This window comes from Anas acuta, chromosome 12, assembly GCF_963932015.1.
Source record: "Anas acuta chromosome 12, bAnaAcu1.1, whole genome shotgun sequence".
Lineage (NCBI taxonomy): Eukaryota > Metazoa > Chordata > Aves > Anseriformes > Anatidae > Anas > Anas acuta.
In genome coordinates, this window is record NC_088990.1 from 8,522,798 (window position 1) to 8,594,886 (window position 72,089).

A 72,089-nucleotide genomic window follows, 5' to 3' on the forward strand; every position below is an offset into this window, starting at 1 on the left:
GCCCATTTGAACAAAGAAGCAGGATTAGCTGGCATGCAAATAGGGAGCAAAGCCAGAGGGTTCCAGCAGTGTCGAACACAACTTTGTTACTCTGACAGAATGTATAAAAGTGAATGAAAAGGCTGTATGATTGCTGTTGCCGTCCTGTTAATTAGGCTGAACTCATGGTTCATTAGTGCTATAATATGCTTCCATCTTAACAAAGCCCTGTTGGGTGTATGAAGCCACTTTACTATTAGTAAAGTGAACCCTTATCAGAAAGCCCCGTAATTCACTTCAGAAGACGTCATGACATACATTGTACTGAAATTGCACTGGAGAGACAGATTACTTGCTTAACACTTGCTTTGCCTAATGAACATCCTAAGATGTTTTCAAAACCAAGTTTTTTATTGTATTGGGAGCTCCTCTGACCTCATGCCTAATTATATCGTATATAATATACGATAAACCCTATAGCAGGGTTTCAAGTACTTAATAAATAACCCAAATTGAGCTGAGCTGCTTTTCCTCTTGCACATTCTCTCAGTGGCATTGTGAAAATACAGCCAAGCAATAAAATCCTTGTTTCTTGCTGTCATTGTGGGGAAGGGAGTTTTGCGTATAACCAGTGCGATATCCCTGCAGCAGGAATGCAGCAGAAGCACTGGCACAACCCACATTGCCACGTTACCTTCTTGCAGTGATCAGAAAGCAATACTGATTAAGCAGCATAGCAAAAACTTGGCATAGAAATAAGAAATAAGATATTCTGGCTCATTCACTGCCCCCAGGGAAACACTATACTCCCCTGACACTACCTTATCATAGGTAGAAGGTGCAGTAGTGGTGGTGTTAGGATAGATGCTGAACTCACAGTGGTTTTCCTGTGGACTCCCTGTGCAGGGAATACAGTTTGGATTAAATCAGAGCATGGGTCCACACTGACTTCAACTGGGGAGCTGACTTTAGCCAGCCCTGCCCTACCTGGTATCACCCCTTCCTCAGCAATGCTGCTGGGTTTCTCTGGCTGCCTTTGAAACTAAATTTGTGCAGACTAGAGTAAGTGAGAACTAAGGTTCCTCCCAAATCCCAATGAGCTTTTACTGACCTTAATTATTTGACCCATCCATCTAGTGTAGCATATGGTAGCACTTAACAGTGTGGTCAGCACCATGGGAGTGACTGGTTGTGGGTGGAGAGAGAAAGAGCAAATGGGAGAGTGCGTAGGGAGGAGGGACTGTAACATCTACCACCAAGCACAAAAGAAGGGAAGAAATTAGTGTCCTGCTCAAAAAGGTATGAACTTGAGGTAGAAAAATCTTTCTGAGCTGTGTAACTGATTGCTAGGGGCTGGTAGGGATATGAGGCTGCTTGCGGTTTGTGCCCCAGTGACTGCCAGAACTACAGCCAAGCTCAGCAATTCTCTCTGCTACAGGCTGAAGTTGAATGTCGGATTTTGGCTTTATTTCACTTCAACAGGAGGAGTTTTATGGTGCTCCACCATCTCTCCAGAAGATCCTCATTTGATGGCTCCCTCCCAAGAGCCCCAGTGGCAGCACTGCTGCCTGCTGCTGCCGAAAGCAGCCGTGTCTGGCAGAGTGGGTCCTGCATGGTGGAAAAAGCATCTCTGAGCTGCCCATCACCATAACCATAAGCCATCACCATAAGCCATGGCTGTTGTGTGTGGCCAGGTCAGTTTAACTCCAGAGCAGATCCCGTGCTGTGTTTTGCCATGGAGCTGTAGAGGTGGTTGAGCTGAAATAAAGTGAAGGGACTGGTGGCAGGACAGGACACGAATGGCTCTTTTGGTGGCAGAGCCAGCTTAATTCAGTTTAAAGCAACCACAGAAATGTGGTACAAAATAGGAAACTGCTGATGTTCTCTGCTGCTTATGCTGAAGGACACACCTACAACTGCTTGGTAATTTACCCATCTGATTTCCTAGGTTCATTTTCATACAGGTTACATATCTAAGTGAAAGGGAATAAAGAAAACTGGTGTGTCAAATAGCAAGAACTTGTAACTGCCAATTTATGCTTGTGGTTTTTAGTATATATGAGCTGTAAGAGCACGTAATTCTCCATTCTCTTGTCCAGGCTTGTCAATGTGAATACAAAATAAACGGTCCATTATCAATGCATTCCCACAGAAGTGACTACAAGAGCAGTACAAGATGCAATCTACTTGCAAATGTCTAATCCATTCATACTGGGTTTCTTTGTTGTTGTTTTGTTTTGTTTTGTTTTTAAGATACCAGTCCTTGTGTGAAATAAACATTTTTTTTGAAGGAGGTGGTCAAAATGTAACATGTTGAGGAGCACAGGGCCCCTTTCCCCCTTCCCTGTATTTGTGAACCATCTACAAGGATGGTGGTTGTCATGCATATATATTTTGCTTCACCTGTCACATGCCTTAATTTACTACAGTGTTTTGCATCTGGGTCAGCTGTATTTTTATCAAGCATTAGCATGCATGAGGGTTTGCCAGTACTTCATAAAAATGCTCCTGAAAACTGCATTCTTCCACCTCTTTATTGAAGCGGATTATATTGTGTTTGAACTGTGTTTGAACTGAAGGTACACTCATGTGAAAACTGTTATATTCATAACCCACACCTAAGCAATAACAAAGAGCTCAGTTAATGAAAATCAGTCAAAGGAAATCACTGCCCACCCCTTCCAAGATCAATTAGAGAGATTATTCCAGCATCCCTAATGCTGCCACACCACTGTTGTACTGTACAACTCCTCTTCCCTTCTGAAGGCTGAGCCAGGGAGTCTGACAATAATGTGTGATAAACAGTGCTGGGAAAAAAAATAAATAAAAAAAATAAAAGCATTTATGGTGCTATTACCACCATAAATCCCCACAGCAACGATGACACTTGGGCAGTATAAATAGATAAGGTCTCCCTGGGAGTCACACATTCAAATGAGCACAAGACTGGAAGGTCTGGGGCCAAAAGCTGCTGCCCCAAAATGGTTAGGAGCGTTTAAATGACATATTTAGGCAAAGGCTGGCAGACTCTTTCTCGGGGGTTGTACTGTCTTTGGAGGACAACTTGGTGTGGCAAGTTGTAATACTCAATAGGTCAAGGATAAGCTGGAAGATCACTGTTCCTCCAAACAGAGAAGAAAACACCCTTTCTGGCAGCACATCAGTAAAACTGGATGCTCTATGACCACAAGAGGTGGAGTAGCCACTGGAGAAGAAATATAATGTATAGAGAGGGGAATCAAACATTTTGTTCTGTGGCTATAAGCACAGCAGTGCAAGTGAACCCACAGCTGCTGGGAAATGATGATGCTCCACTGGCTTCCCAAGACATACAGCAACTTATGCCAGCCGAGAATCTGGCTTTGCTGTGGACATCCCAGTTTCCAAATGGGTCATCCTCTTCCCTTTTCCTCTCTTCTTACATCTCAACAGCAAGGAGTTTCTACCAGGGATTTATTTTTCCCACTGCATCAGAAGGTGTGCTTGAGCTTTGATGAAGCAGAGCTGAACACTGGAGTTTCTTAATAATTGGCAGAGGTCTTCAAATCTGAGACTCTAGTATTTATCGATAATGAGAAACTGTCAGAAACACTTTGAATATTTGTCTACTACTAATTGGCCTGCCAATTTTTTAACAATGTGAAAAATTAGCATTGCCAAAACATTATTTTTTGTTGCAAAAATGCACCAATCCTTGAACCAGCGTTAAAGACTATAATTCATTGACTTGCACAAATGAAAAATGTTCATAATCATTTTGGTAAATATTTCATTTAGTGTAAATACAGATCCATTTTATACTGCAAACATATGCTAAGGCATGTAAGATTTATTTCAAACAGTTCACAGCACAAAGAGCTTCTGCATTTTTCAAGTGAGTCTTCCTTCTGCCAACATCTGGAAGCTAAAGGGGAGGAGGGAGAAGAGGGCTGACCTTTTCCTCCAATGGTCATGACTAATTCACTGAATAACTACTTTTTGCTCATTACAGCCTTGTTTTAATATGCAATGTGATTCACATACAATGCTGCTAAGGGAAAAATGCCCCAACAGAAATAGCTAGGGACAGAGAATGGAAATGCTAATCTAAGTACCCCTGTGTTTAAATAAGAGGATTTGTGGAGCACAGCAGGAAGAAGCGAGGCATCAGTTCCCTTTGAGCTAAAACCTCCCTCCTTGCTCTCTCGAAGTACAATTCATCAGCATAACACATTAAGATGCATTAGTTTGGCCATGTTAATTCCTCCAAAATATGTTTCAACCCATTGTGTTTCCAAAATCACAGAACGGTTGATTTAGCTTTACGTGCTTATGCGTTGTTGGCAAGATATGACATTTCGCATTTGCCTTTGTAACATTCGCTAATCACATACTTCAATTTTCTTGTCTGAGCTGTTAATAAAAGCTTATGAACTTCTGACTTCTGATTACAATCATGAAATGTCTTTTTTCATACGCAGAAGGTGCTTGCTTTTGTCACGCCAGAAGACGGGGAAACTTCCACTAATTCCCTCCATTGATAATTTTTATCTGGGCTTTGCTTGCTGCTTACGGTTGCCTTCATCAAAGGGTGCTTGCAGAACATTAACGAGTGCTCCATGCTTTGCAGGAGTACCTACTGGAAATGGCATTTAACATCTTCATCGCTGTCCACAGCAATGGGGATCATAACTGAGCAGGATGCAGTAGTTATGGGCAGTGGGACTGCCCTGTGCCAGCAGCGTGTGGCCCTCTTAACATGTTGTGCTGTCTGCACACACTTTCTTCTCCTTCCCTAAGAGTGTGAATCTTTCTGTTCTTCTTCACAGTTACAAGGAGAGGTGGCTTGTGCTCTAAGTCATCCCTCTGATTGTACCAAGTCAGCCAACTACAGAAATAACCAAAAAAGTGTCATTTCTCATATGATAAATAGTGCATCCTGGAAAGGGGCTGGATGTGAAGACTTGCAGGTAAGGTGACCCAGGCTCACTGCCTATCAAAGTCACACTCCTTGGTAGGCTGCCCACAGTTTTCAGAAATAATCTAAAAGAAGAGTGAAAGCTCAGCCTGCACCTGAGATTGTCAGAAGCACTGTTAACAGCAAAGCTGACAACTCACTTTGTCTTGGAAATTCACTGGTGATGGTTTCACATCCTGTTGGAGTCCTTCGGTCTCTCAGAGAAATAAATACAGATGTGCAGAAGAGAGCAGAATTGCTTCAGCAGAGTCTGAAACCACATGGAGCCCTCAGCGTGAGATGGTCATCTCTGAGGTTTGTGGACTTCTGTGCATGTGCTGATGGCTGCAGTGAAAGGAGAGTGCCTGGAAAGCAAGCAGCAGATGCGGAGGGGTGGGTAGGGGAACCACCATTCAGTGGGAAAATAATGAGCATGTGCAGCAGGAATGTTTCATTCACGGAGGGTGTTGCAGGGTTTGCTAGCCTGTGAATGGATAACTTGCTGCACTTTTATTAATCCTGGGTGTGGAAATGGCAAGGTAAATACATGGTTAATTCTCAGTAACCACTCACAGTGAAAATCTGATATTCCAGCTGGGTCAGAAGCAGCCAAAACCAGTAAGAGAGCCACTGTGCTGGCAGGCTTCACCCTGTGCCAGGCCAGTTTCTGATGAGCCCAGCTGGACACAGCCTCCTGAAGGACCCAACATCTCCTGCAAAACTAGATGGGTAATAGGAACTGCCCAAGAGATGCCAAAACACTCAGAGATGTTAAAGACTTTAAGTTGGGGAGTCACAACAATAGATCAAACCTTATCTCTGCAGTGCCAGAAATATTGGGAAACCTGAAACTGCAGGCAACTCCCTTGGGTTTGCTCTCTCTCTTATAAATTCTGACCTTTGACTCAGCTGCCCAGACACTGTTTGGATTTTACATTGGTTTACCTCGTAATTGGATGAAGCTCAGCAGTTTTGGCTGAGTCTCTGGGTTCAATCAAATCTTCATAGATATATGAACTCAGAAACTTAGCATGAAGCACCTACTGGGAATTCACATCACAGCCCCAAACACAATAAAGCATCTCGGGAGCGGTGTTGAACTGGCACCTTGTACAGCTGCCCAGAGGGAACTTAAACATCATCTGGCACTTTGGATGTGATGCAGCTCCTGCATCCCTGTTCCTCTGTGTAGCATTTTGGCAGCCTACATCTCTGCAGCATTTGCTTCCTGTTCTGGCTGCTCTGCAAAGTTTCTTAGATGTGCTGGTGTGCTGATGGGTTATAGAGGCATTCTGCTGTCTCTTGCATCAGAACTTGCTCTCTTCAGAAGAGGCTACATGAGTAGCCTTATATTCGTGTATATAACTTATCTGTTCTCACACACTTATTTTTCTGCTGTGATATGTGCAAGAAACACAGCAGGATGTGTGACCCTTGAAAAGACTCCTGCCTCCAATTTTCTATAGCATGCTTTCTGTGTCTCAGGCAAATCTGCCCTAGTTCTGCCCTGTCTTTGATTTCTGTATGGCTTACTTATGGGTGTGGGCCATCTGAAGGCTCATGGTAAAGGAAAAATATGAAAATATCATAAATTGACCAGGTCTGTAATTGAGTTTTTGAGAACCACGCCACATTTGCTGTAGTGTGTCAGTAAGCAATTGCTATAGAAGCTGCACTGTTTGTTATTTGGATGTTCCGATAGAAGCCTTTAGTCATCGCTTTTTTTTTTTTTTTTTTTTTTTAAACAGAAATTGAAAAATATCTCTGGGTCAAATATTGCTTTCACACTTGGACTCTGTTATGGTGATAAAGCGTTTCAATATTTGCATTACTTGCTTGCAGCTAATGCTACGCCCCTGGAGGTTCTCTTGGTAGGAAGAACGCTTTCTGTACAGGAGCCATATGTGTGGAAAAGATAAGATTTGCAATTGCATATTAAAAAATAAAAAAAGGGTGGGAAAAAAAAACATCACATAGGTCAACTGAGCATATGGTCTCAGTCCTGTTTCCAGTGAGCTTCCTTGTATCCAGGCTCAGCTCAGAGAGTTTATGGAAGCATGGCACTACTTATGGCACTGGTGACTGAACTGTTATTGAACAACTGTTAGGAAATAGCCTAGGTGAGAGACAGGAGGCACAGGAAAAGCATTGGAAGGTTATTTAGTACAGTGAGATTTTTTTCTGAGTTAACCTTTTCACTTGGTTTCTGTGACCAAAATAAATGATTTTGCAGCTAGTGTTTTTTTTTTTTTTTTTTTTTTGGTTTTCCCTGAAGTTTTAGATGAGTCACTGGATTTTATTTTGGCAAAGTACATTAGAAAGTTGCTATGGCTCTGTTCTCATCCTTATTTTTCACGCCTGGAGCCATACAGTTTAGGAGACAAGCAATGGGCAGTGACCCAGGGAGTGCAGCTTCTCCCACGTGAGCACGGGAGGTGTTGCAGGGCTGCGACCTTGGGAAGGTGGAGGTGAGATCTCCTTGTTCTCTGGGTTTGGGATAGCTGTGCCTGCTATCTGGATGACTCCGTCCTGAAATTGCTATTTCACGTGTCATTGGTCAGGCTGCAAAGGCAATAGGGTTAATAGACTTAGTGGGGTTTTCTGTGTAGTAACTTCTGGACTTCTGAGTCACCAGAGCATCCCCACGAGCTGAGCTGCAGAGCCGCAGAGGACAGAGGTGGCTGAGCTGCCCGTGGATGCTCTGTTTAGCACTGCAATTTGTGATGCAAAAGCCCAATAAATACTTGAGACTGTGCGTGGTGATACGAGTTTGGCTGAAGTTTCCGATTCACCTTGCGAATTGTAATTTTCCAATTACTCATGAAAAAGGAGTGGAAAGCAGAGGTCCAGCTCTCTTAAAGGGTGTCTGAAAATTGTGACATCCAAGGTTGCTGGGGGACAGATTTATGTGTTTTCATCGTATGCCCCATTTCTCTTGTGCTGTTCCTTGGCCAGCTCATTTTCCGAGATCATTCTGATTTAGGATATGGATTGTGCCTTCCCCTCCCAGTCACTCCCCTGCTGACAGTGACATGCTTTTTGAGAGAATACCTGGGAATACAAATCCATCAGGAATTTCAATGAGAGTGGCTTGTTTGAAAACAGCAGCTCTGAGTTTTGTACATCTGCCTCCCTACAGATGCACGTTTCCCTATGGCAAAACTTCTCTGGAAGGATGGTCCTGAGCTGCCCTGCCAGGATGCTGGCAGCCTTCAGCTTATGCAGGAGCAAAATATGGGGTATGTAAGAAATTTTCTAGCAAAAGAGTGTTTATTGAAGGTAGTTTTGAGGACAGTCGCTCTGAATTCAAGCACCTAAACTCTTCTCCACTTGAACTCTCAAGCCCTTTAGTTGGTCTGACCTTCAGAATAAGAAGGGAAGAGGTGTGTGTTGAGACCCCTGCCAGACACCGTGCTCATCCTCCACGCTGACCTGAGAAACCAAGTATCTTATGGAGAACTTCTGCCCTAATTCATTTTTTGGTTAATGGGTAAAAAGAGCTGGCACAGCTTGAAAAGTGCAGTGCGTGTGGTTTAGGAAAGTCTCAAATCGCAGTGGGAAGAGTTAAACTGCGCTTAGTTAGTCTTGTTAATCTGATTTATTATAAGCAAAGACACTCCCTGCAAAACAGCAATCCCTTAGATTTTTGTAAGAGATCTGACAACTGTTTTGCAGAAGCATCTGATAACGTTTAAGAATATTAAAAAGGCATATATAATTACCTCCTAAGAGAGGCATTTGTGCAAGAGAGTAGAAAGTGGCAGATTTGATGAATAACAGTAGAGAAAAGCTGAACTCTCAGAAATGATATTATGAAAGTGATGTCTAAAGAATATTTTCACAGTGGCAAAACTTTACATAAATATTTAGGGAGTACATAACTTGTTTTCCAACTCAAAGACGGCATTTCTGCAGCAATAGATGTACAGATCTCTCCCTTGAGTAGCAAGTATTGGACCCTGACCACAAATTTCTGTGCCTTAGAATTGAATGGGCAGGTAAATAGATCAGATCTTAATATTAAAGATAAGGGAAATAGTTGGACATTGGATTTTTTTTTAAGTCTACTTTCCTGAGATTTGGCAGAAACTTAATTTGACATTAAATAATGTTCTGCTCAGGGTACCAAAAAATGTAAGTTCTGTGTCCTTGAGGTTTAATACCTAGGAAATTTGTATGGGATGGAAGAAACAAAGCCTTATTGAGTATTTCCCTTGGATCCAGCTGCTGTACTCTGGCTTGCTGCAGTCTCATCCTGGGGCACTGAGCAGTGCCAGGCAGGGAGGATTTAGAAATGTTGTTGCAGAGCACTGGAGGATGTACAGCCTGCCCCAGCACAACCAAACCCAGCAAGTCATTGCCAAGTACTTTCATCCCCAAGTGTCAAATTCTATTTTGACTCTTTTTTTTTTTTTTTTTTTTTCATAGTTTTTTCTTTTTAAATCATGGCATGGGAGCTCTCACGCTGAGTCGGGGCAGCTGAGCAGGCTGGGGGATTGGGGTAGCTGCCTGCACGTCAGCACACCAGCTTGTTTGTGGTGTCTTGGCCCTCCTCTCACTTAGCTTTGGCAACAGCATCAGGAAAAAGGAGAAGGAAGACAAGGGAAGCATGATTGAGTGCCTGCCAGAAAGATACCAAGTAAGAAAGGGCAATTTTTTAATGTCACCGCTTTGCAGAGGAAAGTCACCTTTCCCAGCAGCTTTTGAGGCAGGGAGGAGAATTCATGAATGAGCTTTGGGATACAGTTTCTGACCTTGCACCTGCTAAGGGCAACCATGGATAAGAACAAACCTTCCTTCCCCATCTCTTTATTTTTGGAGGCATGCATAGGGTTCACCTGTGAGGTGAAGGCCAGCAGGAGGAGGCAAGGAAGTCACAGGTGGCTCATGCAAAACATCTGCTGCCTCAGCCCATGGGGAATTTTTGCAAAAAGCCAGCATTGCACCTGTAAGGCAGCCCTGGCCTCAGGAATGCATGTGGAGAATCACAGCCATGCACATTTCATCTAGTTAATTGTTTTAACTGGCCAGAGAAAAGCACTTTTAGAATGTAAGACATCTGGAGGGAAGCAGATGTGGAGGTCTTCTGCATTGGGTCCTGTCCCGGGACGAAGCAGTGTGAGCAGCATCCGTGGTGCTGTCTAGGTCTGCAGTCAAAGTCCCCTTTTAGCTCTGGATACCAAGGCTGCTGTTCTGGAATAACTGAATTTATAGTCTTTCCTATCATGGGACAGAAATAAATGGATGCTGGAAGGTGTCACTGTGGGCTCGCTTTATCGCTCCTGATGGCAGCAGGAGTCCTTGAGGCACTACTGTGGGGTGAACTTAGCTATCGAGGGGATCAAGCATCACCTGAAATGGGAGATGCCTGAAGCCCTTCCTCCTGTCTGTCTGTCCAAAATGAGGTTTGTGCAATATCTTCCTATACCTGACATCAGATCCTTTATTCTCCCCGACACTTAATATATGCACTTTCTCACCCATTAACTTTCAGAACCTGCTTAATGCTGTGGGTCTGGTGCACGCTAATTCTTCACAGGCCTTGAAGCTAAATAGACTACTCCGTCAGTGCCATGTGAGGCTGTTAGAAAGATGGATGCAGTAAAGCCCCATAGTACCTATACACTGTGGCTGTCGAGTCACTTTTTCAGGAGGCAGCAGGACCACATAGGTGGAAACCCATGCACATGGAAGCCAAGAGCCCTGTGGGGCCCCTGGGGGACATGATAATTTCCAACCTGCTCTGAGCCTGAACGACCTGGAGCTGGCTGAGATGAGGCCAGTTGCTCTTGAATGTCCTAAGTTTAAGAAATGAATGAAAATAAGATTTAGTTATTGCTTTGAAGACCTATGAGGAGGGGGAAAAAAAAAAAGATGGTAAAGATAAGTTATCAAATCTTATCTTCAGAATCCATTCTAATAACACTAACTTCTTCTGCAGCTTCCCTGATGGGTTAATATTTTTATACCAAGTTAAAACTGTGGAGTTCAGACAGTATAATCCAAAAGTCATTACAGAGGAGGATAATTTCAACTTCCAACCTTTTATTATATATTAAAAAAAAAAAGTCCTGCAGGGAGTTAATCATACTGAGCTAATAGTTTTCATTATCACTGATACAAGCATAAGACTTTGCAAAGTTCTCTGAAGAGCAACTCAGTGGTACGGTGCCATCAGCTTTTACAGTTCCAGTTTGCTTGTTGTAGCCCGTGTGAATACGCTCTGTGTATATCTTGGCTCCTTGGGGATGCAATAGTTGCTTTATCTCTTCCTTCCTCCCGTAGCAGAGCACTCTTCCAGGAATTGCCATAATAAGGAAACCTCAGAAGATCACCCAGAGAGGGAATTTCCAGGATTCTATAAAAATTTAGCGGGGTTCCGCAGAAACGGTTTGAAAAAAACCTAGAGAATTGGGCTCTTTCCGTGGGGAGCTTTAAGCATCCAAAATATTTCTCCTGTGGCAATGTACATCTGTTGAACTCTTCTGAATGATTTCCAGAAAAGCATATCTTTTCCTGTTGAGATCCTGAAATTCTGCACTTTTCCACATAAAAGGAAACAGGAATATTTGTTTCATAATTACCTTGGCCCTTTCCGATTCAAGTTTCTCAGGGTGCTGGACTTGGTTCAGTTGGTGTGTTTTATTTCTGTAAATAGAACAGCTCCAAGAGCCACTGTACCAGAATCACTGCAGAGCACCAGTGACACACAGCACTGCTGCCTCCCAGCACTCACTACCCCAAAATGTGCTCGGAGTACTACTTGAATTATCTTTCCCGCTAAAGCCTGGAGAATTCAGACTTTGGGAAGTGGTTAATGTCATGCCACCGGGGCTGCAAATCCCATAGGGGTGAGACTTGTGCAAGGAAACGTGGATGCCCAGCAGCAGGAGCTCTTGGGGCTGCAGAACGCAGGTGGTCCAACTGCGTCCTCACCAAGACCATCCCTGCCAGATCAGGGTTGATAGCTAAATCAGATTTTGTTTCATAAATTTGTTATAACACATTATTCGGAACAGCAGCACTAGAAATATTTAAAGGTTCTACAAAACCTGAATTTCCATACCGTGCTATTGTTCTCTTTTCTTTTTTAAACCCCATTTGGGGCCAAACTCCTCACTGGTGTGCACTGCTCTGACTTTGTGAAGCTGTGCTAATTGAGAGGAGCAGAGGATCCATCTCTTGTGTTATGTTTAAAATATTCATACAATTAAAAAGTGCTTTGAAGTGCTCTGGAGCTAGATGCACTCTGTTTTACTTTGGGTGGCCAGGAGATGAAAATGGAAATGTTTTAATTGGATTTGGTCCTAAGAAAGTGTGCCATGTCCTTGTTGGGATTTCCTTGTTAAGCAATACTACATCCTCTCCTTGTAGCTCAGTGCAGCTGGCCCTGTGCAGAGGGGACCGTGATAAATGGTTGATTTTAATCATCTCCACTTTGGAGTGAATTAGGAAGGAGGAGCGTGTTTTTATTCACTGAGCTGTTTTACTCCACGGAGAAGGATTTGAACCAAGGAGAAAACTCAAATGCATGTTAGCTGTAGGACAGCTTTGGACTTGTCTATTTGTTTTGCTTTTTACAGTGAAAACCATTTACTCCAGCTTCTTACAGCTGCATAACAAGGTGCCATTTTCTAATAGGCAATATTTAAAGGTCACAAAGAGCCTTGCTGCTATAAATTAATGGCTCACGCTCTTGCCGTGTGCACAAGAATTTCCTCTCCCTCTCCTGCACCAAAGCATCCCAGCTCTAGGTAGGAGCTGCACGCAGAGAACAGGGCCTATGGCATACCCACTTTGTGGAAACACCTTCCAAGAAGCTGCCATCACTTGTGACATAGCGTTGAATTTTCAGATTTGTTGTACTGTTGCTGGATGGTTTTTTGACATGCTTGTCTCATTTCGGATTCATTTACAAATCTTTCAGTCTCTGTTTTTGCGAAGCTTTCACTCAGTCGTCTCATCCTCGAGCTTTGTTGGGTAACATCTTTTTGGTGATATCGCTCTGGCACAGCTAGGAAGTAACAGCAGATGAAATGAATGTTAGTTTTCTCTCTTTGACAACAGCAAACATTGGTACCTTCACAAAAGCTTTTTTTCCCTCCTGGAGTTGTGGAAAAAAACACGTGTGTATATTTAAGTAAATATATTTACATATATTTATATTTGTGTATGCACATATATAGCATATGTGTGCATATATAAGTAAAATTACATATATACACAGAAATAAATGTGTGTGTATACACACACACACAGAGTCGACGTATTTCTGGAAGGTTAGATGACATTGTAATCATTCAGAAGTTTATTTCCTTGCAAGTTTAAGTTGAAAAAACTGCAGGCAACACTAAATCCACTGATTTTAGTCATCAATTGATTTTGCCCCTCAAATGTGTATTTTTGTGACACTGTCCTTCCAATGCAGATCAGTTTTCTAATTTTATTTTCCTCTTTCATCTTCCAGCTGCTTATCTGTCCTTCCAGATTCATTACCTCTCCACTCCTTTCCCCTTACTTTCTTTCTTCTCCTGCTGTGTTCCCATTTTTAATGATTTATCTTACACTTTATTTTGTAATGTTTATATCTGCAGAATGAACTGGTTTTATAACCCCCCCAAATGAGCCCTATAATTAATTTTCCTCACAAAATTAATGCTCACTGCTGCTGAACAACTTCTCGCTGATAGTGATGCATGCCCTGATATTGATGTTGAGTGATTTCACTGCAGCTCAAGCCACAAATTCTGGCTGAGTCAGGGTTGTATCATGATGGGGAGGAGTTGACCAGGCTGGGGTAGGATTTTAAATGCTGCTCTTCTGAGTCAGATCAGTTGACCCACTGTCCCCAGCCCCTGCTTTAGACAGTAACATGTAACAGATGCTCAAGCTAGAATACAAACAGGAGGAAAATACAGAGAGCTCCTTCCTTAAGCAGCCAGTTTCTTTTCCCTTTCTTGCCCTGATTTACAGCAATCAGAACTGGGTGACTTGCTAAGCAGTGGTTGCATCTCAGTCATCCCATTTAACAGCCACTGCTTTGTCCTGTCTTGCATAAGTTTGCCTAATCCACCTGTTAACTTATTTATCCTTTCAGTCTCCATAACCCTGTGGCAGAAAGTTGCTCAACTTTATTATGCACAGAGGAAAAAATATTTTCCCCTCCTTATGGGTGTGCATATTTGCTTTTCTTTTAAACCCATGCCCTGATCATTTCACTGGGTATCTCACAGCTCTTGAAGTGGGCAAAAGGGCCAGGAATATGCAGTACTGATGGGTTATGAACCTCTGTTCAGAGCTGGGACTCTGCAAAGCAAAACCAGCTTGCTGTCAGCTGAAAACTGAAGTCCATAAAGGTGTGAGCATCAGTGACGGGTTGCATAAATGCTATCGAAGGTGCATAAATCAAGAAGGAAATTTTTAATTAATAGCATAACACCGCATTCATTTCCCCTGGGCGTCCTTCCGCCAGTCACCAAGCAGAGGGCCAGGACCACTGGGTGTGTGCATGGTGCAGTGGGTCAGAGTCACCACCCAGAGGGGCCTGGAAGGGCTCCTGGGGTCATGAAATCCTTCATTTTGTTGGGATCACATTGGTGGAATGAGGGGGGGGTGTCACAGGCTGAAGGTGCAATTCAGGTATTGGGAAAGCCCCACAGGAGGTTGTACGTGTGGGAAGTCTGAGGGGCGCTGAAGTAGGCCCCATGCTGACTGCCCCTCATCTACCTGCTCCTGGGGGTGAGCGGAGCTGTCAGGAGGGGTTTTGTCCTTCAGTCCTTTTATATATTCAATATAAAATGTAAGGTGAGCATGTTAGGTGCTTTAGCAGCTCCTTTCAGGTGTCGATACCTGGCCAGTGTGCTGCAACTCCTGTCCCAGACTGAGAGGAGGAATGGACCAGAAAATGCTGGATGGGGGCGCCTGCCAAGGTCAGGAGGGGAACCCCAACTTCTCCTCCTGCATCCCTGGCTGCTGGCCTGGGATTTCTGGGATTTTGTTCCCAAGTGACTGAGAATGATTTGATCCTGAAGCTGGATCTAACTACTGCCTTCAGGAACAAGATGTGATTCAGAGTGGTCTTTGTCTGGGTTTTGTCTGAAGTTAGGTGTGCCTGCCTGCCTCCCAGCCACCGTGACATTACCCGACAGCGGGGGCACAACGTGCATCTCCCATTTGATTATCCATCAACATGCAGCTCTGCTGCCAGTCGCATGAAAGAGAGACGGTGGGAAGAGCAGCGGGAGGCAAGCAGTGCACTCGCTTTCAATTTGCCCATAAAGGAGGAACAGAAAGAGAAGGATGATGAGGTGGCCTGCAGTGCTCTGTGGAAGGGAACATCTTTTTCAATTATCTTCGTCTGCATTGTGTAAAATATCAGAAGTCCTAGTACGTTCTCCCCAATATCCCTCTTCTGTCAACACAGATCAGCTTAATGCACAGAAATGATACGTGATATGAACAGCTTATTCAACGCTGTAGGTAATTGCTGGGCACTTCATCCAACCATATGCTGGGAAGCCTTAATACTTTGGCTGTGACCCTTGGGAGTGATTTTTTAAGCTTGCAACCTCTGTTATCTGCTTCTGCAGTTCAGGAATAAGAATTATTTTCAGGAGTCGTTCAGGATAAAGATCCGGCCTCTGCATCTGTGAAGAGAGTTCCAAGGAAAACACCTTGGAAAGCTGGGACGATGCGGAGAAATGCTGTGTGTGACACCACGTAAAAACATTTCCATCAGAATTGCTCACCACCCGCTGCAGTCCTGGTCTGACACAAACCTACAGCTCTGTGTAAGAGAGTTTATCATTTTCCTTCTCACAAACTCCTGTGGAAATAAGAATCCTCAAACCTTTTAATACAGTGATCTTTGGCAAAGGCAAACTACATGGGGCTCTTTTTCATCCCCTCCCTCCCCCCCCATGCTGCCTCTTGATTATGCTGGTAAACACTGCAAAATAAGATAGAAAGTCCTTTTAGCATCAAGGACACTATCTCCCTAGCAATCCAGTACTTGCCAGGCTGAGAAGTGAGACCAGATGTGCTTTGTTGCTCTTGAAGCACCAAAAAAAGCACTGACTAAAGGGTTATTAACTTAGGAAAGTTGTCCATCCACTAAGAACCATAAATAATCCACATCAGCCTCTCTGCCTGACTCCGCGTCCAATCCCCCCTGCTTACGCTGATTCACGGCCAGATGAGATTCTCCCCCTCGCAGCTGGCCAGCAGATTATTTTGGGCAAAGATGTGATGAACCGAGCTGGAACCACCTGCTGCCCCTTTGGTTCTCGTTAGCTCTGCGCAGCTCTCGGCGTCGGACTTGATGATCCTTTCTGGGAGCAAGGAAGGACAGAGGGTCCTGATTATAGCTGGAGAGCATTGCCATCTTCCTGGGGACAGCAGCCAGAGACATGCTAGCAACAATATTTGTCTGTAGAAGAGCTCAGCACTGCAGCAGTGTGGCTTACAGGCTGGCTGTGGTTTGGGAGCTTACAGCAGAGTAAATAGCTTTAGGCACATGTGCTTTGGTGCTCTGGGAGAATTCCTGTGCCCTGGCGATTCAGATTTTGGGGATTTTGCTGCTGTGAGGTGTGATCAGTCCCTCTGGTGGGCCTGGTGGTGGGCATTGCCCTCCTGGAGCGGGAGTGCTGGTGCCATCACTGTGTCACAGCTCCGGCTCTGGTTTCTGTGTGCTGGTAACAGCTTAGAATCACAGAATCACTTAGGTTGAGATGGATGAATAATCCATACAGGAGGAAAAAAAAAAGAAATGAGCTATCATGGCTTGGTAAGATGACCCACACTTAATTTCTGCTTGTCTCTGGTAAAACTGTTATGTTAGAAATAGCCTGACTCCTTCTGACTAAATTTCAGCTCAGTTTTCACGCCTGATGCTCAAATATGGCTTTGCTTGCTTACATGCTATGCATCTGTTCAGATGGCACAAAGCCTACTTACATGTCAGCAACATGCCTGTTGCACTGGGGGAAGTGTCTCTCTCCACTTAATTAACCTCTTGGAGGAAAAAATGACAAAATGCACAGAAAGAGCTTCAGGTCCTCAGCCTTTTCTGTGTCTCCCTGATCTCCCACTTAGCATGAACGACTTGTAAGGTTGCTGCGAAGAAGAAGAAAATAATTCATTCTTTGCAGTATAAAACAATGACTTAAACTTCAGCAAGGATGATTCAGACTAAAAGGCAGGAAAAACCTTCTAATTGTAAGGATGAGGGATTCCTGGGGAGGCCATAGAGATCCCACAGCTGGGGATCTTCAAGAAGAGGTTGGATAAATATTTATCAGGAGTGCTATCTAGGCTGAGCTATCACAAAAGCTCAGCCACAGTTGAGCTTTTGTGAGGGAAGGGAGTATAGAAAATAAACTGCATTTCCAGCCCCTCAGTTCCATAGGTATGAAAATGTTCATTTTAAAAAAGAAAAAGACATCTTCCACTCCTGCTGCTCCTCTAGGGCACAGCGTTAGGATATGAATTAGCCATGCCAGGAAAATGAAGCTGAAGAGCACTAGGCAGTGTGCTTCCCAGCCTGTACCAGCCAGCAGCTGTGGCATTGCAAGCTGGATCAGCCACAGCTTCTGAGTTTCTTCACCAAACTCAGCAATAGGGCACTCAATAGAAATTCAGATCTCTGTGCCCATGCATATCTTTGTCTGTTGTTGCTTTAGCTTTCTGGGATGGTTAAAGCATTCTTTAGGAAATACTGTTAATGGTTACCTTCTGAATTTGCCTTTTTTGCTTCTTTTTACTTCTGCAAACTCTTTGGTTGTTACAAGCCCTATCCACATTCCCTTGGTCTGCTTGCATCTTGCTTGATGCTGCATTTTGTGTCCTGCATGCTGCTGTAGTTGCTGTGTTTGGCTAAGCTGAAATACAGACTTTCACACCATTATTTCTGTGCTTTGCCTGGCCAAAAAGCCTGAGACTTACGATGGCACTGATGCTGTAATACAACTTTGTCATTACCATGCAGAATTGACTGCTGGCTGGATAACAGGAGAGGGCAGCCTTTTGGGTTGCCTTAGAAGCAACCAGAGATGTGCTCTGTGGTGCATCTCAGACATCTCAGTCTGCCTCCCTGTTCCGGGGGAGCAGCTCCTGCACCAGGCTGCAGCTGGCCCCAGCACACGTCCCCCAGCTCTCTGGGGCAGCCAGACTGTCTGCTGCACGTGGGGAAAGGAGCTGAACCTCGCCTTCGTGCAGGGCAATTACCAGAGCAGGGGGAAGGTGGTTATTTCCCTCCTGAACCTGGTAGCTTATGTGTGGGTAGCAAGATAACAACGCACCCCACAGCACAGGCAGCCCAAAGTCACAGAGCACTCTTACCTATAAACACATTAGGTGGTTTATTTGCAGAAAACCAGCACGAAAGGAGCCTGTGGAAATTCACTTAGCAATCAGCGCTTGTTTTTGGCCATGGCTGTTACCGTAGCAGATGAGGTTTATATGACCCCAAGACCATCCATCTTCTTGAACAGAGGAGATGCTGTGAGCACAGGGTGAGGTAGCAGTTTTTTTCCATTACTTTGCCATGGTCCCAGCTGCTTGCCAATGGCTGTCTCTTCTGTCTCAGTTGATTTGGAGCCAACTGCTTTGCATCCAGATCTTCTATTCCCCCCCAGAGTATGGCACTTTCTAGGTAAATCTGTGTTACTGAGGCAAAGAGAGTTGCACCCTGAGGTCAGCAGGGCGCTGGCAACCTGTAGTGTTTTGCAGATTTTCCTTTAAACTGACAAACCACTCATGCAGGCCTTGTCATTGCTGTAGGTCATGAATATACCGTGTGTCTGGGTAGGTAATAGCCTGCCAGTGATACTGATTGGGGACTGAAATAACTGTAGGTTTCTGGCCATTGAGCTTGATTTTTACCTGTGTCTGAAGAGCCCCTGAGCAGGGAAAAATATATAGCCTAAAATGGCTGGGGGGAATGAAACTGCAGCCTAAAGAGGAGAGACTGGGGCTCCCTATTTAGAGACAAGAAGGCATGGGTGGGGGGAACACAACAGAGTCTTATAAAATCACAGATCCAGTGGCTGAAGTGCACTCAGAACTGTTTTTTTTTTTTAACCAAATCCCACCGTATGGGATCTGGTCAGCAGCTGACAAAAGCATCACGGTTTGTTCTGTGTAGACATGGAAGAAATCCAGAACCCAAACCTCAAGGAGGGGAGCTTCTGAACTGTGCTCTGCTTGTGTGAAAGGTGGTCCTGGGGGCCAAATGTTTATAAACAAAACTACTTCACTAGGTCTGTGCCAACATATTCATAAAGCCAGTCTCAAGTCTGCTCTTAATTCTGTGGCGGGGAGACCACTGGTATTGCTTGAGCATTTGTCAGATTAATGTGCCACCAGCATCATGGCATGGCCAGTGGATGAATTCCAAGCAGGCAACAGCACAGCTACTTCAATGGGAAAAAAAATACAGTTTTAGGGTTATGATGTGTCGTATAGCGCTCCTGCTTTAATATTCACTCCCTGAACTGCTCTCTTGGATGTGTTAATTCCACGAGCCTTTGTCTGCTGCTCTGCTTTCCTCTCACAAAGCCAGGAAAGAACAAATAGCAGTGTAATGCAACGTGCCACAGTATAAATGCCCTCCAAAGAACAACTGCTGAGAATGTTGACATGAGAGTTTGTAAGAGAAACAAAAGAAAATATGCTGATTCTGCCGGTTTGCAACCAAACCCGTGCTGTGCCTGACTAAATGTTATGTCAGAGCTCTGTAGCTCATGGTTTTTCTGATGGTTTGCTGAGGAATAAATGTCATTATTTAAGTTATGCTGCTAAATTTCGAGTTGCAGAGTAGGAGGACTCACCTCTCTTCTATCAGCTGCCTGTCTAAACACTTTTATGAAATACAGACATTAGGTGAGAAATCTGACTCTGTTGCACAATATTCCCTAATTATTAAGAGGAAGAGAGCGATACACAGACCACCCCTGACTGCAGCATAAGGGTAACACCTCCCACCTGCCTGTCGGTTCGGCTCAGCATCACCCCGTGGGTGTGAGCAGGGAAACTAAACTGCCTGCTGGAGGCTGCTGGTGAGCACGTCCTCACCTGGAGGGAGCTGGCCTGGGACTGCTGCAGCCTGGTTCACAGCTGGGGAAAATCTGAGGGGAGATTGGTTTCAGAAAGTAATATAAAAGCGCTTGGCATTTCAGTGGGACTGGGCAAGGGAGATCTGTGTCATCCCTGACACAAGCAGCAAATGTGGAAGAAGTGGAGGTGTGGGAAAGGGTCATGAAGAGGGCTGGTAATGAGGTCAAATGTGGAGCCCAGGCTTGCCAAGACAAAGCAAGGATGCTCCTTAGTTCCCAAAGTACCAAGGAGCCCACGGTCTTACAGTTGCCTCTTCTTGCCTGACCCTGTCCAGGAGTCTCCCTGGAGCCTTGTGTTACTTCATGTGGTGTTGCAGAGGAAAAGCATCAATGCCCTGAGAGGTAAGCCCTAAGGGACCTTTGTTTAAAAGATGAAGCAGTATAAGAACACGGTATAAGAAAGCAGAAGAAATTCCCTTGCAGTTAATAACAAAGGATTAATAAAGTTGGCTGAGGCAAGGAGCTCAAGGTATTTAAAAGGGAGGAGGAGAAGGTATTTCATGAGTCCTTGCACCCCGCTCCTTTCCCCAAGCATTCTCTGCTGATCCACAGGCATTTGAAAATATATCTCTCGTGGGTATTTACAGCCCCAGATGGGGATTTTTTACTCCTTGCCCAGAGGGGTGTGGACCGTATTTTCAGCTCTGGTGAGCACTGCTTCTATCTCAGCCATCACACATGGGGGGCTCGGTGGAGACCTGACCCTCGAAAGACTGCAGGGAGCTGCAATGAGCAGGAGAGGTTTTTAAGGCACTGTGCCCATGGGGAAAATGAATCAAGGCCACTCCCAACAACAAAGCTTCATCCCAGGCTGACATGTGGATCTCTGGAGCCACCTTGCCTTTTTCACCTAAGTGTTTGCTTAGGGCCCTTGGTCATTCATTACATATTTTTTGTCTTTCCAGCTAATTATCTAAGGCTCTAAAATCTGAAGCAAGGCTTAACTCGAGAGATAGTGATAATAATAACTTAGCATTTATCCAGTAGTGTCCCACGGTGGGAAGCGCTGAGCTGATCTTCAGTGCTTATTGATATTGGTTTCCCTCATGTATCAATCTGGGAACTTATCAGGGCGAAAAAGCATTCAGTCAATAATCTCCACTGAAACCGTGGGGTAGCACATTAATTGGATGCAGGCAGTCCAACTGGGAGGGCTTGGCAGAGCTAAACAGAGGGCTTGGGCTCACAACCTGTTTCCGCGGCAAAGCCTCTCTGAAGATTTATTGCAGAAAGGTTCAGAGCACTTGGCACAAGGTAGATCCTGAGCTTCCTTAGCCCAGCTCCTGGGGAAGGTAAATCCAGAAGCATTTTGTATGCCTGGATTCACCTTGACTTGCATGCACGAGGCACGTACTGTGAGCTGATCCCCTAAAGCTCCTTCCCTAGTTGTAGGCACTGCTGAGAGCTCATCACAGCACCGTACCTATGAGCAGGGTGTTGCTGCTTGGAGCTGCAGGTCTCCTCGATGGGCTATGAGGCAGTGCAGGAGAAGCTGGCTTGCTTCAGAGGTTTAGTGTTAGGTGAGATGAATCCAAACCAAAATGTTTAATTATGCACTGTAAACTTGAAGCAATCCTGTAGGAAAGGCAGAACTACTGCCTGGGGTAGAATTATCACAGCTTCTGATTAGGAAAGGAAACTATTTACTGAAGTCCTTGGAGTGGCTGCTTTCTTGCCTCGAGCTGGCTGCTCTGGGCATGGTCCTTGGGGAAGAAAAGAAGCAGTCTCTGTGCTTGGAAGTGGGCTGAGATTTAATGCCTATGAGTCCAGCTAGATATTACCTTTGGATAAGAAGGTTTCTTGATCTGTTCTAAACCCGACTGATAATATCTGACCCTACACCAGGCTTCCAAAGTCTCTGTGGCAGCTGAATTAATTGCACAAAGCTACTGACAACAGCAGCACCTGCACAAGTAAAACTGACTGGCAATTCCAGTTAACAGCATCTGGCAGTTTCAATAGAAGTGTCAACAACCCATGCAAAGGTTATTGGAATTAAAGTGAATTACAGAATTGGTTCTAAAAACTTAATAAGCTCATGAACTCAGGAGACTGGATACAGGCTATGGCTTTAAAGCTGTTCTAGTGCATCCTTCTGGTAAAGGTTATCTCTTTGACCATCTGTGAACGTAGAGCACACAGAAATAAGGCTCTTGGCAATCTTTCCATTCACTATTTCTTTCCTAAAGCAATGTTATTCACAAGCTTTCTAAGAAGAGAAGCAAGTCGGCAGAGAGAAAAGGGGAGCATTGGTTATATGTGGTTATATGATATCTCTCATGCAAATGCTCAGATCGCTTCAAATCATAGGAATTTTGCCATGAATTTCAGGGACTAGACAAAAATTTTCCTTGTGAAGTCTGCATAAAGAAAAGTGCAATGCAACATTAAAAACAGTGACAGCTTTTCAATAGATTTAATTTTTAGATCAGGCACTGGACAATAAGCCTAACAACACTGAAATCAATGGGATTTTTGGATATGGTGTTAATAGGATTTCATCTACTAACACCATGCGTGCTCTCTACCAGATTCTGCAAACTTTCCAGTAGCCAAGCTGGTTTTAGTCACAAAATTACCCCTTTTCATTCAGAGGGACAACTGACATGACTAAGGGCTACTCAGGGATGGAGAAACTCTCTGAATCATCCTGTGTGCTTGCAAGCCAGGTTTCATCACTCATACCTCTGACCATTAAACACTCATCACGCATACTGCAGTACCTGCGGAGAAAGTGTTGATGTTTCTAGGTCAATCAAGCAGCTGGAGATGTGCCAGCAGGGTGAATAGAAACTGTCTTCTTTCTAATGTGATGACGACGGTGAATCCTTGCATCTGAGCATCTCACCTCTAAGCCAGCATTCCTGTTCCTACCAAAGGCCCTCCTGACTATCAGAAACACAGACTGAACTACGTGTGCTATTTGTAGGCTTGATGCATGTGCAAAAAAAGAACAACATTGTACTCAAAATCCTTAAGACAAACTGCAAACTTAATTAGAAGCAGAAGAGATGCACACTCCTTAGTGAGTTACTCCCTGATAATGGAGTGCATGCTCAGCTGCCTCCCAATAGCTCATCAATCTCCTATCTAAGGCTGGCATCATAAGTTTTTTCTATTTTTTATGTCAACCAAAGAACAGATTTATGAGTAAAGAGGCAAAAATAAGTAAAAGGAATGGAAATGAATTGCCATCCTTCATTAGGCCACTCACCTGGTCCTTTATGCAGACATGAAATACGCCAGTGCATAATCTTTGTTGCTTTATATGCTTGCTTCAGGGCATTCAGGCAACTGCAAACATTCCCTTTAGTGTTTCCCTTTGTAAACTGAATAGCTGAAACTTAAATTAGCATTTCTGACAGATGCTGCATGCAATGAAATGCCAGACTTCCTGGTGGGGGGAAGAAATGCCTCTTTCAACTGGGCAGCAGCGTGTTGGTAATTTGAAGGGAGGAGACCACTGACTGCTGCTTTCTGCCCGTGCTTTGACCCTCCCGTTCTCTGTAGCCTTGGGCATGTCACTGAACCTTTCCCTGCTGGTTTCCCTTTCTGTAAAGGCCCAGGATAAAGAGCTGCTTTCCCTGCTGCCTTCCACTGCCAGGCCCTGTCTCTCTGGGGCCTGCCTGGCTGTCAGGACACGTCCCAGCGCAGGTACCAGCACGGCTCGCCCCATGTCCTGCACCCCTGACATGCACTGCTATTTTTTGCATGCCGTTATGCTCTCTATCACAATGCTGTCACCTGAGGAAGGACCCCAGGATGACAAATAAGTCCAGTCTCTGCTGTGAGATTGATTTAGTCCCTCCTGGCCTGTCACTGCAGGATGTATGGCAAGCACGGCCCAAGCAGACAAGGCCAACCTGGATCACGAGCAGGCTTAGCCTGCCCTCAGAAGTTGTGTGCATGCAGGATGGCTTCTCAAAGTCTTCCAGAACTCGCCTGTGCCAAAGCTCACACAAAGATGTTGGCTGAGGATGGACTTGGGGGCTCAGGGAGATGGTGGGAGCTTGGACCCAAACACGTCCTCACAGACACTCTGGATGCCATCCTACCAGAACAGACCACTGCAGCTTCAGCTCAGCAGTAATAACTGATACCAAAATGTGGCTTCTTGTACTAGCACTGAGACTGGATATCCTAAATAAATCAGTAAAGAAGCTTGTGTTATCGGACACTGTTGTAATACAACAGCAGAGGCATTTAGATCTTAGACATAATGTGAAGAAACATGGCACTTTCTGAGAGCATTTATTTACATAACCTCTCTTACACCTCTGGTATTGCTAAAGTAATTCCCAGCTCACAAAGTAATATCTTTTTTTTTTTCTTTCTTTTTTTTTTTTTTTTCTCCTCCAAATCTTTATTCTTTGGCAGTTCTATATTCTTCTGGCCACTGTCTGCTGCAGTTGGTCATGCTGGACTGTCAGCAAGCAAAGGGATGGCTTACAGAGGAAATGAAGTCGCTTTCACAGTAAAAGCTTCAGAATTTGGCTCAGATGATTTCTGTATTGCGTATCATTTCTAATCTTTTCTGCACAACATTTGGAATAATCCCTGTAAGGATTACTTGGATTAACAAGATTTACATTAGTAGTAATTACAGGTTTGTAGTTCTCCCAAAGACATATTTTACATACTAAAATAAGAACATTTCAAGTGTCTGCTTGGAAGAGGCAGCCCAAATAGTGCAAGTACCTCAGTCTTAATAATATTGCCTAAAAGACTAATACATGTTTTTCCCAGTAGTACCTGAAACAGGGGCCCCCACTGCATTCAGAAGGTTGGAAGTGGGGAGTTACTCCAGAAGGATGAAGCCGGTCACTTTGGATTTACCTTGTACTGCTAAGAGCAAAACTGATTGCTGATGCAGTCCAGCACCTGGTACAGAAGCCCTAATGAAACCCTGTACAAAAGCCCTAGAGGGTCTACAGGGTATTATACAGCATAATAGAAATGAGTTCAATTTTTCAGAAAAATGGGTAAAAGATCCCAGCAGCATTATTCTCCTCTTAGCACTGAGTTATGTGTCCCATCAAGTGTAGCTTTGGGCAACAAGGTGAATAACGTAGTGATGTCATATTGCTTAGACACCTGATAATCGTACTATTTGTAAAGTTTACCAAGCATTAGCAGAGCTGGAGGAAGAAAAGCAAAAGCATATCCATAACTTGCTCTTTGCTGCTTTCATAGCAAACTCTTCCTAAACAAACTGAAGACCTAACTGGCCTTGCATAATGGGGAAAAAGAGAGAAACCTCCTGCTTCCCTTTGAAAATTCTGCTTCCCTCTGAAAAGTGCATGGAAAAGCCAGACATTGGAAAAATTCCTGTAATCTGCCTGTGTCCTTCCTCTCACCAACTGGTAGTGGCAGGCAGCTGATAGGAAGAGTAGTCCACCAAGAATAAACTATATGTGACAGTATTTTCAATGACTTTTAGAATTTTTTGAGAGTTGGGATAAAGTCATTATTGTGTAACGTTGTCAGATTCTCTGATCTCCACAAAAAACACAAACTGTATCCATAACACTCGAGAACACTTTCTATTTGCAATAAGAATTTGCATTCCTAAGATGTGCCTTAAAAAGGCAGCAGGCTGCTGTTCAGAGCCAGCTGATGGGAGCGTGCAGGGCTGCCCAATGCAAGTGCATGTTCACTAATGCTGTGTTCCTGAAGAACTGAAGAACAAATAAGTGGAGAAAATAGTTCCCAGAGATCTTTGGGGAAAGTTTCAAGGACACTGCAAAGCTAACAGCTAGAGCAGCACAGTGCCACTGGGGATGTTAGTGCTGGAGCCATGGTCAGCAGTGGCTTTTTGCTGAGTGACCTGGAGTTCTGAATCAGCTCGGCTCAGCCCAGCAGTGACACGGGGACCCTCAGGCATCATTGTTGTCTTCTGCCCAAGAACCTCAGAAAGACTATGAGTCCTCTGTCCCCAGACTAGAGGGAGGAGATTGTTATGAGCTTGGCCAGGTGAAGATTTAGGTGCTTTGCTGTGGGAGCTGCTTGTCCCTGCTCCTTTACGTAAGGGTTGAGGAACATCATGGAGAGCTTCTACTGGGTTGGCTCAGTGCATTCATTCTGTGTTCATGTTTTGAGGCTGCTGTGATATTGGGACACTTATCTGGATTACTGCAGGGCTGCTTGACATGCCTCCTGGCAAAGAATAAGATTTTCAGCTGTGCTGCTGAAAAATGTATATATTTTTTTTCTTTTTTAAAGACAGGGCTAATAAATGCAAAGCAGACGGGGAGGTGTCCTTCTCACCTAGCAGAAGCTATTCCACCATCTGCTGAAATGCACAGTGGGTCGCAGCTTGTACAGGAAAGCCGTTGTCCTCTCACGCTGTCTGGACTTGGTGGGCAAGAAGGACAAACATCTTATTTACTCTGTGGATAGCAATTTAGGGACCAAAAAGTGAAAGGAAGTATCCAAAGTGAACTTTGGCTATTTCATTCTCAAGGACAAACAAAACTAATTTTGCTTTCAGGCTCAGACTGCCTGGGTGGCTGTTTCCAGCACAGACAACAATTTTTAAAGAAATTTCTTGAAGCAAAGATTTTAATGACTTCTCAACACCATATCACATCCCTTGGATTTGCATCATTTGAACCATATTTTTGGAGGCAATTTTTCAAAGCGGTGCACAGCACTTTATCTGCATGAATGCCTTCGCGTGAGTGATTCATGCTTCTAAACTTTGGATGTACAAAAGGGGTCCAGGCGTTTGAACAAAAAACGTAACACATTTTTCTTCTGCTTCCAGTGGTTCATCTGGGAAGGGTCAGCGTGTCGTTTGGTCAGGAGAAAATCACACAGCTGCTTTCATCCTTGCTTGGGGCAAAGACCCCTTGGACCATCCCAGCCTGCACGGTGCTGTGCTCTGCAGATTAGGCGGGCTGGGGGGCTGCACCCCAATGAACCCCACATCTTCCATCTGTGTAGGGAGGCTCTGGGACTGAGCAGGATGCAGTGCACTGACCTGATGGACCTACGGCTCATCACATCCTCACCCTGCCCGGGGAGCTGCCTTGGAGGCTTCATTAAATTATTGCTCTGCAGGAGGGTACTGGAGAGCCTGTGGCTGGAGATCTGCCCTTCCCTCTGCCTTCACCCCCCTTCTGGGCTATGCCAACAAACTGGCCTTTGCTCTGACAGCTCCAAACAAAAAGGAAATCTAAGATAGTACAGGGAGGTTTCATTCACCATGTAATCATGTCCTAAAAGAAAATAGCCCTCTTGTCCTGGAGATGGATAAATTAAATAACTCTCCAATGTTCTCAGTTCAGTGTTCAGCCGGAGCATTTAGAACCTTTAAAACAACCAGGGAAGCCATCTGATTTCACTGTGTCAGTAACGATGCCGCAGCTTTGAGAAATTAATTTCTCCCCCACTGCATGCTCTGTTTGAGAAATGATACCACATCGTGAGAGACTGCACCAAGCTTCGCAGATCACATTGCATAACAGGATGCTGGCTAATGATCCAAGATAATAGAAGGCAAAAGCTGAATACATTTTTAAAAATCATCACATGCTACAAACTAATGCCGGTACTTGGTACTGCGCAGGAGAAGGGAAAGTGCTCTAAATGTGCTGCCCAGATATTCCATCAGGAAGAATACATTTTAATAATCTAAATCAGAATGATCTATTCCAGCTTTTCAGTGAGGGGATCAATGAAACACCTTGGGCTGGATGCTCAATGGGTGTAAATCAGCAGTGCTCCATCGGAGGCAACGGGTCGTTATTTCTTGCTGCTGGAAGAGGAAACTCAGAGCAGACACAGTCAGCAGTTAATAAGTCCTCTAGTCCCGAGCAAGTGGGACTTGCAATGCTGGCGTCATTAACATCAAGCAGAAACCTGCCCTCACTGTAGATTAATAGCAATCTTCCCATCAAAGCTCCCGAATACCTACAGCAGGGACCCTGGGTGAAATCCAGCCGGCATCAGTTAGCATTAGTTAAATCAAACCGCTGGGGCTTATTACGAAGGTTAAGCTCTGCAAGAAGGACGCTGTGGATTGTGTAAGCACTGACGCACCTCCCCTGACCTTGCTTCGCGGCTGGTGCCGCACGTTTCTGTCTGACACCACCGACCAACTTCACTGCAAATCCGAAATTATGTGGAAACCCTGTGATCTGCTTTCCAGCGTCTGGTGATGATCTCTCTTTTACAAGGCTGAACGTGTGGAAATCAAGAGTAGAGGACAAGGAGAGGAGAACAGAGGGACTGCGCTGCTCGATAAAGCAGCCCAGTCTATTTTTTGCCCTTTTGCAGTTTTGTTACTCGTGGCTTCTTAGGTGAATGGATTTTTTTCCTGTTCAGAATAATTCTCAGATTTCTTACCAAAAAAAAAAAAAAAAAATCAAACAGGAGTAGATTTGTTCAGTTTTCTCCTGGAAAAATTTCAGAGTCATTAAGAAACAGAAAGAATACATATGGCCAGCCATATAGCAGGCATAATAACCAAGAACAGCAGGGGAAGAAAGTCAGACTGCGCTGCCTGTGAGACACCCAGGCCTGTTTGGAAACCCCATGTCCAAGCAGCATCTGGTCAATTACAAGAAATGCATCAAATGAAATTCAAACTCATTCAGAAGTGAATTAAAACAGGAGGAAAAGAGAAACATTTGCAAAGAATATCATTGCAGTGAATAATTCAGACAATACTATGGTGAGCCTTTAAAATGCTGCGCAAACATTTGCTCTGATTTCATGAACACGGGGCTGCCATGGTACCTGTCCTCTGGGGCCACTGTGGGGCTTTGTGGTGACCTGATCTGAGTGGGGAACACGAGCACTTTGTGCACAGAGCCAAGTGTGTGCAGCAGGAGGTAAGGCTGCCTCGTGGCCTCACGCAGGAAAAACAATAATTCCCGTGGTCATGACCAAGGCCAGGGGCGCCGTCGTGTCACCTAGAGGTGCCATCATGTCACCTAGAGGTGCCTGAGCACACACATCCCTCCTGCTCGCCTGGGGAGCTGCTCTCTGTGACAGCCCGCAGGGGTTCATCACCTGCAGTAGCCATTAGATTTGATGGGCAGCATGCAGACAGCAAATGGGGTAATTGGAGTCAGCGGAGAGGGAAAAGCCTGGATGGAAATGCTTTTTAATGAGGTCTCGAGTCATAGAACACAGCTGCTTGTGCCATTCTCCTACCCGCTCCTGCATTCCTGCGTGTCTTTGAACTCCTGCAAAGCCCAGAAGCCCACGCTGAAAACTGAGCATCTCTTTGAGCACCACCCTGCGCGTGTCCTGTGCCTGCTCAGCAGGGAACAACGAGAGACCCCATCAGCACGGAGCGGGCAGACAACAGAGGCACTCAGCAAATAGGTGCTTAGTTATAATATTCCCTCCAGTGCCTATTTCTGTGTCTGGGGTCAAGTGCAGAACCACGTCTCCTGCACCGCAAGCTCATTAGCCTTATTTCATCTCTTCAAGGGCTGGACACAGATCCTGACATTTAGCGGGGAGAAGCAGATCTTTGGTCCAAGCCTGAGATTAATTGTTGGCGTTTCTCTCCCCTTCCCCCTTTGATGTGTGTGAAAATACATATATTTGTGTACGTCCATTAGGGGGAGGTGAGCAGGAGAGCAGCCCAGCGGGGGGACAGCCCGGAGCTGCAGAGCACAGACCCCAGTGCTGCCCCTGGGCACCAGCAGCCTGCTGACTGCTCCTAATGAGAGAGCAACAGCACTGGAGAGCAAGGTGAGGTCTGCAAAGCCCTTCTGAGAACAGGAAGCATCAGAAAAATCATTTCTCTCTGCTTCCCTCTGGCATATGGCCGTGACAAGGTCCATCTCGTTGCTGTGTGCATGCAGGGAGCCGACACAAGCAAGCAGCAAGTGCTGTACACAGCCTTCCTGACCTTAGGCTTTATGTTTGTTGCCTTGCTTTTGTTGCCTCTTACTATTTTCGGTGGTGCAAAAGGGAGCACTGGGGGCATTTAGGCTATTTTTGATGTTTGCAGCAGGGTGGATGAGTGCTTGCATGGATTTGCAGAAGCAGGCAAGAGCCAATTGCAGCTCAAAAACCCAAAAGCAACTAAAATGGTTTCATCACTTCAGTCACCTGCATCATACTTAGGCAAGCAAAGGCAAGAGAAATTAATGAGCAAGCACAGCCTGAGAGCCTGGCCCTGCTGAAAGCAGTATGAAAGCAGCCCCGCTTCAATGGGTGCGGGATGTCTGTGGCAGTACGGCCCATCTGCTTGCTTAAAAGCGGCCCCAGTTTGCAGCCCTGTGCTCGAACCCAGTAACCAGTAAGTAAACAAGCCAACACACCAAACCCACCACCCCTGCGGCTCTGCCAGCCCATCCAGAAGGTCCCCCAGCCCCGGCCATCCCCTGACTGAGTGGTACCGAAATGCCGCTGAGCTATATGCAGTCCGAGCTCTATTAAACCCTTAGCCCCAGGGACGTGGGATGCTCCACTGCGCTGCATAAGTGATGCTCTGCGGGAGGGACTTGGCAGGGATTTCCAGGGCTGAGGAGCAAGCCAGGTAGGAAACAGCACTCTGATTTTCCAAGAGGAGTTGAGAATTATACAACACAGGCTTCCCCCGAGGAGGCAGAAAGAGCAGGACATATTACTCTTTCGTAGGTCTGTAATTAAGATTTTTCCTCCTTACACATCCTGCTGGGTTCCATCCTGCTGACCGTGTCCTCCCATCCCTGATCTGCTCGTGGGTTGCTGCTGCATGGCCCTGACAGCTTGTAAGTCAAATGGTGCCTTCAAACGCAGCATCGCTCCCAGGAAAAATCCGCCTCACACAGCACAATAGTGCCAGGTGTGATCTTTCCCCGATAAAACATGGTTTATAAGGGTTTGATGCTCTCTCAAATGGAAAAATTCAAAATGTTGCTGGAGGAACTGAGGACCTAAATCTTCTAATGAGCAAAAAATTTATCAGTACTGCTACTACAGCAGGCAGGAAGACATCGTCAGACAGTAAATCTGTCGTGGTGGTTATTGCCATTTAATATTGAGTCAATATAAGTAATGTCTTGGAGTCTTTCCACACAAACTGATAAAGCAGCCAGGACATGGGCTGCTCTCCAAGCAGCGAGTAGTTTGAACTTGAGATTTCTGTAATAATTTTTCTCACTCGGTGCTGAGGAGGAAAGGGTAAGTTTCAGGGGGCAGGAATTAGCTGGAGGGCTGGGTTGAAGTCTTGGCTCTGCCTTTGGCTTCCTGTGTGACCTTGGGCGAGTCACTGGATGGATCTGAGTTGCTTTGAAAGAGAGATTGCACTTCTGCCACCCCCAACTAAGTTATTTCAGGATAGAAATTGTCTGTTACTGTGGTTTGTATGATCTCAGCTTGATCTGAGATCTGGTGCATGTCTTGGACTAGAGCATAGGAAACATTGCGGACAAATATATATTCCATAAAATTTAATTTGTGAGATTCATTTAACACAGACCCTAAGTCTTGAATTAATTCAGGAAAATCTGGTGGTGTTGCTGGTAATGCCATAGTTTTGTGCACACAGTCCCGGGAAATTGATTTGAATATTGCGGCACACTGCGACGCACATCCCCACATCCAATCTTCACTCCAGAAAACCCAACCCAGGGGGCCAAATCCCATACTATCATATGGATGGGGGTAAGATCACCCTCCTTCCACTCAAGTTTCATGTATTCAGCTGATTTTTTCTTATATTTTCCCAGCTGTGTTTCCCTGGAGAAGTGGAGGGAAGGCGTCCAAGCTTCTCTCATGCTCCCACAGATGCCACTGGGATGCTGCGCTCAGCCCCAGCCTGCTCCTGAAGCTTGGACTGAGCAGTGACAAGGACAGGGCTAGACTAAGATTTTTCTTTGTTTCCTTACAAAATCTTTGCACTTTCTTTTGTTCAACATGTGTTCCAGCTCGGCACAACAAAGAGCTCTTATGGGTTAAACACAGCACCCAGATAAAACTGTCCCAAAAGGAAAACAGCCTGAATTTGGCTGGTCTGAAAAAGCCTCAGTCTAAGGTTTTCACAGAGGTATTGAATTGATGTAGCAGTTTAGAATTTATTTAATATTTATATATTCATGCCTAGCATCCAAATAGGTCACGGCCCTATTGTGCCAGGGGAGACAGATGCATTCGCATGTGCAACATCTCCAGCACATTTTGAAACCACTGATGTTACCTCCAGGCTGGGACTGCAGTCGCCAGCACCCTCCTAATGGGGAAAATGGGTTTTGAGCATATTTCTTAATGCAACAAAAACCCTTGGTAGAAGAGTTTGGATTACACAGACAAATGAGTTTTCTCTGAAAGTCTGTTCTTGAAGGCTTTGTTTCAGGCAGGGAAGTCTTCAGAATTGGTGGCACTTAATTCCTGCCTAAATGTAACCCAATGCTGAATGGACCTTGGACCCAGGCACTCTGGTATTTGGGGCTGAAGCTCAACATTGCTCTGGGAACTGTGCAAAGAAGTTTGGTGAAGTCTATATTTCTCCTTTCCCTTCCTCCTGCCTCTCTCTGCCTGTGAACAGAAGTGCTCAGGTTGTATTTGTGCTCCTGTACGTGGCATGTATTACAGACTCCCATGTTTGTGTGTACACCCAGATAATGCTGGGCTCTGAATATTTGGATGCCAGTATGTCTGCAGGTTAATTTAGCAGCCCAGACCTCGGCGGCCCTTGGCTTGCTGGAGGCAGAATATGCCCAAAGGGAGCTGTGAGCACGCAAAAATCCTGGCAGAGGGGAAAGGGAGGAAGAGGGAAGAGAAAACAGCTCCGTCCCCAGCCCCTCTCTGCTTGCGGCACAGCAGATGGTGGAGGGTTACGAGACAGCAGTTCCTTGAGGCTTAGCATAAGCCAAGAAACAATAAAAGAAAGAGGAGGGGGGAGAGAGAAGATAGAAATGAGAATTTAAACAGATTGTCGTGTCACCATTCTATTCCTGCCACCTCAGCGGGAAATTAATCACATAATGTCATGTAAAGCAAAGCTGGCCCTGGAGGGCCCATCCAAAAACGGCTCTGCCTCGAGGGCACGTGTGAGTCAAACCTCAGGGGAGGACAAGGACGGCAGCTGGGGGGGGACCAGGGCAGTGGTGGCTGGGCTGGGAGGTGCGAGCAGCTCATACAGACAAAAATCAGGCTTGGATCTGTCCCATCAATGCATCCGATGGCTCTGAGAAGTAGATGAAAAGAGAAAGAGCTGCAAAGCCAAGCTGGGGAGGTGCAGCTCCCCTGGGAGCTGGGCTGTTGGCTGGGGTTGCAGCGGGGCAGGCAGGGAAAGGGACCAGCCTGACGGAGCCGCGGGTTAGCAGCGCCTCGGCATCACCGAGGAGTAAATGAACCGTTCTCTTAATTGCAAATTTACAGCCAAGATGGGTACAGAGGAGTCCATATTTCTTCACAGGAGTTGGATGGCCGCGGAGAGAAGGCTCCCTGGGGACATATCTGGGATGTGGACGGACGTTACCCATAAATACAGTGAAATAAGTTTCCCATTAGACTTAAATCCAGTGAGGCGGCATGAATCACCTTAAACATGCATAACTCTCCCTTATATATCACCACTGCTGAAGCATTAATTAACCCATAACCACCATCCCCAGACACTCAAAAAGATCTCTTTCTTCATCCTATCCCAGTGTAGCTGATGGAGAAAAAAAAAAAAAAAGTAAAGGTTTCTGGGTCAAACCACAGTCTGTGCGCTTGGCTCTGCAAAGAGCTGTGGTGAGGGTGCTCTGCTCTTCATCGGGGAGATAACTGAGGGCATGTGGGACTACATGGCCCGGGTAAAGGGGTGGCTTTAGGGGATCTACTCAGATCCTTGGGCTACTTGTGCTCAAGCACTTTGCCTGGGTGGTGCTACATCTGATAGCAGAACCTGGCAAGGCAGTAAGACCTGCTTGGAATATGGGGATTTTTCTTTTTCATTGACTGGTTTTATAAAACTCTACCCCCAAAACAAAAACAAAACAAACAAACAAACAAACAAAAAAAAAAACAACACACACACAAAGCACCTTGGCTTGCATTAGATTGCATGGATTGGTTTGAACTGGGCTTGCAGTCAGAGCGAGGCAGCTGAAAGAGCCAAGAAAAGCAAATAAAAGGTACAAAGCAAATAAAAGGGCTACTTAAGGTGGCTGCATCTCCAGTTGGAGCTCCTAGTATTTGTGTCTGTGCCAGGAGAATGAGAAGCCAAAAACAGAGAGAGAGAGAAAGAAAGAAAGGAAAGGAACAAAGTGGAAAAGAGAAATTAATCCTCAAGTAACTGAGAACAGGTGCTTCATTTGGGCACTTGGATGTGAATGTGCTGCAGTTGGATGCTCTATCGACTGGGGAATTCAATAAGCGAGGCTGGTGCACTTATGACAGAGCTCAAAGAATGAAACCCCATGTAAATTAACTGCCTTCCACCAGCCTGTGCTTTATTAAAAAGCACAAGTTGTCAAGGCACTGCCTTGAAGGTCACTGCTCCAGGAGCTTGGGCAAAAGAATTAAAACCTGAAGCTCCTAAATGCCTCGTGCAGCTCAGGGGATTTGAGTTGCAACCCTGTGTTTTTCCTTCTGCTGACAGGAGGCTGGTGACTGCCTGACTTCTGTGACGGAAACGTGCCTGCTCTGAGCCTTGGGCTGTGACAAGGGAAGGAAGAAAAAAAGAGATGGCCTCACCCAGCTGGGCTTTTTCTCTTGAACTGTGGCCTCTTTGTGTTGTCCAGAGGGAGATGGAAAGAGCCTTGGTACCCCTGTGGCATGGCGTGGCTGCTGTCTGCTCCTGCACAGCACAATGCTACGGCATCCCGGCTCCATTTGATGCAGGATGATGTTTCACAGAAGAGTTAAAAGCATCATGTCAAATATAATTATGAGACAATAACAGCCTATTAGTTCCAGTGCCTAATTTTAAACCTCAGACTGTCTAAAAACCGTCAGTCTGCTTTTAGAAGAGCTGTCAGTTCCTGAAGGTATAAATAAGAAGCGTAGAGAATGGATAATCTTTGCCTGCCTTAGGGCCAAATATCGTCTTCCAAAAAAGGTAAAATTCCCATTTCATCGTTTACTCATTGAGACTTTTCTTTCTTGCTAAATCTGTGAGACTCCCCCCGGGATGAGCAGCCTAACGTATGGGCTTTATCTGCTTTGCCTCAAATCCATTGTAGTTCCTTGGAAAAGGCAAAAACATCGTGGAGAGGCACCATGCAACAAGCAGCTCAGTTCATTCCTCGGTTATTCTCAATCTGACTGGTTTTTACTTCCTTTGAAGCACCCCCTCTGGCTGCTCATCACCCCGCACACTGCTGCCATTCGGGCTCCTGCACTCACCCTGACTTGTTCTCTGGATTCAGGCATGGGTCAGAACAAAACTCAGAGCAAAACATCCTGGGTAATTTGCAGGTCGAATTATCCACGGAGGAAAAACTAATTGGTCATGTGGGTATGAGCCGATACAAGGAGTTTATTGCTTGAAAATCTTTAGTTAATGTTATACACATGCAAATAATGCCTTTAAATGTTAGGGCGCTGTTTGGGTTGCCATTATAAATTGCTACACAAAATATCTCCCCACCCCCACCGCGTGATGCAGAGTTGATTATCGTGTGTATGAATGATGCATCAAAAGCACCTCACATACTGAGTCAGGGTATCTTCCACTAATGAAGTCCCCAAAGAAATGCACCACAGACCTTCTGAGCTGCGATATTCTGATGGCTCGGATATATCAGAGATAGCTAAAATAGCGTTAGATATAAGATCTCCCTAGCAAAATTCTCCAAAGAAGCACACGAACATCAAAGAGTCTTAACTCTTAACTCCTATAAAATATTCTTCTATTTGGATTGATAAGAAATTAGGGTAGTGCCCTAGATACATAGCTAAGAGAACTAGTGTGGCTCTTGAATTGTTGTGGAGGCTTGTTTTTATAAAATTATAAACATATTGAAATAATTAATTTTTGCCTTACAAAAATACATCACTTTTTTATTTGCAAGTCTACAGCACATGGTCATAATATACTTGATTTCTCACTGCTGACCAAATACAAACACTAATAATGCTCAAGGGCTGCACATTAAATTGAATTGAAAAGTGCCTGCCTTTAGCTCTCTCAAGACTTTCCTGGCTGCTTTCTATGGTTAACTATTGGCTCCACTCACATAAATGAAACAAGCGAATTCTCTATCAGATCAGACCTTATCTGTTGAAAATAGACATAGTCACAGACCATTCCACACGATGAAATAAATTCCTATCTTCACTTCTTATCATGAAATAATTAGAATATTTCAGTTCTGCACCCTGAGTCATAAACAATGATGAAAAGCTAGTAATTCAATTAGAAATCAGCTTCTTTTTCTAATGAGCAGCAATATATTGTGATATCAGTATTCAAGCCTGGTGCTAAAAAGGAAATACTTGCAGGCTTGCTAACAACTTCACTGAGCTCTCTTGAAAATATGGACCTCTTGGTGCCCAGCCCTGAGGGTGGCTGAAAGTCCCTGAGTTCCTGCTCTGCTGAGGGCTCTGACTGAGGGCTCTGCTGAGGGCTCTGCTTCCTGCTCTGACTGAGGGCTACATATGGAAGTTAAATCTGGGAACTGGAAATTGGTTATGAAAAGATGTTTCAGTAGCAACCCCCGGTCCCTGGGTGCTTTGTAAAAATTCCTCCATGTCAAAGCTGGTGAAAGCTTTGGGGTGCCTCCGTGCCATCTCCTAGGGTGGCCACCAAGTGCCACAAAGTCAAGCCCTGTCTTCTGCTTGCCCCACGCCTTTCCTCCAAGGAACAAGGTAATTTGTGCCCACATATTGCTGCTCTGAGTATCTCCTCTCCCCAGAAACCTGCCCTGCACTGGGGTGGCATGGATGTGCCAGCTGAAACGCTGCAGGGAGTGTTTTGCTGTCTCACTGCCGCAGAGCCCCCATCGCTGTGTTTTAGCACATGGCACTTGAAAACAAAGTTATCAGAATAAACCTTTTAGCTATAAATTGCAGGTATTAAAGATCCATGTGATAATTGTCTTATCTGGCTCCAAATGTGCTTATGATGCTGAGAGAGAGCAAATTGGATTACGCTTGAAACAGGCTCTTCCATTTTCATAAATTACCTGGAAAAGCAGTGAGGGCTCAGAAATGCAGACGCCTTGTTTTTGACAGATTGTGATTTTGTTGAAGGATCTCGTGGAAGGGAACAAGCAAACAAACAAGCTGAGAAAGGTCTTTCTGGGAGGAAAGGATGGAGAGTTAAAAAAAACATGAACCAGCCCTGCAGAAATGCAGCAAAGCAACAGCAGAGGAATGTGGGGAATACTAAGTGACAGCGCACCCAACCCCAGACCTGGACAAATTCTGGGGTATGGTTATCAGCGAAGAAATGATCTGTGTCCCTCAGCTCATCTCAGCCAGGTTCCATGGGGTCAGGTTGTCCATGCTGAATTTCGTGTTTTTCCCTGGCAGTGGCACCTCCTTGCTCTGCCCTCCACAATGGGGGAGCCCACACATGCCTCTGGGTACAGCACCACGGACACCCAAATGGCAAATTTCTAAAATGCTGGTACTCATAGGGACCATGCCAGTTTTCAGCTGCCTGGGACCAGATGGGGCTGTAGCTTTTGCTCCCCATCCTCTGAAAGCCACTAGAAGCCAAATCCTTGGTGGTATAAAAAAGTTGTGCAAACCATACCTTATTTTAATGCTTAATTCTAGCTAGTTAGAGACAAATGGGAACGAAAGTGGCAGAAGATATGAATGGTGTTTTAATGTAAGGAAGCTCTTCCAAAATACAGCAAAGAATACAACATAGCTGTAATAAATATGAAAACTTTCTGGGCTCTGGTGTACATTAAATCTTGAGTGTTTGGTTAGTGATATTTACCATACTCCCGACACAGATGATTTTTTCATTTCCCCATCTTTCTTTCACTCTCACCCCTCTTTTTGGAGGAGAAAGTCTGAAATATGTATTTCAAAGCAGGTTGCTGAATTCATAAAATATGTTTTAAGATATTTCTCCACTCTTGTCAGCTCTTTGTAAAAACTCCTTCGTAAGCTCTTTGGAGACCCTAAGTGGATTTTCCTCCTGTTGGTTTGCTCAAAATGTTTATTTTTGAAAATTACTGGTATTAAAAAAAAAAAAATACAAACAAACCAAAAGCTTTTAGAAAGGTGAACTGAGAAAGGAAACTCAGACAAAGCTAGGAAGGGTTTAGCATTAAGGAATATACAGAAAATCCAGTGAGGCTCCAGTCTGGGTCTTCAGCTGGAAAAGCAGCTCTGGGGAGCCACAGATGGGTCTGTCCTGGAGCCAGATGTTACAAGCCAAGGTCAAGAGAAGCCTTTTGCAGTGGTCTTGGGAAACTTATGACCAAGGCTACATGTTTCTAAGGAACAGTTATTGCAGCAAAGTACTCTTTCTTGTGCCATATTTAGAGACATCCCTGAAGAGCCTCACCAGGTCGGGCTGGTCTCCTGGTGTCAAGCCTGCAGCAGCCAGAAGGGGTGGGATGAGGGAGGACTGGGCTGATGCCTCTTTCTTCTGCTCACACTCCAACTGTGAGAAGGGGAGCCAGGCTAATATGCAGTACTGAAATTTTACTGTCTTCAAGGCTCATCCTCCTAAAGCCAACTGCCTTCATTTTAGGGCAGTAAATTGCTGGCAGCACAGAATAAAGAGACTGAACTTTCTTTATTACTCTGAATTTTCTTTATGGGTCTGCCAAAGAGCTGTTTTTTTTTTTTTTTTTTTTCTTTTTTTCTTTTTTTTTTTTTCCCCCCATTCAGTTCTGGCTCTTTCTTCATGCTCCCTCCCTATTTTCTGCTGTTTTTAATTTGCCTGTGAACACAACCAAAGACTCGCATGTGGCTTGTTTCTCCCTGTCACCTGCACACTTACTCTAGACAAAATCATTGGCACGTGGTAGCAGTGTAACTGCCTTTGAACAGCTGAGCAAATACATGAGTTATTGCTGGCTGTTAGCAGTTGGGAGGAAAGAGAACAGCAGAGCCTCATACCTTTGGTGTAACTCTGTGCATTTATTAAGAATGTATATGAAAAAGGCACATTTCCCAGAGGAATAAACCAGAGTAAGAAGGGTCTTTTCCCACGCATAGCATCTGAACTGCCCCAGCATTGGTCTCTGAAAGTTTCTTTCCAGGCTTTTTGGCAGCTATGCTTGGGCGTCATCTCTGTAAAATATCTACTGTTCCTCTTTTTCTCTTTCCCACACACATCTAAAGCATCCCTCCCTCATCGTATTCAATAGAATCTTAGGGAAAAATCCTTTTACCACATCATTCAGGTTCACAGGTGTCTTGATGTGTGTCCTTCTTGGAGCAGCTATTTCTGCCTGCATTTTGGGGAGGGCTCCGCAGTGACCAGTGGCTCCCAATCCAATCCAATCCAATCCAATCCAATCCAATCCAATCCAATCCAATCCAAAAACCAAAGAGAAGAGGCCAAAGAGCTGACATGAGCTCCTAAAAGAGACAAAACCAGCAAGGAGAGGGTGCACTGGTTAAATCCTTGCACGTTTGCCTCATTCATCCCCCCTAAGGCAACATCTTTATTGTGGTCTTTGCTCCTACACAAGCCCACACATCATTATAGTTGTTTACATACCATCACTAGCAATAATAATAATAGCTAAGTAATAATTCTTCATTTGAATGTGATGAACGGCTGCATCTCTCAGTAAAAATAAATACATGGGGAAAGGGAAAATACATCATTGTTACTAGCAAATGAGGCATAGTGCAAGAAATTAAAATATCTGGCTCATGGAAAAGCAGGGAAAAACAACTTTGCAAGGAAGTCTTAAACCAACAGGCATAAGGATCATTTATCGAACGTAAGAGAAATTAATAGGAAAAAGGGATAATTAAGAGAGATATAAATGTTTGCTGAAGTTCTGTATAACTGAATACCAGCAGGCATAAAATTAGAGCTCAAATAAGAACATAGATTAGAGCTGCATACTTCGGCTGACACAATCAATTTGTACAGTTTATAATTTTATTTTTGAATTTTATTTTATTTCTACATTTTTAAAGGATAAAACACATCCAGGCAAGACAGACCCCATAAGTTCCCCGACACTTAAATGCCTAGCTCAGTAATGGAGCGGATGAAGTTAAATTCCCCCTTTCCGCGCAGCGAGACACCCTGTGGCAGCCATCCACCCCAAGCACTTCTCCCTCTGCAGGCATTTTCTCTACTGCTTGTATAGTAAACGTAGAAAAGGGAGGAAAGCCACCCATCCCAGGGACTGGGATGCTAGCAGCACCCTACCTGCCAGCCAGGCTTCCCCATGCCACGCAAGAGTACCCTTAGGCAACCCTGCTGAGCAGGCAAAGCCTGGGATTTCAGGGGCTGGTGCTGCCAAAGTTCAAAGGCAGTTCAGGTGAATGCTGCCAGCTGAGAGCTGTTAGGGCAAAGCCCAGCCTGCTTAAGCTGAAGGCTTTAAAAGGGAAGGAAAGGCAGGTGAGCTGGCTGTTTGCCTGCAGAGGTGATGTGGGGTGGTGAGATGTGAGGCTCAAGGTGGGTTATGCTATGCAGTGCTCCTCTTACACCTTTCAACACTTTGCTTCTGTGCTTCCAGGCTTGTCACCTCCATGCAGTGGGTGTAAGGCCAAGCTGGCAGCTCTCTGCTCTGGGCAAAGACACCTCTGCTAGACCCTGACATAGGGATGGCAGCTGCTGCTCTCACCTCTCAGGGCTTTGCTGGGCTCCTCCTTTTCCTCCTGCTGCAGTGGTTGCACTGTACTGGGGAAGGGCATGGGTGCTTGGAAGGGGAGGGTTGAAACTTTGGGGCTCTTTGGTGCTCTAGGCACCTAGGAATCCAAATCATTTTTCCAGGTGGGAAGAGGCTCTTGTTTTCAGTCCTCAAAGGTTTGGATTTTATTTGGTGATGTGTCAGGATTTAGCTTGCTTTCTGAAGCTGGAGGTATTGGATTCATGACTTTGATGGAGCTTTCTGTACCAGTGAAGGGGGAAAGCAAATAGATTAGAATTATTAATTTAATAGCGCTCTAAAGCAGCTTGTCCACAACCTGCTGCGCATCCAGAATATGTAGCAGTGAGGAGGCATAATGTTTCAACACTTAAAAAAAAAAAACAAAAAAAAAAACACAAACAACCAAACTTTCAAGCTCATGCTGGAAAAATTATCATGCTTGTGCTCTCTAGTATAAATATGTCAATATTAAAATCATGCTTTTTTATGCTTGTAAGCACTTTTCTGTAAAGAGGCTGCAGCATAACTCCACCAGCATCAGTCTTGAATAGCTGTGCTTGAGTGTGGCACAAAGCAGGGACCTAAGACCTGTCTCATCAAAGGCAGCCTGTATTTCTGTTCCATGCTTTTCTTCTTCTCCTGACCTGTTTATAGATGGCTGTTTATCCCCTGGTCTCTGTCAACATGCTCAGACACAAAGCCTTCAAAGGTGGCCAGAAGTACTTCTTGCCTTTTGCTCTAAGTCCTTTCACCACCCCACTAGAGATGAGCTGTACTGTTTAAAAATAAAAGATCGGGAATGAGTCAGAGGCATGAATGCAAGTGATAACAATTAGGAGCTGCTGCTCAGCGTTGATTGTTTGGCATTTGGGCAGCTGCTCCAAGCCCTGCTGGCTGCGGCATGGGGCTGGGCTGGTGGCAAGGCAGGGCATGCAAATCTTGTTCATTCACAGCAAAACTGGAAACTAATTTCAGGGGCTACTGAGGTGAATTTTATATAAACCTTCCAACAAGCTCACCTGTACAGACCTACATGTTTATGCAAGAAAGCTGGGGAGTTCGCTGCTTCTCGGGAGCTTGTACCACTAATTGCTGTATTATTGCTGTTACAGTGTGTGTGCGTGTATACATGCTGGAAAAAGATCAGATTTCTGTGTTATGGCTGTGTAAAAGGAGCAACATCTATATTTAATGAAGGTACATCATACGCTTATTACTCTTTTTCTGAAGTAAGGTGTTTTAGCTTCTCTTTAATATAAGAGGGTGAGAAGTCACCTGGTATGCCCGTAATTAATCATGGGCCCAGAGTACATTATTTCATTTTTGCAGGGATCCAGACTCTGAATGTTCATTAAAACTTAGTTCACCCTTTACTTTTATTTCCTAATGACTAATGTTGCCACTGGCATAGAGAACTGGGGAAAGGTCTCTCTACCCCTATAGTGATGGAAAGGCTGGGACCAGGCTGCTGTCATCCTGCTCATGTGGCATCCTGTGTTAGGATATGCTGATTTCTGACCACAGGCTTTTTACTAGGAAAATACAGGAGAAGGTGGCCACTGTGATTTCTTGAAGTGTAGGCACTGAAGTAGAAAAGTTGTTCTTTTTGTTTAACAATGAGGAAATATAGGTTACAAGGAGGTAAATATCTGCAGTAAAAACCAAGTATAAAGTTCAGCAGTTTTGATTATATATATGTATATATATCATTGACTTTCTTCTTTTATGGACTAGAAAAGACTTGTGTTATGGGGAAATTTGCTGCAAGTGTTACAGAAGACAATGGGACACACTTCCAGGTGGGAAAGCAGCATGTTGGCTCAGTCTCTCACACACTGAGACACCAGCTGTCCCATATAACGTGGGATTTCCTGCAGTACATTCACAAATCCTGTGCCCCTTGTTAAGATGGCATTACCTGGACAGTAGCTTCAGCAGGGGTGTTCAGAAGCAGTCCATCTGCTACACCTAGCTGGCAATAGGCACTGTTACTCCCTAAAAGCCTTACTGCTTGCAGGGTGTATAGGGCTCCCCATCGTCCTGTGCCTCCTGTTTGGGATCTCTCCCCTCCTTCCAGGCTCTGGTGTCCCTCTGGTCCCTCAGATTAAGGTCCAGTGATGGTTATCAGAGCTGGGGAGGGCAGGTGTTATGCTCATCAGTGGTTTGATCCCCATTGTAAGTAAATGCTTTAAACCTGGCAGCCCTGTTCTGACTTTGGTCAGAAAAAAGGAAATGCAGAAATCCATCATTTCTACTGCATCTTCCTTCGATCACTGTCTCCAAAACATCTTGTCATTTTGCTCCCTTCCTCTCCAAGTTCACAAGGCAAAAGTCGCACTGAAATTAATGAAGACACTGAGATTCAGCCTTATGAAATAAGAAAGCTGGGCTGTATTAATTTTCTCCAAGGGCTTTATAACCTCAAATTCAAATGTTACTAATTAGCAAAGGTCACAAGGGAGAAAACCTAGGACTGAAAGGGGTTGCAATTAGGAGCATGTAACTGGAATAATTCTTCAATTTCCATGCATGATGAAATGAATCTGTCCTGGCAGAGCTAGTGTGAATAGAGGATGTGTTGTGGTACATGTTGTGAAGTGTTTGTATTGTCTAGGAGTAAAGAAAAAGCTGTTTGTGTAGCAGCATGTTTGGCAACGCTTCCATGCTTGATCTGTTCCCTAAAAATGGTTGGGTGTGGTCGTGCTGAGCTCCAGATGGTGGATTCACATTAGGTTCAGAGGACAACAAGGTTAATTTTTGAAACAAGTTTAAAACAGCTCAGGGCTAAGCTGTATTCTACATCTGAGGGTTTTGCAGGAATCTAAACTGAGAAGAAAATTGATAGAAACTTTTGTAAAACTGCACCAGAATGGAGAGAAGTAATTCAGCTTGGAAGAAATGCAGCCCATGTCCCTTGGTTTGGATCCTGTTGGAATAACACACAAGGGAAGCATCCCAAAATGTGCAGTATAAAGGTCCTCAGCTGCAGGAATGGTGTAAAACTGGTCCCCCCTCAGGGGTGGGTGAGACCCTGAGATATTCCCATGCTCCCCCATCTTCAGCAGGATTCGAACAATCATTTTTGGGGTTTTTCCTTGTTCTAAGAGAATTACACAGGACTGTTCTTATTTTTTTGCTTTGAATTTGAACTTTTTAATATAACTTCTGAAATATGAACACTTTCTGTTCATGGAGTCCAGGCTGTGCCTGCTTTTATCACTTCTGAGAGCTCATTTGTACTCTTGTAAGGCATTGTATCCCATTCCTTTCAGTTGAAAGATTATCTCCGGGAACAGCTTACTCTTTGCCAGTGGGTCCTAAGGCAGAGGATCAGTCATGAGCAAGAAACTGTAATAAACGGGGCACTTCTCTCACTGACCTGCTCTGTCCTCTTGATGTAGCACTCTCACGGGTTTGCGAAGGTGCTCAGAGATTAATGTAGACAGAAGGAGAGGCAGTGCAGGGCCTCTGGCTTAACCATTCATTTTGATGTAAAGAGTATGTAGCAACAGTAGTTAGGGTGACAACCTGGGATTTAGGAAAGCTGTGCTCAATTCCCTGCTTCGCCATGTGTGACGTCGCACCTCTGTGCCGCAGCTCCACATCTATATAATGGGACAACTGTATTTTCCCAATTCATGGGGCTCTTGGGAGAATAAATGCCTTTAAAACTGTAAAGTGTTCAGTTAGCCTGACTATGAGATCATATAAGTGTATTACACAGATACGGCAGAATCCCATGAAGGTGGATTTAAAATAATATTAACATCTATCTTCTTGAGTTTAATTCTATCAGAAGAGACCGTTCTGCACCTGTATTTCAGTCTATTAATCATATTGCTGGTTATCCATCACTCAGGACGTTCCCTGGCCATGAAAACCCAAAAGTGCTTTGTCACAAAGTGCATATTAGAATAAAGATTTCTTCCATTTGATAGAATGCTGGGATATGACATTTTCTTAAGTGCCTTGTATTTTCTTCTAAACTAACAGTAGTTAATAAAACACAGTGATGATTTTTACAAGGTGTCCCGTAACTCAGAGAAATAGCTTGGAGATTTGAACTTTGCTCATCTTTCTAGGTGTCTTGCCTGGGCTCTACAGATAGGCCAATTGCAATGATTAAGGAGTTCTGTTAGCATCAGCACTATTCAGAGTTTTGGCTGCTTTATCTCTGTCTTGCATTTAGTCCCAGCTGAAATCAAGAAGTAGAAAGGCAAATTGAGTGAGAGTGATTATTAATTAAAAGAAAGTTTAAAAGTTATCCAAACTTTTTCAGTCTCAAAAATAAATTTTAAAAAATAGTCAGGTATGATGTCTTAAGCTCCTCGTACAAGTTGATATCTATTCCTTCTTTATCTGAGTCCATTCAAGCATACCACACAGTTGATATGGGCCCCATGTAGCTTTATCTGAATCAGTTCTCCCAAAGTCTTAAACTATATAATTAAGCTCATTTTAGTGACTGGAAAACTGCCACTAAATTTGAAATCTGTCATGGTAATTTCAAGGCTAAAGGAATTAAATTTAACATGAGATATTATTCCTAATTATTACCCTATCTTCAGCCTTTCTCTCTTGCTTAAATTCTTTTAAAGTTTTGTCCGTTCCGTAGCCACCTGATCACCAGAATTTTAATTAATGCTAATAAGGATGTCTGAACCGTGACTGCCCATAGATTACTCTTTGACTTAATAGTAGGTGTTCATCTCAAAGCCTCATTGTATTTGCTACTTGGGGTGACATAGCTGTCATGGCTTCCAGCTTTGATGCAGCTTTTCCTGAAATTGTTTGAATTGAATGGACTGAATGTAATGTGTAATTTCAGAGTAGATTACCACTTTTCTGCATTATGGCAGTCTTGCAACAGGGTAAATCCTTCCTGGAACCATTTGCTGTTGCCACTGATACCATGTTAGATGCAGGCTCTGATTTTTATCCCAGAGAAGTATAGATGAACTGCTTATACAGGCCACATTTTTGTTGGTAATTTAGATTATTGACTGCAGCAAATATCTTCATTGATTCTCTCTAATTACTGGCATCATGTTTTTCAGTGGTATTTAATAAGCTCCTCTAGAGTTCTTAATAGGATGAGTATTACTACAAAAGATGAATTTACTTCCATGGAGGAGAGGAGGATCTATCCTTCAAGGAGCAAATATCCACTGAAGGACAGTGGTTGCACAACACAGCTCTGTAAATGAAGAGGAAAGAAAAGGTTGGCTGGGAGAGGTTGTTCACCAATGTATTCAAATTTATGAAATTGTCCCTTTGGTTTTCCTGTGGCCACTGCTTGACTTCAGAAGCACTGATTTCTCTCTATTTTCCTCTTCATTTTCAGTAAATGATGTCATTTACAGAACATGACAGTAGCTGAACTGGGTCATACAGCTGACTGCCCCTGGAAACAGGCATGAGCAGACTCATGAAGTACAGGGCAAGGATATCACGGCAAGCTGTAGGACTTTGCCAATGTGTTCTCCCTGTTTTTGGTAGTCAGAAGGCCTGGGACTGTCTGAGCTTTCCCAGGCACCAATGTGGTGTGAATTTATATGCTGGTGGAGTTGATTCATAATGATTTTTGAAGGTGGATATAAGAAATGTTTTTTTTTCCCCTCAAAATCTGTGCAGCAGGACATGATGGATGGGCCCCGATGTCACATCAGGGGGTGGTGTTCCTGGAGGCTGCAGTCGGGTACTGTGACTGCTCTTTGTTAGTGATACTCAGGCAAGCACAAAACATATTGCCAGTGCAGTAGATGATCTGAATTTGAACAAGAAAGCAATTAAAGCTTTCTTGAAAGCCAGATTTCCATTAACAGGTAGAAAAAAGCAAGCCCAAGGTTTCTTCTGCATCTTGCAACCTGATGTTCAGATAAGATGCAAACACAATATTCAGTGACTGAAGCACTGGAAATAAGGCAGTTGTGTTTGTTCTCAGGTATGGGCTTATGTACTTTCATCTAGGCACATCTTTTTGAATAGCGTGGCCTTCTGCGACACCATGGAGCATTTTTTTATGTGCAGACTTAATTGAAACAGTCTTATTTATAGCAGTGAATATTCATTCTTGTTAAAGTTGGTTCTGAGGGAGGCTAATAAATGTTCTCCTTTTCCTTTGCATCAGCTAATGATCTGGAAAACAAATATACTGCCATTCCCTGGGAAACCTATCTTGCAATGCTGGATTATACTGGATGAGAGTTGTATTTTACCTTCTGTTTATTTATTATTCACCTTTCTCCAGTGCATAAAGCTCCTATGGTGATGCATAAGGCAGACCCGGTGGGCAGCCCGTGTCCCAGAGCTGGAAACGTTAGTCTGAGACAGGAGATGAGAGACGATAGATGGAGCCAGAGAGACAAAGAAGTACAAGGAGATAATTAGACCAAATCCATCAATGCAACTGGCCATGGTCTAGGTGCATTAACATAGTGGCAGAAGAGTGTAAGGAGGCTCTCCTAAGGTGTCTGTGACACAGCGCTGAAGTATTACCTTTGATACCCTACAACTAAGGAACATCATTTTAAACAATCTAATTGTAGGAGTAATTTTTAAACACTTTGGTGGTTCTTTGCTCAATTTAGCACTCTGTTAGCTCTCCATGGTTTATCAGCCTGAAGCCTGGCTTACATCTAGCATGCTTCCCCGTGATAGAAGCAAACGTTGACCTTCCAAAAAGTTGTATTGAAGGGAGACATCAGCCCTTCATGCAGCTATAGCACAACACGGAGCTGCAAGTTTTTGTGGGCAGAGGTATCGTAGTGTTGCTGTGTGAACTGTCCAATACTGTATGCTGACTGGCTCTGGTCATGTAACTTTTTTCGCCTGCAGTGATGATATTTTGTCACTTAAACAACCAGGACACATGGTGGCATCCTTGAATTTGGTTATTTTGCATAGCTGAATGCAAGGCTATACTGCAGTGAGAGATCTGGGGAGTATGAGCCTGTCCTGAGCATTTATTCCCTCTTTTCTCAGCCAAGATTTAACCAATGATGCTGTCAGTGGCAGTCGGTGAACACAGTTTATGGGCCAGCACTCCCATGAATTGCCTGAAGCTGGATCAGGTCTGCATGGGGTGACCACTGCACAGGGGCACTGGCTCCTGCTGGGGAAAGTCTGTAGGTAAAATGAATGACAAAGGGTGAAAAACATTCCTGGTCAGCACTCCCCTCTAATGACTCCTGGCAAGTGATCCTAGGCTGCCTCTGACTCATACTGAATCCAGTCCATTCTCAACAAAAGCCTTTTAGCGATGAACATAATTAAATCAGGAAAACTGGGATGAAATGAGATCTGGATCATAAAGCTGGGAAATGGCTGGCAATTTATAAGCTCTTTTGGGGTCCCCAATCCTGTGTGTTCTCCCATGAAACCAAGAGGGGCTGGGCTTTTACTTGGTGATGCCGACTGTGTCCTGCAGCAAGAGCCAGAGTACTGCTGCATGTATTGATTCACCTAAGCGATTTCTGACTTTTGGAAATTACATTGAGCTCTGAGAGCAGCAACTTTGGCAAGCCATGAACAGACCAACAATGGGATGAAAAGCCTCTGAACTGCAAAAACAACCTCACTCGCACCTTCTCCATTTCTTCTGTTTTTGCAGAAGTGCCTCCCTCTGTGAGCTTTTGCAATTACCTCTCATTAGCCATTGACAATAAAGGAAGAGAAGGCATAAATTAGAAGCATGAATCATGTCCCAATTTAGCCTGTCTCTTCTGCTAATAAAAAGCAAATGCTCCTCAGATACTCCTCTGCTTTAAGGCTGGGAAGGGAGGCAGCAGGAGGAATGAGGCAAAGCTGAACCATGCAGACTTTTGCAATGAAATTATTTAAGGGAAAATTGAAACAAAAGAATTATCAATTAAAATTCTATTCTGTCTCTGGTTTGTATCAGGTATGTGCCTGAACTTGCCTCTCATTCCCAAACATGTGGGAGGAAAGCTTGGTTTCTGGTGACATATCTTCATCATTGAACTGTGTGGCTCTGCAGATTGTGGTTAAGCAAATTTTATATAATCTGCATTTTACAGATGAATGTCCTCATACAGATCATGGGACGGACTGTATGAGATTATTGCAGTAGCACAAAACTCACCTGTAAAACCTGTGGGTTCCTTCTGGCCCTAACCTCCTGAGTCTGCAGGATTGACAAGAGCATTATTATTTTGGAGGGTTTTGAGCAGCGTAATGATGGAATAAGTAGGTAGAACAAATGGACTCTTAAATATCCAGTGAGAATCTAGAGATCAAAACAACATCAGCTCCATTAATTCTTTTTCTCAGAACAACAGAGGTAATGGGGATTAAGATTAGGCTGTAATGCTCAGTTGATGGTAGAAAGCCAACACTTGTGAGAATGCACAGGTGTTTCAAGGAGATCACACTTAAAGAAAAAGTGATGGTATCTTAGCAGAAATAAAGCAAGGACGTGGGCACAAGAAAATAATCCAAATTATTTCTTCTGGAAGAGAGATCAAACCCCACTCTTATTTGATCGCAATCTTTCCTGTAAACTTTCTGTAGTGCTATAATACATTTATGGTGAAATGTTTTTTTCTGGATAAGATACTTACAAGTAGCATTTGGCTGAGTTATGACAGTGCTTTCAGTTTACATAAAGTTGCAAAATTCAAACAGGTCAAACCTACATCACGGGAAGAAGCAGGGATTAGTGAAAACAAATGTGTACTAACAGAACACAGATTAAATATTGATGACTCCCAAATTTCCACACGGTAGTGAAACAACCTTTGGTACTCAGACAGAATAACAACAAGGCTACTTACTTGGAAACAACTTTGCAAGAACTCAGTGAAGATTTGTTGCAAAAAAGACTTAAAACTTCATCAGCTAGCTGTTGCACCATTATGTTATTACTTTTCAGGAGAGGAAATAAAAAAGCAAGGCACTGCAGAGCATGCTTGCTAAGCTGTTCTATTTCTCTTATGTTGCTGCTAATCTATCAGAAGAATTTCTCATTTGAGTATGTGCTAAAAATTTAGCCTCTGGAAAAATGTCATGGCACAATTCCTTGCTTTCCAACACCCAGCAATCCCAAAGTGTGCTGAGAGATGTGGGCAGTGGTGTGTGGTGAGCAGGTGGGGGGCACAGCAAGGAGAAAAGGTGATGTGTAGAAGACTGTTATCCCCTGTTTTTCCAGCAAAGTCAACCAAAGCCCCAGCAATGCCCTTCCTGACACGATTGCAACAAAGCAGCAGAATTTGCCCAGAATAAGCAATGAAACTTAAGCAAGAGTTTTGAGGTATAATTAGCAGCATTTTGAGAAAGTGTCCGCACCCTGCCCCCAAAGGCCAAAGCAGTTCCTCTCTTCGAAGAGAGGCAAAAATCAGGCAAACCAAGAAAAGCGGCTTTCAGACAGTGTATCTTTGCCCCCTATCTTCTATGCAGAAAACATAGCAAAGCTGAAGTAACACAAAAAAGGCAGTTTCTGGATACCAAAAGGCCAGCCCTGCCCTGGTGTTCCCCAGCTGTGCAAACACCAGCCACGCAGGCAGCTGCTGCTAAGAGGAAAGGAAGTGAAGTTGTGAAAGCTGGAGTCTTCTCTGGGGACTTTTCTCATCCAAAGGCCCTTCTCTTTGCTGGAAACCTTCCCTTTGACTCCATCTGCCTCTGGATCTGGTCTTCCTGGTGTTCTGAAGGCTCCTGAGAGCCTTGGCAGGGAAATCTCACCAGGGATGAGACTTTCCTGCTGCACAGCTGGTGGAAGAGGAGCCCTGTGGTAACTGCAGGGTGATAACAAGCAGAACAATTCAGGTTAAACATCCACAAATCCACATGGCTAACACAGCCCAGGCCAGCAGCACCAGATAATGAAAGTTTTATTATATGAAATGCAGCCCTTATTTTAGAAGTTAATGCTTGTCTTTATCTACTCTAAGTTCTTTCTGTGAAAACTGTAAATGCTCCGTCCTTTCCAGAGCCACTTCAGGCCTGCTGCACGGAGCGCATAATACGCTGATAGTTAAGATTTTGTTCAATTTTATACTTGAAAGGCTGAGTCCTCAGCTCTAATTTGCTGAAGCCTGCCGCTTCTGGGGGTGAGACCATGCAGTGAGCTCTGACGTTAGAAACCAGCAAAAGCTGCCTGGATGCTTGGGGAACTAAGTGCTGGCGCTGAATGCCCAGGCAGATTTTTAGGAAGGGGCTAGAGAAATGTCTGTGAAGTATTTTTGGTAGCACCAGTTCTGCCATGGGGCAGTTGTTCTCTTAGGAGCCCTGTGCTCCTTTCCCTTGTTCTGCTTTCATTTCTTGTCTGGGTCCTGGGAGCCTGGTGTTTTCTGCTTCCCATCTGTGCCAGTTCTTAGAAACAAGCATCAGATCTCACGGTATCTTTGGGACCCCACATTACTGCATGAGGGCTCCTGCAACCCTTCAGACCTTGCAGACCCGTGGGTCGTCCTGCTGTGGAGAAGAAGCCATCCTTCTCAACCGAGAGGCAACAGCGTCAGCTGGTCCGTAAAACAAACCACATGTTTCTCCCCATTCAGAAATTGTACAAGAATTCCCAAGCTAGCTTATTAACCAATAAATACTAATATCATCACCTGTCAGGGGAAAAGAGGAGGAGGCTGGAAAATGATCTGGGAAATACAAGAGCCTGCACCACGTGAGTGGAGTCAGATGTGTGGATCCAGCAGGCTAATTTTATTTCCTTTGTTATGATAGTTAAAAAGCATAACAAAATCCCTGCTAAAATCAACCATTTTTGGATCCTTCAAAGTAACAGATTTCAATCTTAAATTGTGCTGGATCTTCTTTTGGAACAGGGATGGTTGTTTCTGGAAGTGCTACAGGAACTCGCCCCAGGCAGGTGCTCTCTCTTCCAGTCCTTAGTCACAGCCATAGAGCACTGCAGCTTGTTCTTGTAAAGTATGCAGGGACAAAATTTGCCAGGCTGGAAAACATCCATCCCACAGAAAAGGGAGTTTAATATTCACTGAGTGCCATTCATCAACTCTGAAGTCCCCACTTTTGGAGATTAATTGATTCATTCCTTCCGTTGCCCAGGACAAGTGCTGCGGACTCCTTGCGCTCTCTAGGCTGCACATCCTACTCAGCAGGCATTAGCATGCCAGCAGGGTTTATCTTCTTACCTTCCCCCAGTAGATAACCTTCAGCCAGTCGGGAAGAGGGCCTGGGAACAGGGGGAGCAGGAACAAGGCAGCCAGAAGCTTCCCATGGACTCTGGATGTGGCAGAGACATGGACGCTTCTCCATCATCCCTAGGAAAAAGATTTCCTATCCTATTTCTATCTACGTTCATATAAAAGAAGGGCATAAACCCCAAATGTCTGCAAATAAGCAAGGATAAGTTCATTATAAAATTAGGGAGGATTAAAAAAAGAAAAAGCAATAATGACTTGGATACTGGCATTGGGATCCACACACGTTCTGAGAGAAGGATGTTTTGTCTGTGCATACCCCTGGGGCTATTCATCTGCTGGGAAACATTTTCTCCTGCAAGCTGGAAACGGTTTGAAATGCCTTCAGGATCGCAGCCAGCTCCCCAGCTTCTGCTCCCCCTCCTTGCTGTCCCTCTGGGCTGTCCTTCCAGAGGAGAAATGCAGAGGGAGGGGAAGCTGCTCCTGCTGCTTCCCATGGCCACGGCCCCCAGGTGTTAGCTCTGGCTCCCTGGGACAGTTGCTGGGTGCACCGGTGGCATCTCCTGCTCGCTGTACCCATTAGCAAGAAGTTCATGTGGCTGTTAGCACTTCTGGGGGAAAATGTTAATATTTGCATGCTCTACCAGGCTGATCAAGCTTCTAACGCTCAGCAGGTGGGAGAAAAAATGAGAGGAGACGGAAAAAAATGATTCAGAGACCTCAGAACAGTGAATCTTCCCATCAGTGGTCTCTGGACCAGAGATTCTTTGTAGCTGGCCTGGCACAGAGACTTGAAACCAGCCAGCTGGGGATCATAACCAACTCTACAGCACCAGGACGGCAGCTCTGCTCATGTTTTGGAGGGGATGCACACAGAGACTCAAAAAACATGGCACCATAAGTCTCCTTAGTAGCTTTTACAAACTAAGGACATTTAAAGCAGTCCGAGGTTTTCTTTGTTTTGTACTGGTGGCAGATTTGGCCTTTAGCCTGTGCCAGAATCAGGAAGAGTGGAAAAAAAGTCTCTGGTTTGTCTTTGCCTTCCTACGATACCTGCACCGAACAGCTCTTTACTCCGTTAAATCCAATTTCCTCAGTACTATTTCTGGTATAAAAGTAAAGGGTCATTGAAGTTACACTGATTGCAAAACCAGTGTAAAAGTGAGGAAAATTAAGCCTGTTCATCTCTTAGCCGGTGTGTAATTTTTAGCCGGAGCGAGCATATTGCCACAAACTTGTCAGCAAACAAAATGAACAGCGATCAGAAATACCTGGGGAGAATGTGCTTACTGGCGTGTGAAATGCCTCGGCCGTCACTCAAGCAATCCTTGCAGCTCCAAGGACAAACGAGCAGCGGCTGTGCGGTTGCATTTCAGGACACGAGCCCACGTTGAGCTGTTCCTTCAGCTGCTTTTCCATCTTGCTGATGGCATGTGTGAGCGGTCTGCATCTCCCCAGGGGTGCCGGGGGGATGTTCTCCCCCTTCACCCGGCACAGCCTCAGGCCAAGTAAATCTCAAGCCACGGGGAACGCGACTGCGGTTGCTGTAAACCAAGGTTAGATGTTTCACGCTGTAATCAGAGCTGGCAACTTCCAGGGAGCCTTTCTACTACTTAAAGGCAAAATTGATGGTATGGTAGCAGAGCTGAGATCATGAAAGAGCAATTTCTCTTGCACAGACTCATCTGGGCTAGTTAGCTGACCTGCTCTGCAAACACTAATTTAAAACAGTCGGGTAGACACTTAGGCTTACGGCTAAACCTTGAAGGAATCTCTAGGATCCTTCTGAGCCCCCCCAGCACAGATTAAAAGTCCCACCACTCGTTGACTTCTGGATGTGTGATTCTGGCACTCGGAGCTTTGCCTGTTCAGTTAGCAGATGTTGTCGTCGTTTGCAGTCTGCCTTCATCTGTCTCTACTTCTTTCTGCTCATCCATAATCAAGTTTTTGAGCTACAAATGAGCTCCTCAACAGCCCACAGCCTTATGTTCCTATCATAACCCATTAACTCTGGGTATGCTTTGGAGGAAGTTTCTATTTCTAGAAGAGTGGGGAGAGGGTTAATAGAAGTTGCCCGGACACAAACGTCTTGTGTTAAAGCTGGTAGGAATCACATCACTCAAGGTGTTATTGGTAGCAATCAGCCATGGTCGCAGGCAGCATATTGACCTGTCGGACTGTATAACAATCCATAACATTTGATTATCCATTTGTTGAATTAACTATTAATTGTTCATTAGCCTGTTATAAAGTATTCATATATTCATCTTTCATGTAAGGCATGACTGCAATGCTAAAGTCTAGTATTTGACCTCTAGATTCAAACAACCCAAAAATAAGTAAGAAATGAGTTTTAGGAGCATTCATATCTCTTTGGCTGTTTAAGTTGCATATCAGCACCTAGTCCCAGCTTTTGTTGGGTGGGGGGAATTCATCTTCCCTGATTTTCCCTGTGTCTTGCTGAGGTTGTTCATCTGTGTTCCCTACCTCTCCTATTAAAGGAGAGACCATAACATTATCAGAACAAAATAGATTTAACCCACATATTTCAGATTCCAGGTTCAGGATGGGCTGAATCACTCTGACTTTGGAGATGGCCAACCTGGAGAAACCAAAGAGCTGAGGTGCAGTGAGACCACTGCCCACCACTCTGTGCTCTGATCCAGCAAAGTCCTTCAGGAAATCCTTCAACCAAAGGGCTGGAGGCTCTAATGAGCTGTAGTGTTTATCTAGGGCAGGGAAAATGAACCATATCATGCAACGGTGTCTTCTTAAGGGAATGGTGTGCTTTACAGGGCACCTAGGCTGGTTGAGGGCATTTAGATGTCCAGACAGGGCATGAGGAGCTTACATGCCAGCATAGGACACTCATTTTATCACATCACGAGGTCAAAGAAACCTTGAAATTTCAGCAGGGCATTCAATTCATGGGCACATCTATTGAAAGGCCTTTTATCTTTGGCTGCACAACTTTCTCATTCTCTCCAGCTCTTAAGACTAATAACAGCAAAGCTAGCTGATGCTTATAAAAATATTTTGTCCAGCTTCCAAGCTGGGCACTGCGCTCTTTCTGGTGTGTTTAGGCTCCAGTCATCCTCCTTCATCATCTCCATGTCCTACATCATCAGGCAGCAATGTGTCACAAGATTACACACCGCGAATTAAGCCTCACAACAAAGTGTTCTGAGCCAGGAACGTACGAGAAGTAAATTTTGGCAAATTATACGAGGAGCAGAGAAGAACAGCAGATGTTTCCAATAGGCAAATGTTCCCAGTTTGGCCTTCAGTCTGTACTCTGGGCCACTCTCTGGCACAACGCTGGAGGATGTTATCTAAAGGGAACAATAGTGGCTTAGAAATCATTTTTGCTCATCTTTTGATCCCAGTGCTGTGCTGGTATCTGCAAACTCTGGGAGAGCTGACACAAATCCCTTCCAACCTCAACCTCATCCAAAGACACCAAGAATTTCTTTATTCTCTGTCCCTGACTCTCCATGGCAATCATCCAACACCTGCATTTGAGCCACTAGAGGCAAAGATCCAAAATATTCACCAGGGGAATGGAGTGGCGAGAAGGCAAAAGACAATCTGCCGTGATACAAGGTGGGTAATTCCCTTTCAGTGTCTGAGCAAACACCCAGGCACCGTGGCAGTGAGCCTGACAGATGGCTAAAGCAGAGCAATGGGCTTGGAGTCACTGAGGCATGGCCACCTTCTATCTTTGAAAGGAAGATGTAGCCTGGATGGTAGCTGTCTGCTCCTTTGGGACCAAGCTGGTGGGATGGATGCTCACCTGGGGTGTGCTAAAACGAGGCAGGGTCCCCGCCAGCTCTTTTGCATCCAAAAAACATCAGTCCGTGTGTCCGTCCTGCCTGTTTCTGGCCCACCAGCCCTTTCGGTGTTGGCACATGGAGCCGGGCGCTCGGGCCAAGGGCAGCTCAGGTGCCAAGTCCTCAGCTGCTGCTGCTCAGCACGGCCCCACTGCGTGACTGCGGCTTGGCATGGGCGGCAGCAGATCCGATGTCCCCTCTGGGGATGCCTTTGCTCTCCTTGGATCCTGTCCTGCAAGGGAAAGCCACAGCTCCTGGTTTGGGGGTGAGAGAGCAGCCATCAGCGGCGTGGCTTCCAGGCAAGGACCCCTGGAGGGGACACTGCCAGGGATGGGGAAGAGGGCTGAATTTCTCACTGAATTTCTCCCCATTGCTGGGTGCAGCCTGGGGCAGCTACCCAGGGACAAACTTGTGTGAGGCTGGCAGCTCTGCCGCAGGGAGGGAAAATACTTTAAATGCGCTCTTTCACTTCTTTCCTCTTTTGTTTCATCAAGCTCTCTGCTCGGCAGCCTACCTCCAATGTCGCCTTTCAAGTGATTTCCCTTGCTGCTTTCACTACCACAAGTTTATCGCTCCTGGAGAGGTGAGCTGGGGATGTGTTGAATGCAAAAAGAGAAAGGCGAGGTAATCAAACACCTGCTCCCACTAAAACAAAGCCTTCCCTCTTCACAGGCTATTGAGCACTGATGGGGAGAGGCGAAGGCGAGCACCAGCCCTCACCCAGAGCAAGGTCCAGCCATCAGAGTGGGCAAATCAGGGCCATAAAAGCACAAAAATCAGCCACGCTTTGTGCATGTGTTTCAGCCACTTTGCCCGGTCCGGGAACATTTTGCAGACATTTCAATAGAAAGCTACTGGTGCTTTCATTGCTGCCTGTTCCTATTGCCAGGCATGGAAAGAACAAGTATGGAGTGGATAAAAAAAAAAAAAAGAAAACACAAACTTTTGTCATTCTCATCGGAAGGCAGAGCCACAGAGCTCTCCACAGAGGGACCATTGTGCCTCTGAGCATCCCACCAACGTTGGCCAGATCTGGCCAATACTCTAATACTCTATCAGGTGTCCCAGGCCAGCCTGGAAAAAGGTGGCAGAGCCCTCACAAATGCCAACCTGAGCATCCTCAGTCAGAACACGGGTTGCAAGAAATTCCAGAGGGCTTCTCCTTGCCCCTGGTGGCTGACTTGCAATAATTTCAGGGGGAGCGGTGCACGATGCCCATCAGCAGAACCATCCATGTAGGAGGGTCATTTTCCCTTTCATTTCCCTGGGAATGAAAGCCTCTGGTCGGTCCTTTGGCTGTTGCTGCCATCAATCCCACATCTCAAAAGAATTTTCTCCATATCAAGCACTTGTTAGAGCCAGCTTTTCGAGAAATAAGCCTATATATCTTGTGCAGTGCAGTGGCATCAGCCCTGAAGACCTCGCTCCCAGATCAGACACCTAAAAAAATCCCATCTGATCCTGACTGCTCTGAAACAATAGAGATGCCGAGGTGTATATTTTAGACAAGCAAGCCCCAAGGCAAATCTGTGCAAGTCTCTACAGACTGTACTAGTGCTTGAATTGTAACCAAAGGGAAATAGTCTGCCAAAACATAGCAGGGCTCAGAGATGTTTTACACATCGCTATTTTATAGACTCACCTGCACGGCGAGCGTTTTGCACCACCTATTGTACGCTCTCCTTCGTGCCCATATTTCATTATAGGCTTGCAATTTCTCAACGTGTAAAAATAGGATGTGCTGGCATGGTTTAAATGGTGCTAAGAGCACCGTGGAGAGGCACAGCGATAGCTGTGAGGGAAAGGAGAGAAGAGAAGAATTCTCCTGAGCAAAGAGCAATATCAAGCAAATGCTGAACCGACAACCTCTGCTGCTGGGACCAAAATGCTCTGGCAAAAAGCCACCACCACGTACACCCGTACAGCAACCAGCAGCCCCTCAGAGGAGAGCACATCAGGAATGCATTCAGCACATAAAGTCTCAGCTGAATGAGATAGTGCAGACAAGATAATCCCGCTGTTTTATCTATCCGAGGGAAGTCAGGTTTGGATTTGAAGGGCAATTTTCCAGGACTTTCCACCTTGTAAATTCAAAAGCAAGTGGCTGTACGCGGGTGCCAGTCTCACACCTCCCTCGTGTCAAGGATGATTCAAGATAAGTGAGAGGGAGGTCTCCAGGGCTGGTTTTCTGAACAGGCTGTTTTCACTCCACTGCAGCATGGCGCAGTGCTCGGTGCTATCCAGGTCACTGAATTTTCAGCACTGATACATCCCGTGCGTGCTGTGCTCCTGGTGGGCTTCCATTTGGTGCTGGGGCTGGTCAAACGGACCTCATGGTGGTGGAGTTTGGGGGGCCATCAACTCTCTGTTAGTGCTCTGATGGCATAAAGACTGTGTGTGGCTGAAGGAAAGGAAAATAAGGAGAAAGTGGGCTGGAGGTGATATTGGAGACTTGTTTGCCAGGATTTAATACATTTTGGATAACTGACAGCTGGCTTTCCACAGCCACATTTTTCCTCTCAATTCTTTTTATTTCCTCAGGCAACATTTACTTCTGCTTTTTAAACAAAATACAGGCAGAGCCAAAATATCACAGTGCAGACTGACTGACTGCTTTCAGACAGCTCTCCGAACCTCCTAAACACGTTAAACCACCCTTCCGAGCAGCAGGAATAAGGATGTGGCTCTACCAGGAAGCATTAGCGAAAACATTATCATTCATAAGAGCCGCTCAGTATTTCTGGGCTGAAATTATCCACAACAATATTTTTATAATTTTGTTTTTAATTTCTAGTAGTGGGAGGAAGAGTTGCTGTTCCAGCTGCAGAGAGAGCTTTTCTCACCATCTAACATGGTAATGGTTTTTTTCCCAATGTTGAGAAACAGCAAATGAATCAAGGGAGGCTGAGGCCATCACCAGATCTTGGCATCACAAAAAACACATTACTGGGGTGGGGCTGGGACATGGTCAGCGAGTCACTGGCTGTACAGACCTGGAGCTTGGTTTTCAGCAGCTGCACATGCTGGATTTATCAGTCCGTATGAGATATGGCACCGCAGAAATTGGTCTGAGACCGCTGGACTATTTACTACCACTATACCAGAATAATTCATATGCTTATTCCCTGCTCTGAATACATCCAAAACTAAACCTCCCAGGTAAAGTTGCACTGATTTAAAGCTAGCCATAAATCTGTTGACCCTTGCTGAGCCAAGATTTTCTTTTTTTTTTTTTTATTTTATTTTATTTTTTGAAGCAGGGGAGATATGAGCCTCTTTTGTGTAGGAAAAAGAAAAAAAAAAAACAACTGCAAAAAGCAACTGCAAACTCTGCAGTGAGAGAGAAAAATGCTTTTGCATATTTGTCCTTCGTCCATAGGCATCAAGCAAATCTTCCTACCCTTTACACTACATTGTCCCCTTGTGTTGCTCTGTTTGCTGTTTGTTTTTATCTCCCAAAGCTTTCCACAGTCTCTCCTGCAGTCCCCAGTCCCCTAAATTTTCTCCCTGGCCTCTTGCAGAGGGATAGAAACAAGCTCAGATTGCTTGTCCCTGCCTAAGCAGGGAGAGCAAACAACCCAAAGCAAAGTCCCTGTGCAGCCCTGTTATCAAAATGTTCCATCAGCTCACTTGGATTCAGCGCCCGCCCCGTGCACAGTCCCTGATCCGCAGCCCACGGGGGGAGGCAGCCCCAGGGGAGCCTGAGACATCTCCCCTTTACCTGCACCCTGCTGTATGTGGGGGGATGCTTTTCAGCACAGGGTGAGCATGGCTGATGCAGGATCGCTCACCTCTCGTGTCCCTGAGCCGGTGCACTGAGAGCAGATAGCCCATGTTTTTATTACCGAGCAGGTATTTTTCCCCTTTGGGAAACAGAGCTGGTTTTAGGGAGGGAAAATGCTTCACCAGCATGCTGATGGCCAGATTTTGGAAAGCCTCCTTATTCAGGACAGCGTGAGTCATTTTAGGCTTGCTTTCAACTCCCACTGTTTAACCATTAAGCTTTTTTGTAATTCTCTTCCACGAATAGGTGCCTGTGTCATACAGCATCTCACTTCTCTTTCTTTTTCTTCCTTTCTTAGCCTTTGGACAAGAAAAAGAACAGGTCTTTGGTAATCAGAATATGTAGAAATCTCTAAGTTCATTTTCTGGTTTATTGCAATGGAAAATAGATTTTCTTACTGTAAAGGCATTAATATATTCTGATTAGCCTTGAACAGTGGTAGGAGGGAATAAGATAAGGTCTCAACATACTTCAAAAGTAAACAGCAATGTGTAAAATTGTTTTATCAGCTTTAGGATGAGTTTAAATGAGGCAATTTTTTATTTTTTTAAATGACATCTAGAAAAAAATAGCCCTTCAGTTCTTTAATAGCACATTCACTTATATCACTTAATGTTCCATGCTGTTACTTCAACAGGCATGGCAGTGCGAAGTGCCAGCATTGCTGCGATCCAAATTAGCCAACTACTTCCTTAGCCATTCTGCTGGTTAGCTAATTTTAAGGGTGCAGATTTTCCCCATGAAATTCTCAGCTGGACACCGCATCAACAAGGGTCTTTGTGCAGCACCAAGCGTGGTGGCCCTTGACCATGGCCTCCAAGATCAGTTTCTCAAATTAAACCATTTGGGGATGTTGGAATCCCTTCAAACTCCAAAAGCACTCACCGTGCATATTCTCCAGGGCTTTGGAGTATCCCAGTGGGCAGCAGAAAAAGGGATTTTGTCCATTTTGTCCACTTCTTCCAGTTATCATTCTCTCTTCTACTTAGTTCTCCCTTACCAGGGCTAGGCGAGCATTTCTGCAAACCTACTGGGAAATTTGGCTCAGAGGGCTAAGGGATGGGATGGGACTTGGGTTTCTCCATGGCTATTGCCTCGCAAGGGTCCTGGGCCTGGCGAAGAGGTGTTGGCAGGGGGCAGCTCCAGCAGCAGCCGGAGCAGGCTGAGCCCCACGCCCGAGGACGCCTCGCCCACGTCCTCTGGGTTCTGCGGTGTGCAATAAACAAAAGGAACCCCCAAAACCACAGACCGACTGGGTTGGAAATGTTGTCCCCAGTGTGAGGGAGTGTTTGTTGGGTTCTGAGAATTGCCAAGATTACAAAATCCAGATCTCATTGAGAGATACGTAGTGTGAAGCTTCTCCTCCACCATAGTTGTTGGTAGTTTTACGGAACACTGAAGTCAGGGAAAATGAATCTCTTTATTTATTTATTTGTTTGTTTGTTTACTTTTCTGGCTTATAGATTGATTAAAAAGCAATTGGATAAATAACCACTTTCTACATTTTCCCCTGTTTTCTCTTAAATGCCCATAAGAAGATGGGAGTTTTTTTCCATGCCTTTTAGGAGACTATTTCACAGAGATTTTGTCCTGTTACTGAGCTCAGACTTCTGCTTCTGCCTTTTCTATCGTGCTTCCCTTAGCATCACATTTTCGTACACACACAACAATTCTTTTCTGTATGCCTGAACATAGTAACCATAACCCTAGTCATTACTCAGTGAAGCTATATATATTTAGTTCATCATCTTTCCTCATAAATCAATCTTTTCAACTCCAAAATCATTTTAGCTGCTCTTTGAATTGTCTCCGGCTTCTCTATTTTTGCCTGGTAATGATGTGCCCAGGACTGAATGCTGCATTCAAGGTAAGCTGCCACCAAAGTAATGGGCACCAGGATGATTTCCATTATCTGCTGCTTGACACAAAACTTCACGTGAATACATTGCAAGAAGAGGTCTGTTCTCATAAATGTAATGGCTCTGAAAACAAATCAGAGGCTGATTCTCCTCCGTGTTTCCTCCAGCTGTCCTGAGCTGGTGCTGAGCCCCACCAGGGCTTTTGCTGCAGGGACAGTGGGGCCAAAGGGATGTGGTGTAGTACATCCCATGGGTTTTCCTCAGCACAGACCCTGCTTGCTCCAGGACAGCTCAGATGCAAACATTGCCACTGGAGGGGAACCACCCTGATCCTTGATCAAGCATTGCACAGTTACCAATTAGTTAAAAGTGAGTGTCTTTTGATCTGGTAGGCCCAAGGAAATAATAAGCAGCTTCCTTCAGAAGGCATCATGACTTTCTTTTGGCTGATCTAGCCAGCAAACATCCCAGTGAGCACAAATTGGAACAAAAGGCAGCACAGATTTCTCTGTAATTCAGCTTCCCATAGAAGAGAGGTTCCAAGGGCCAAATTCAGACCCTGCAGCCATGTGGCAGGGGTGAACCTATCCCTGTTCTGCACTCTGCATTAGCATGGTGTTGTCACTGTTTGCAAAGCTGAAAAAAAGTGTTTGGTACCAGTTAGGGGCAGGACTCAGGGTTGCAACACTTTCCTGGAAAGGTCAAGGTCTGTTTTTGTATTTCTGGCCTGGCTTTCCTCTAGATACACATGCTGGGGTGGCGAGAGCCCATGGGGTGCTGCGTCCTCCTCCTGGCACAGACGGCAGGGGTGGTTGCAATCACAACTTCTGTGATGGTAGCTCTGGTAGTGAGTGCCAGGGTCTGGCTGTTTATACCCTCTGTACCCCAAATCCCACCTTGTGGCAGGTCACGGCCTCCTTGGCTGCACTGGGACATCCAGGCTGGGAGTGAGCTGCTCCAGCTCAGCAGTTGGGCACAGGCCAGCTCTGTTGCTGAAAAGCTCCGCAGGTACAACTCCAACTTAAGGATGCTTATTTAGGACTGACTCGCTTCCTGGAAGGATGAAGCCATGCTTGATTTTCTGCAGTGAGTTCTCAGTAAGGCAGAAGAGAAGTTGCAATGTGGAGATGAAAACCACTGCAACATGTCAAACTCACCTCAGGCCCCTTTGCAGAAGGAAGGCTGAGACTTCCAGGTCCTTATCCAGCAGCCTCCTTCCTCCTCAGCTTCCTGAAAATGCATCTCTCAGGCTCCAAAATCCCTCCTCAACTCCAGTTCATATCAGGCGATAGGGCTGAGCTCTCTGCTTGAAGCATTTACTGATCCTTTTTTATGGTGCAGCCGTCACATAAATACAGCACCAAGTTCTCCTTATGGCCACCTGGGGACTTGGTAGCCAGTCTAACATCCCTGTTATTTTGATGTTAAATAGAGCAGTAAGAGCAGAGCAAAAACAAAATCAGAATCCGAGCAAAACAAGTTTCCCCCCACCATTAACAGGATTTCTGGGAATTATTTCCTTCCCTCAGCCGGTCGGCTTGCAAAGGGCGCTCCCCCTCCTCGCATCGGTAATGGGAAAAAGCGAAAATCAATAGCAGGGAGGGAGGATCAATGTGAGCAGAAATGGCAAGTTTTGTTTTAAAAGATTTTGGCAGAGGGGTTTTAAAAAACGATGCCATCTGTGGTATTTCTCTACATCGACAGCACGGGCTGTGGATAACGCCGGTCCCACATCAATAACATCTGCTAATGCCGCTTTCCGAGCGGCACAATCAATCCTGCCCAGCGGGCCCCAGGGTAGAGAAGTGAGCTCACAAACTGTGCCTGCCATCTGCAGCCCACTCCCCGCACCCGAAATCTGGCATCCTCACCCAGAGCGCCTGATGGGGCCGTAGCTCGCGGCACGGGCCCTTTTGGTGCTCGACAGAATGAGTCGGAGCAGGGGTTCCCCGCGGCGGTGCCAAAAGCCATCAGATGCTTTGGTTTGTGGCTTTTCGGTCTTGAATGCGAGCAGTTCCCCACCAGCAGCTCCGCATGTCTGTGCCCAATTGGGGCAATGTCCCTGGTGTGCCACTGCAAGCCCTGTGTGCCACCACGGGGACCCTGATGGGTTCTGGGCACAGATTTGGGCTGTCACTGGTGTTTGGGCTAGCAGCCCCGCAGCCATTGGAGCATCCACAAGCGCTTGCCATTGTGCAAAGGAAATAAATCAAACCAAACAAAACAAAACAAAAAAAAAAAGGAAAATGAAAAAAAGGGGGTGAAAATATATGACAGAATCACAATATATGTACTATATGGAGGAACTGCTTTCCTTGCTAGTCTCATTTGACATCCTTCTTTTAAAGAAACACCTTGCTGCGGTGCTGGGGAAGGATGAAGCTGCAAAGCCCTCAGGTAGAAGGGGATGTTTCACCCTGGTTGAAGGAAACATTTTTTTCCCCCAATGCTGAAATGCATTTGACAAAAAGCATAATTTTTTTTTTAAAGGTTTTACATTTTGTGGATGAAGCAAAATAGGGATTTCACTTTGACATCCATTTTTAGACAGATTGTGATCTCTTATTGCTTTTTCTCTACGTACTGATAAAGCAAATGCTCCCTTCAGAGTTGTTTACCTTCAGCTGCACACAGCCAAGCAGTTGTTTTAATTAGAAGGTTTTCTATAGACAAGGGCATTTCCCTAATGCTGTTCTTGCTTCAAAACTGAACAGAACAGGAATGTAGTGCAAAAAAATGACTGTGAGTCATCTGTGAAAACAAAACCAGCCCCATATAAACAGAAACCTGGCCGGTACCTGACCCAAGCCCAGTCATCCTACCACTGCTGCTCGTCAGTAGCTGAAAATGGAAACCTCTGTCCTTCCAGCCAGCAAGAAAGTGTTCGCAACCTCGCTGAGCCACTCTGCACAGCTCTGGTTGCAGCACTAGCAACTGGTAAATCAGGTACATGTCCATGTCAGAAAAATATGCATGGCCCTAACAATTCTGCTACAGCAGGCAGCACCGTTTGGGCTCCTGAGGGACTTTGGGAAAAGGGAGAAAAAGTGAGAAGGAGAACGATGTGGTAAAGTCAGTTAGATAAAGTTCCATTTGTCAAAGAAGAGTTGAGGAAAAAAGGCTGATGCATTCCAGCCTGTTGTATAGTGTATTACAAAAGCAATCTATTTTTGTTCCGCTATTATGCCATGGAGAATTCATCTCTCTGCAACAGTAGAAGTGATAAAGGAAAAATTGGCCCTTTTCCTGTAAATCAACTCCGGTGCTTTGGGGGAGGCTGGACTTGCTTTCCTTGGAGCTGAGCGCAGGCTCGTACCTTCCCGAAGGAGCCCAGCAGTGGAAGCCAAGGTGCTCTTGAAGATCAAGTGCAAAACTCAGTGACCTGGGACGAGAGAACAGGTCTCAAAAATAATCAGCCTGAGCTGGCATCTGGACCCCGAAGTAAATCAAGCACTTGGAGCTTTCAAAAGTTCAAAAGGCTTTAAGAAAGATAAAATCACTTGCCACTGAGCTTCTTATTTAGAGCCTTGATTTTTTAGTTTTAATACAAAGCAATATTTCCAGAGAGCTCTTCCCATCAGCTGAGTATGCTGCAATGTCATCACTGCGAGCAAGAGAGGCCAAAACTCTCCACGAGAGGAGGACTCAACCTCCAGATACCGGCAGACATGAAGCCTCTGATGAGAGCCCAGACAAAAGCATCTGATGCATCCCACATCAGCAACATTGCCATGTACATGGACCTCAGCCCTGGGCATGGGCCTCACTGTTGAATGCAGAGTATCGGGCTGGCCAGAGTGTTTCACCCTGAAAGACACCGTCCTGCTTCACCTTCTGGTGGCCAGCAGCTTCAAGATGCACTCCCTGGGCATCAGGGAAACTTAAGGACTGGCTCTTTGCAAGAAGCTCAAGGACAGGCCAGGACCATGCCGGGTTTGCAGAGGTTGCTGGTCCTCACTGCTGGGAATGACTTTTCTGGTGGGCACAAGCAGCTCAGGCCTCGCTCTCCTACGTGCTGCAGAGAACAAAAACACATCGCCTCTCCCCTGGGAGAAGACAAGTAGCAGCAGGTCAGTGTGGACAGACAGGCGGGGAAACTGAAAGAAATAATAAGGTTTTGGTAAGGGTGCAAACCAGCGATATCAACACCCCGGCTGTTCAACCATCTCAGGCTGCTGTAGGTGTGCAAGGCAGTATCTAAACAACAGAGCCCCAGCAGCCTCCAGAAGGTCAGCCAGAAACCACATTTCTGCTGCCTCTCGGGCTGCCAGCAGCAAGGAGGTTTCTGGGGATGGCCAAGCCAGGCGATGGGCACTGTCCATCCTGGGCTCTCGCTGCCTGGAGGCAGAGGGGCACTGCTCTGATGATACCGGGTTAGACATCACCGTGGATTTTCTCAGTGGTTGTTCAGCTCGCTGCAGAGAAGGAGAGCTTGCTTGAGGGGGGAAAGTTGATTTCTGCTTGGGAAAGGCTGCAAATGATGGGTGGGGAAGGTGCAGCAGGCTGTGGGGCTGCTCGGAGCGGATGGCACAGCCAGGCCACCAAGCAAAGGGAGAGGCAAGGAAAGGAGCAGGGCTCAGGAGCAGGCAGCAGGCAGACCTGCTGGTCTTACCAGGCCTCTGCTCATCCCTGCGGCACCAAAAAAGCCACTGCCTTGGTCATGCAGGGGTTACGGTGGTATCTTGTGCAGGGAGCATCCTGTGTGGAAAAGGATGCCGCTGTTTACATGATGTACAGTGAGATAAGATGGTTTATAACAGTGAATAATGAATTCCTACGCATTAACCGGAGCTGCAGCACAAACCTGACACCCTCTAAGAGCAAAGTGTTTCCTTCAACCCCATCTTCCCACATATACCTTTCCCCAGCATTGCCTTGTGCACTCTTAATATCTATGCTGGGCAGGGCACTGGGGTCCTGAGGCTGGCATGAGCCTCGTGTCCTCCCACAAGCCCCACCATGATGACGGTGATGATGGTGGAGATGGGCAAGGCTGAGATGAAAGTCACGAGTCAGGCGGACAGGGGGAAACTGCCCTCAGACACATGTGGGCTGTTTGTTTATTGATTGCTGATAATTGAGTTCTTGCGGGGATAAAGGGCAAAAACAATGAAGAAGGGTTTGTAAGAGCCCCACGTTCTCAAGTTCTGGTCTGGCAGCCTGGGAGGTAGTTTGGGTGGTAGCTTCTGCAAGCTGAGTCTGTTTCTTAAATCTCAGGATGTATTTTCACATTTTATTCCCAGATGGCCAGGTTGTAGCATCCCGATTTACACTGCAGACATTTGCACTTCTGCTCTGTTTTCCATTTTTTGCTTACAAACATTGTGAGGAATGAAAAGAGGCATTTTTCGGCCAAACTAATTTTAATCTAATTTCAGACAGCTTGGTAAGGTAAGGTCAGAGTTCTGTCAATGACAAATGTAATGAAAATAAAGGTCCAGACACCAAAATGTTATGGAAGTGGATAAGGCTTTTTGACTGCTGTCATTACAATTGATAGTTCTATTCAGTCACTTTAAATTTTATTGATTTTTTTTTTCAAGCACTCCACCTTAAACTTATTTTTCATTTCAAGAAATCAATACTATGGATCCTTTGACACAAGGCATGCAGCATTCTGCCACAGTATGTATTTCATGATGGAAGGAGCAACACTTTTTTTTTTTTTTTTCCCTGCTCAGTTCTTTTGTCTTGAAAATAAACTGAAATTCTCAGTTACTTACAAAAATACAAATCTGGGGATGACTTCCTGCCCTTGATTCTCTGCACTATATCACCTGTGCTGCTGGCTGCTATGGAGATTTTTTTCCTGAAGCCCTGCTGCTGGTGAACAACAGAGTTATGAATGTGCTTTCAGGTTCATCTAATAGCTCTGACAAGTGGATTTTTTTTTTCTTCTCCTTCTTCTGTTTCCTTCCTTCCTTCCTTCCTTCCTTCCTTCCTTCCTTCCTTCCTTCCTTCCTTCCTTCCTTCCTTCCTTCCTTCCTTCCTTCCTTCCTTCCTTCCTTCCTTCCTTTTTTCTCCACATGGGTGAAGTTGTATTTCTGGGCAAAACACGAGTGACTGCAGACAGTGCTGCCCTTCACAAGCATCTCTGATGGGCACCTTTGCTCTTCCCATTTGATGTATGAGGAACAGATATCTGGTTCCCAGGTTTCAAATCATGTCTCCATACTGTATTTTTTTTCTAGCAAATGCATAATTTTCAAAGCCTGGGCTTGCATAATGCCAAACACTTTCCTCTGTCTGGAAAGCTCAAGGGAGTAGAAAGAGCAAGGTCAAATCCCTGCTCTGCCCAAAGGAGATGACCCTTCTGGGCAGCTCAGGTCTTCAGAAGCACCCTGGCACTCTAGCTCCCACAATCTTTCTGGCTGATAAATAATTTAGCTCTGGGTATTATGAATCCCCAGCTTTTTATGAGTATAGAAATTTATTACAAGTACAGAAAGTCTCACCTTTATAAATAATTAAACTTAGTTACACACAATGACTGTAGTGAATGATGTGAAACTGAAGCCGAAGGATGGAGTATTTGTCCCTCATTTTCAAAAAAAAAAAAGAAGGGAGGCAAGGGAGTGATAATAACGTATGAGTATACAGGAGGGGTGAGTGGACTACATCTTTCTTCCAAGTATCTCCCTGACCCGGTGGGTTTACAACTACAGATCTGTAATTTTGAGGTAAATGAATTCAGCTCAGACAGAAGCAGGAGAGGAGGAGGGAAGCCTGCAGTCAGCATCTGTATGTGTGCAACAGGTACAAAAAGACAATATTCAGCATCCGTATCTCATTACAACCACCACTAAAACAGAATGCTATTAGCAGTCGTGGCACAACAGAGAATGGGAGGGTAGATAAAGAAAGAAAAAAAAAATAATATCAGGATTGATGTTCTCCTCCTGTATTTGTTATCTTACAGAAAACAGCAGCAGAATACAAATCAACCCATCCCATGTACAGACAAGTGGGATCCTTTGAGACTCTTGTTTTATGGATGAAATAAATTCAGTCATTGGGGGATGAAAGGCTCTATAAGTGTAAAGAAAACCTAACCTTTTGCATATTTTTTTTTCTTCAGTCAAGAGCTTTCAGAACAGAGTCATGCAAAGGGAAATGCTAACAGCAGCTTGCTTGTGGATGGTCACAGTTTTCCCTTTAGCAGAAGAAATGCACAGACAAATTCCTTCCACTCGTGGCAACTCCTTGCTCCTTCCTGGAGATGACAGTAAAATGGCACATAAGAAACTGTTACTCATTTGGAAAAAAAAAAATAAAAAAGAAAAGGAAAAGAATGTCTTTTAAAAGGGAAATGAGCTGGCTAGGGAAAAGTATGTGGGCAAAAGTGGAAAAAACATACGTTCTGCAAGTTTCGGCAGAGACAGCAGCAGCAACTGCCAGTGCTCTGCTTTCCAGCCTGCAGTTCTCCTCCTGAAGACACAGGTTTGTATGCGCTGCACACAAAGCCAACATCTGTTACTTTTCTGAAGGAATCTGTCTCTTCATGAGAACGTGAAAACACAGCAAGCACCAGACTGGAGAAGCAAGCTCACGTCCCTATCACCATCTCCTCTTCTGCACTGGAGGCACTGCAAAGTTATTCCTCACTCTACAATGCACCTTGCAAAGAAGAGATTTCACAGCCATCTATAGGCTGGATAAAGCAGCAAGAGCTGAAATTTGACTGTAAAGATACCTGAAATATTCCCTTTTTCATGTCTCTTGCAGATTAGCGTATTAGGTGGACAACTTTTCATGCTAGTGCCCTTTGCTAGAATATATTGACTTGCAAGGTGGAGTCAAGAAATCAGTCATTATAATGATATCACCCATAAACCCCCAGTCCTTTAAATTCCCATCATATCAAATATCCCAGAGCAGCTGGGGTTCTTGGGGTTTCCAAGTTCATTGTGTCCAGAAGGTGATTTCTTCATGAAATCAAGCCCCAGTACAAACTGAAGGGCACTTTTCAGTCTGGTGATGAAATTCTTAATTATGCAGCATCAAACGCAGCAGTTCTAGGGAGAAGCAAATTCACTTACAAATTATGCACATACATCAAAACCACCCTCTGTTTCGGAGACAAATGCCCAATCAATCCGATCTATTTTGCCATCTACAGCAGACGCTGCATCAGGCTATTTTATAAGTATAAATTTTAATATGTCTTTCCACACTATATTCAGTCAACTCATGATTATCCAGACCCGGGAGAGGGAGCGGAACTAACTCAAATAAAGTAAAGCACAGTTGAACAAAACCAGAGTTAAATCAGATTGTGAAAATAAGTGTTTTATTTTCTATATTAATCTTAGTATAAACTGGAGTTATGATGTAGAAAAAGGTCAAAGACAGGAATAAAAATGCTTTATTTTTGGTGTAGCACAGTCCATTTGAATCTGGATAATCTGCCTACACTTAATTAAAAGTCGACAGTGTATTGCGCACTAGGTGAGAGATTCAGGGGAAAAGCAAAGCTGATTTTGTCTCAGTGTTTGCTAGGACTCTCCTGCTTGGTCCAGGTGATGGATTAAGACAGAACTGGAATGCAATTTACAGCCCCGTCCCCTGGGCAGCACTTCAGGAGGAAGGAGAACAGACGAAGCAAGCATAATCCTGGTGTGCTGGCAAAAGGCAACTTGCTTCCAAAACACGTGGGGCAGGGCCACAGGCAGGGGGGTTAAATGAGACCAGACTGGGAGAACAAAACTACTTGCTAAGCTTGAGGCGATGCCGAAGCCCTCTGAGACTGGGCAGGCAGTGTCCAGCTGGCCGGGGAGCACACGCCGAAGGCAACGCTCCCATCACCAGCACCGCATCGCCCCGGCTCCTCTGGTGCTCCGAGCATGTGAAGGAGGGGCAGATAACAGCTAGAAGAAATTCTGTGTGTTCAGTAATCATCCTTAAAGGGATTTGATTCCTTATTACATTGTCCTGAATTATATTAGAGGTAGCACGCAGAATAAAGATTGGGCTCCCTCGCCCTTTTATGCCTCCAAACGCAGCTGGAATGCTAGAAAACAATAAAGCTCCTTTTTTTTTTTTTTTTTTTGTTTTTGTTTTTCTCTCTTCACTTAAAGGAAAAGGTGCTTAACAGTAGTTTTAAGATTAGGAAGGAAATGGGTATTTAAAAAAGAAACATATTCCTCTTGGGTCACTGCAAAAAGCTGTTTCGTTATTGCTAGAACCAATGGAAATAAAGCCAGCATGTCATCAGATTCTTAATACAGCACCAGATCTAATTGAATCTTTTGCATCTATTTTTAATGAGCAGCTCGTTTGTTTAATGTGATGGCTACATAATTATGAGTATGAGTTTGTTCTCTGCTTGGGACATATTGGTACTAATGCAGTGATATTTAATTACTGTCTCTCAAGGAATTATGAGAAACAAGCTGCCAAGCCTGAAAACACGGTGATTTATTCCTTGTTGAACAGCCTGCAAAGTGGCACGGGCCCCATTTACCTGGGTGGTGTTGCTGAGAGGAGCAAGCCTTTCCTCCCTACTTTCTTCCTCAGCATCTAGCACTGCAGGTCTGTATGGAAACCAGCCCGACACCTCCTCATGCGATGCACTACTGGGTGCGACTGTCTATAAGGAGAATTAAAAACCTTAAATTAAACGTGCAAGAGCTCGGCGCAGCTAATTTCGGAACATTAGTGAGCAGTAAGAATGAGGATGCGATCCAGCTGTTGAGGCAGAAACCATGCAACACCCCAGCCATACACATCTGATTTCAGAGGAACAGCATCATCTGTCCCCGTCGCAGCCTTGTGGCCCTATTTTTGTCTGCTAATAGGTAGGGAAGGCTCCAGCACCCAGCAGTGGCTGTAAGAAGCTGCCGAGGTTCCTGCTGGGAGCTCCCTGTCCCAGTTTCTGTCCCTGGGGCTCAGCACTTGACATGTGTTCGTGCCACATGGCACCGCTCAGCCTCTCCCTGCTCGGCTCCGGTGGCTGGTTGCTGCAGAGGGAGCTGACAGCAGCGGCGGGGAGGGAATTACTGCTGCTAATAACTGCAGCACATCCAGCCTCTGCCTTCTTTCCGCACTTTAACCAGGATGAAGGGATCAATCACTGTAAGTTTCCCCCCCACCAGGCTGAAGGGCAGCTCCTGACATCCGCATGCCTTTGTTGTGGGCGCTGGGTTTTTCCCATTAGCAGTCACGTTCATCTGATCCCTGAAAAAAAATATAATAAAACCCCTTAAAGAAGCATATAATAAATCTTCACTTTCTACCCAGCCCTTCTGGTAAGGAACAGCCTATGCACCTTGTCTTCCCTTGTCCATTCTAACTAACATAGGTATTTTTATTTTTTGATAAGACTTGGGAAGACTTCTCCAGCATTTTCAGTGCCTGATTTCTGCAGCCAGGCCTGAGCAAGGAAGGGTGATGGCTGGAGGCCATCCACACACCAGGGCTGGATGCAGGTCATTGCTCTCCTGGCCAATTTACAGCTCTTTCTCTGTACACCACCACTTCTCCCTTTGGGGTAAGGCTCCCATACATGCAACCCCATCAATAACACTGAGCTTTGTCCTGAAAAATACTTCTGGATCCTCCCTGCTGCCACCTGCTCCATCTCTTCCTTAAGCAGAGAGACTCTTTGGGGGCTGGTGGCCATAAGGAACACCTTCAGAAGTGCACTGATTACTTTAACAACATATCCTACCTGCTCCATTCCTGGGCTGTAGCAGTGGCACAAGCTAACTGCGGAGCAATCGGGGAATAACATCATTTCACTGATGTAAATGACTGGAGAATTACCATTA

General features: G+C 45.0%; 1 long non-coding RNA gene across 2 annotated transcripts; it reads left to right on the top strand.

Annotated features, from left to right (window-relative positions):
* Positions 1-40,454: 40,454 nt before the first annotated feature.
* On the top strand, positions 40,455-56,828 carry LOC137863272 (uncharacterized). Of its 2 annotated transcripts, XR_011100821.1 has the most exons (4): positions 40,455-40,519; positions 41,828-41,912; positions 56,172-56,260; positions 56,350-56,828. It is a non-coding gene; the product is annotated as an uncharacterized lncRNA (long non-coding RNA). The 2 variants fall into 2 exon arrangements; XR_011100822.1 differs by lacking the exons at positions 56,172-56,260; positions 56,350-56,828 and adding an exon at positions 43,533-44,882.
* Positions 56,829-72,089: the final 15,261 nt, after the last annotated feature.